Below are 72,089 nucleotides of genomic sequence, written 5' to 3'. Positions count from 1 at the left end.
TGGAAAAATCTATGCTTCCATATTTGAGAATTATTAGATCTGTGTGGAAATTTGATCACATGTATTTAATAAGCATGTTTCGAGTTCTCAGTACTATGATATATACTATGGACTATGCCAGTAGCTTCTTTGAAAGGCAAGGTTTGCATGTGTGAGTGTCTTAGATTGTCTTAACATCTTTCTACTTTTCTTCTCCATGATTTTCTCTCAACTCTTGGCATTCAGTGCCTCTCGTTGCCTGTTTCTTGCTTTCCACATGGTCACCCCTTTTAAGGGGCTTTTTTTTTTTTTCACTAGGGGACACCTCTAGAAAAATAATGGTCAAATCTGAGACAAGAGGATGGAGGTGGAGGAGTTCTGAAGGAAGCCAGATAATTGCCAGTATGGAATCAAAGCTGTAAATTTTCTTGACTTTGGCAAGGAGTTTGGTGCCAATAGATGGCATCAGTGAAGGTCATTCAAAGCTCTCCCTGTCAAAGCATCCAAGTTTCTCCCTATGTCCTGAGTCCTAGATACAGGGGAGGCATAGCTAACAATCCTCACCTTTGCTTTCTTCCTTGTGTAGGCCTCTCGCTCTGGGCTTGTTCCCACAGCTCTTGCCATACATGCCGAATAAACCCAGACTCTTGCCAAGGCCTGAACAGCTTGCGTGATCTAGACCCTGCCCACGGCTCCAATAATGACACCAACTTACATTTATCAAGTGCTCACTACAAGCCAGGCATTGCTACATGTACTGTGATTCTCAAAACAAACCTGTGCAGTATTCATCCTGCTTTCCAGATGAGGAAACCGAGGCCTTAGTTTAAATCCCTTGTCTGAGGTCACACAAGCCCAAAGTGGCAGGGGTGGGATTTAAACAGAGGTGGTCCAGTGGGATCTTCTTTCTTAAAGGACATGCTGTAAGAGCAGTCAGGGTTCTGAGCATGGCCAAACAGGTCATCTAAAGGGGGCAGGGAGTGTAGTTCTCCCTTGGGGAGTAGTATTAGGGCAAGGCCAGGAGATGGGCAATGATGGCCATTGTCTATGTTGCAGTACGGAAGGTATGTTACACCATGTTGTTGTCTGTCTCCAAATTGCCATCAACTTTTTAATTGCAATATACATACAGAAAATTGCTCGAGTCATAAGAACACAGCTTGATGCACTTTCACAGCACAAGCAGACCCATGTAACCAGCAGCCAGATCAAAAAAGGGATCATCAGCAGCACCCTGAGAGCCCCCTGACACTCTTTCTCACTCATTTACACTATCCACCTTGAAGGTAACCACCATCCTGACTTTTCTTACTATAGATTAGTTTGTTCTATTTTTGAACTTTATATAAAAGGAATCCTACGTATTTACTCTTTTCGTCTTGTTTATATTTCTCAGCCTCTTATTTCATGCAGATTCATCCATGCTGTTTAACATAGCAGTAATTCATTTGTTTTTAATGCTGTGTAATATTCCATGCTTAAACATGTCGTGATTTACTTATCTGCTCTACTGCTGATGGGCTGTCTCTAGTTTTGGGCTACTATGAATCATGCTTCTATAAACATTCCTGTACATGTACATGTCTTTTGGTGCCTATAAGTACGCATTCTGTTGGATACATACAGAAGAGTAGAATTGCTGGGTTATAGAATATGCATATGCCCCGCTTCAGTAGATGATGCCAAACAATTTTCTAAAGTATCGGACCAAGTTACACTCGCACCAGCACGACATGAGAGTTCCGGTTGGTGCACAGTGGTGCTCTCATTCTTTTTCATCCTGGTGGGTGCGTTTTGGTATATCATGGTGCTTTTAATTTGCAGTCCCGTCAGAAGAAACCATGTTGAGTTCCACTGTTTATTGACTCCTGTCATGTCTACTTTTGTGAAGTGGCTGTTGAAGTTTTTTGCTCATCTTTAATTGGATTATCTTTTTCCATTGATTTGTAGGAGTTTTGCAAATGTATCTCATCAGTGTATTTTGCAAGGATTTTAAAAATCTAGATATAATCAGACAAATACCATTTCTTCATATGCAAAGCTAAGAGTAGTATTTAATACTTTGTTAATTGTTGAAAAACTTACTATTTAGCAGTTTGGTCCCAGATCTGCTTCTTTTATACATAAGGCATTTCTGTACTCAGTAATAATAAGATAGTTTTCTAGTAAATAGCTTGCTTTTCCTCTCTCCTACCCCTCCTTTTCCCTCCCTCCCCCTCTCTCTCTTCCTATCCCCCTCCCTCCTTTTTTCCTTATTTAATTCCCACTCTTCTTTCTTTCTCTTTTTCTTTCTTTTCTTTCCTTTTCTTTTCTTTCTTCCCACACTGTTTACATTTATGTAAAAACTTTATACTGAGTTTCTTTTAGAGAGTTTGTTCTCATTCCATAGTCCCCAACCTGTTTTCCAAGTACACTGTATAAACAGCCGTGACTGTTTATGTAAATAGCCATATCAGAATTACAATATGATGTTACTTTCTGCGTACTATATCCCATGAGAGTCATTTAAAATTCATTTGAGAGAGAGAAAAAGACTCCTAAATATATACCTCTTATAGAAATTCAAATGAATCATGTAATACAAAGAGAACATCTATAAAATCAGAGTAACAAATAATGCTGTCCTACCTGTGCCGTGAGCTTGGTAAAGTACACGTGATACATGAACATTTAGAGCTGCAGGAAAGATAAATACTTTCATTAGAAAAGCATTTTCTGGATTACAAAGGGACCCACCATAACTCACATAATGCTCTTTTGCGTTTTTATGTTCTTTTTGCTCATTCTGTTTCATCTTTTTTTTTAAAAACTTATGTTATTGAAGTATAGTTGATTTACATTTTGTAAATTTCTACTGTACAGCAAAGTGATTCAGTTATACATATACATGTTTATATATTTTTTCATATTCTTTTCCATGACCGTTTATCACAGGATATTGAATATATTCCCTGTGCTATACAGTAGGACCTTGTTTATCCATTCTATGTATAATAGTTTGCATCTATGTTTCATCTTTTTACATAGCAAGCTCCCCAGCTATGCCTAAGACTATTTTATTTACAGAAAATGATTTATACATAAATTTTATGGCAAAATATTGCATCAAATATGCTCTATCTGTAAAAACAGAACGTTTGTCAGACAACCCTGGGAGGGAGCTTCTTCCAGTGCTTTCTCTCAGTTGTGCCAATGGACTTCCATAGATCTGTTCCAACTCTGGAGTCATGCAATGTTGGCAAAATGGCAGAGGGTGGCCAAGGAGTACACAGAATTCTGCTGTCCCTTCCAAGATTGATTTCCATGTCTTTTTACTACTAAATTTCAACTTAATGCCAAAAAAGAACCAGCCACAGTTGAAATGCAAACTACAATCTAAAGCTCAATCTCCTCAAAGAAATGGCCGGAGGTAAACGTTATTGAAGGTGTCTCCATAGTCGTAAGCCTCAGATTCTGGTAGAGAATGTAGAAGGAATACAAAGCCACTTGGATTACTGAATGCCAGTTGAGAACACATGAATAATTTGGTGAGATTTGCTCTAAAGGGCAACACAGAAATGGCCTGGCAGATGGAGGAGATGTGGAGCCAGGAAATTATTGCTTTAAGATGGAAGAAATAATAGCATATTTGCATGATGATTGGAATGATCTAGTAGAGAGGGAAAGTTGATGATGCAGAGAGGAGAGATTTGCTGGAGTGCATCCTGGAGATGGGATCCTGTTTGCAGGGGAGGGGAGGGACTGGCCTTATAAAGGGGCACAGTGCACGTGCTTAAAACATGCTGAGGCAATGAATGCCTTAGCAGGTGGGGATTTATTTTTACTTTTATATTTAGTATTAAATGCGACCTTGATATGGTATAGTAACTAAAAGCAGAGAACTTGGTGACTAAGAGACCCTGTGATGTCTTGGGCACATTACTTAGACTCTGAAGAGTTTACGTACCCGTAAAGTGGACATAATAATAGCACCTCCCTCATAGGGTTGTTGGCTGTATTACCTGTGACAGAGTATGCGAATTGCCTAGCAAACTGTCTGGCACATAGACAGGGCCCCCAGATGGTAATTTCTATCGTTAGCACTGCCTCTGCCATGGAGCAGCGGCCCTGGGTCCCCAGAGCTGGATCCAGAGAGAATGTTGCATGAAGCTCACGTGCACCCTGAGAGGAGTCCAAGGTCCCCTCTTCCTTCTTCAGCATCTCATGCTGGAAAAGCACAGAGCACATGTCCTTTGTTCTAGCCTCATAGCCCTGCACTACCCTGAAACTTCTGAAGGAGAGGCCCAGGAGAGTGATTTCTTTTTGGGAGCCTTCCCTAGAGTAGGGCAGATTGCAGGACTGAGGGGAACTGCCAGAGAGCAGGAATGGGAGCATAGGAAGGGGACTGCCCCAGCAAATTCTTGGTAAGCAGCTCTTACCACTTTCCCAAGGAATCTGAAAGCCCATGCAAGGGACTATGTAAACCTGAACGTGAATTAACAACACTGACAAAGATGAGCCAGATTGTAGTTTCTCAGTCAACTGAATAAATATTTACAATTTTCCAAAGGGTATCTCCTAGCCTGTCAATCAAGATTCCACATCAATGGCTGCTAGAGACTTTATTTTGAAAGACTGTGCAGTTACATCCAAAACACGAATTTAGCTGTGATTAATGCTTCATGGCTGGTAATTTTGCTGCTTTGGGGGCAATATTAGGGAAAAACAAGTTATGGTGGTTCTGAATCCATGTTCAGCAATTTTTTTTTTTTTTTTTTGCCATACGCGGGCCTCTCATTGTTGTGGCCTCTCCCGTTACGGAGCACAGTCTCTGAACGCGCAGGCTCAGTGGCCATGGCTCACGGGCCCAGCCGCTCCACGGCATGTGGGATCTTCCCGGACCGGGGCACGAACCCGTGTCCCCTGCATCGGCAGGTGGACTCTCAACCACTGCGCCACCAGGGAAGCCCCAGCAATTTTATTAAGTATAAGGATCACATTCTGGGGAAATATTGATGAGAAAAGGAAACCTGGGTAGAATGACTAGAGAAAAGAGAAAAATATGGCCTTTCTTGATTTAAAAAAAACCCAGTATATGCAGGAGTCCCTAGAATAAAATGACTTCATTAAATTTCCAGGACAACAGCCAAAGGGTTAAAGTCCTGTGATATGATTAATTAAGAGTATGTTACACTCAGATTGTCAGCTACAATCATATCAAATTCACCATTTCTGGTTTTTGTACTGACTATAGTGCCTGCCAGTAAATGATAATGTCCCTCAATTCAGTAAAGTGAATAGAGCCTTGTAAATTAGAGACACTCAGCAATATCCCATTTATTAAGTTATATGACTTTAATTTACCAAAAGGCTCACCTTCAATTAGTATCTTCACACAGTTAATGTCATAAATCATAAAATCTTTTTTAAACTAAAATATTTTTGTATTTCACTTTCACTTATAAATTTTTTGTCATTCTTCTTTGGATTTGGTCTTTAGCTCAATATAATTGTCCTGATTCTTTTCTACACCTCAATAGTATAATAATAATGACATAGAAAGAAAATATCTAAAGATAATCTGCAAGACTAAAAGTTTTTCACTCATTACTAAATCTTACATGTTTTGATACTTGACAAAATATCAAAGGTTGGCCAGTTCTTGAAGGGTCAAGGAAACAGCCACCGACTGGGAATGTGGCAACGCTGATGGGCTTCTTATGTCCCCTGAAGCCTAGTTCCTGAACTGCCTTCAACACCATACCAAGAGGTGGCATGACACGTGTCAGATCCCCTGCTAGAGTCAACTGACAGACATGGCAGACAGTGATGTGACTGACAAGGGCTTAATATCCAAAATATACAGACAGCTCATGCAACTCAATATCAAAAAAAACAAACAGCCCAATCAACAAATGGGCAGAAGACCTAAGCAGACAAAGAAGACATAGAGATGGACAATAGGCACATGAAAACATGTTCCACATTGCTAATTATTAGAGAAATGCAAATCAAAACTACAATGAGTTATCACCTCACACTGGTCAGAATGGCCATCATCAAAAAGTCTACAAACTATAGATGTTGTTGGTGGAAATGTACATTAGTGCAGCCACTATGGAGAAGAGTATGGAGGTTCCTTAAAAAACTAAAAATAGAGTTACCCCACAATCCAGCAATCCCATTTCTGGGCAAATAACTGGAAAAAATGAAGACTCTAATTCAAAAAGATACATGCACCCCAATGTTCATAGCAGTACTATTTACAACAGCCAAGACATGGAAGCAACCTGAATGTCCATTGACAGATGAATGGATAAAGAAGGTGTGGTACATATATGCAATGGAATATTACTCAGCCATAAAGAATGCAGTAATGCCATTTGCAGCAACAAGAATGGACCTAGAGATTATCACACTAAGTGAAGTAGGTCAGGCAGAGAAAGACAGATATATGATATCACTCACATATGGAATCTAAAAAAAAATACAAATCAATTTATTTACAAAACAGAAATAGACTCACAGACATAGGAAAAAAACTTATGGTTACCAAAGTGGAAAGGGGAGGGGGAGGAATAAATTAGGAGTATGGAATTAATAGATACCTACCACTCCATATACAATAGGTAAACAACAAGGATCTATTGTATAGCACATGGAACTATATTCAATATCTTGTAAATAACCTGTAATGGAAAAGAATCTGAAGGTGTACACCTGAAACTAACACAATATTGTAAATAAACTATAGTTTAATTATAAAAAACTGTGCAGAGTTGGGGGCTTTCACATGTTATTTAATCCTCTTAACCACTCCATAAGCTCAGTATGATTATCTCTATTTCAGTGAGTTACCAAAAGAAGGACTAGGCTCAGAGAATTTAAGTGAATGGCTTGCCCATGAAACTGGCAAAACTGGGATACAAACCACTATTTTCTCACTCCAGATCCAGCACTCACAGTGTTCTGTCCTTTAGACACAAGATTCAATTTTTGTTTCTTGGGAGATACAGCCTACCGGTGCTTCATATTTCCTGTCCTGCCTTTGGCTATTGACTGATTTCTTCATTTATCCAGTCATTCATCCTTTCAATAAACATATTTTGAGCACCTAGAAGGTTCTAGGCATTCTGCTATCCACTGGGGATACAGTGATGAATAAGAGATACATGATTCTTGCCCTTGTGAAGTTTATATTCTAGTGGGGATTGGACATCAAAGACATGTCACATGAGATGAGTGTTTCCAACTCATTGGGGGAGGAGGTAAGATTCTGTAGTGGGGGAGCTGACCTAGGTCATCTTTGAGTTGCAATTGGAAGTCTCACATCATAACTCTGTATTGTCGTGGTGTCACATTTGCAGACGTATCAGTCTGGCTTGCAAAAATCATTGAAAATTTATTAAAATCTTAGTGCAGTTTCTTGACAAAATATCAAAGAGGGATTTCCTATAGAAAGTGGTACGAGTTTTACTAAGCACATACTGTGTGTGAAGTATAGCACCCTTAAGGGGTACAAACTATTAATGCTCCTGTTTTATAAATAAGGACACTGAGCCACAGGGAGATTAAGTAACTGCCCAAGGTCACACAGCTAGTAAATAATGGAAATTGGATTTAGACCCAAATATTCTGACTCTTAACCACTATGTTGTATTACCCTCAGAAAGCAACATTCCTTAAAAATATCTTTTCTGGTCTTTTCTCCCTCTACCTCCTACATGTAAAGTATGCCCCAAATTATTTCTCAGACTTTTTTTTCCTGAGTCCTCCTCTCTATTGCCTCCAGTTTAGGACTTTTAAAGTAGAGCAATTTATTGTCTTTGGCTTTTTTCTCCATTGTCAACTGACCCATTACCCCAGTTGCCACAAGAAAGGAAGGGCCAAGGATTGAGCCAGTCCTCCCCCTGCCCTGCCTCTTAGAGTTGTACATGGGTGAGCATATTCTTCCTTGAAAAAGAAGAAGGGAAGATTTGGATCTTTTCACTGGCAAATGCTTTATAATTTCATCTCACTGTCAGAGAGGAGTTGGAGTCATTAGCCAGGCCAGGAGTGAGGAGAAGAGTGATCCCTCAAAGGGAAGAGCATGTGCCAAGGCCCTGGGGCAGAGAAAGCGTGGACCATGAGGACTGAAAGCTGCCCAGTGTGGCAGGAAAGCAGGAGGGGAGGCAGCAACAGCCAGACTGTGAAGGGCCTTATGTGCTTTGGGAATGATTTTTGACTTTATCTTTTTTGCATTTGGTATGGAGAATCCAGCTAGGAGGCGATTATAGAAATTAAACCCTAAGTGATAGTGACTTGACCCTGCGTGGTGGTGGGTGGGTAGCAAGGGGGTCAACCATCAGTCGTATCCTCGAAAGCACTTGTGACTGATTGGAGATAGATTATGTGGAAGTGGGAGGATTTGAGGACGACTCCCCAGTATTTATGACTTAAAGGTCTAGGTAGAGGGTGGGGCCATTTAATGAGATGTGGGAGAATGCCAGGGAGAATAGTTTTCCTTGGGTTTGTGTGCTGTCAGTTTGTATTGTATCAACTTAGCTCAGCGGGAACTATATTTTACGGATTCCTTTCCCTGAATAGTCCCAAATCAGCAGAGTAGCACGAGCCATTTGGCAGGAGAGTTGGAAAGCAGAAGTGACGCAGCAGCCACATCCTTTTTATGCGGGAAGACTGGTGTTGGGGGGCAGCCCTGTCTCAGCTCACGCACCTTGTCGCTTTTCTACACGTACAGCTTGTCTAGCATGGAGGCAGCTACCAGGTCTGGATCTTCCTTTAGCTTCTCTGACTCCTGGGTGGGATATGTGTAGCTCTGTAATGAAGGGGGCCAGCTTCTATTGCAGGGCCCCTGCGTCCTGCAAGGTGGAAGCTTGGAAGCAGTGAGAGACCAGTGTGCATCCATCCAATCCTTGTGGGTTCCAGCTCACCTTCACATGTTTCAGACTTCCTGGCTCTCCCCTCCTTCGCACCCACCTTTCCTTCCCTGCTGACCTGAGGCTGCACATCAGGGACAAAGACAAGAGCCTTCCACAGATGCTTTAACCAATTCCCTCACTGCATCAGTTGGAGTCTCTATCATGAAAATCTTATTATCTGTCACATCTAGTGGTTCTGTTTCTCTGACTGAACCCTGACTGATAGTATCCACTGTGCTAGAGGAAGATTAGCTTACCTTGGTCCATACTGAATTTGAAGGGCCGGTGAGACAGCCAAACAGAGGTGTCAAATAGGGAGCAGGATATCCATGGCTGTGGATCAAAGATAATGTAAATTCAGGAGTCATATAGATAATAATGGAGGCTGTGGTAAAATAAGAATTAAGCTGCACTTTGTCTCTGGTTCCTGGCACAAAGCTTCAAAATCCCTTGGTATTTCTTCAGTGCTAGGAGAGTCTTTGTTATGCTAACAAGGTGACTCCAGGTGGGCCCCTGGATGGCTTCAGGATGGAGGCTGGTCACCAGAAAGACCAACCAGATGATTAAAGAGTGTGAACTTTGGGCTAGCTCGACCTCCAGGGAAGGCAAGAGGGGTGGAGATGTTCAATCACATGGCCAATGGTGTTTAATCGATCATATCAACATAACGAAAACTAATGAAATTGTCAGTAAAAATTCTGGACACCAAGACTTGGTGGAACTTCCTAGTTGGTGAACACATGGGTGTGCTGGGAGGGGTGACATGTCCTGAGTTTATGGGGACATGAACTCAGTGTGACCTTTTCCTGGCCACTGTATTTAAAATGCAATACCCCTCCTGCCTTCAAGACATGAATCTTTTTATCTTCCTTCCCTGCTTCACTTTTCTGTCCATAATGTGGACAAAAATGTCACCCACTATTTCAGCAAAGAATGTTGTGGCCATAAAGCCATCGGTCACTGCAGCTGGCCCTGGCAGTGCATCCTTAGGGGTATCCAGGATGGAGAAAAACAGGATATTGCCTCCTAGATGGTTAAGATGCATATTAAAGAATGATTTCACTAAGCCCAGTCTCCTGCATCTTCCCATACGTAGAAAAGCACTAAAATCATTAACTTGATATGTTTGTTTCTTGTGATTAGCAGTAATCTTTTGATGTTTGGCTGCAGTTTTTTTGGTTTTGGGGGTTTATTTTTGTTTGTTTGTTTTTTTCAGCAAAACCCCTTATATATCCTGGTTCCTCCCTTACCTCTTTGGAACAATCCCTCAGAGCTATCTGAGAGGCTGCTATCCTGGGCTATAGTCCTCAGTAAGCAATGAGGTCCTCGAATAAAACATAATTCTCAACTTTTAGGTTGAGCAATTTCTTTTCAGTTGACAATAGCAATTGTCACCAAGTAATATATACATATTTTGCTTATTTTTTTGTCACCTGTTTCCCCTCATTAGATGGGGATTCCATTACAGCAGGGATATTTTTCTCACCAGTGCCTGCCCTGTACTGCTGAATTTCCATCACCTAGAACAATTTCCAACACATAGCAGGCTCTCAATAAAGATAAGTTAAATGAATAGAAAAATAAGTGAAAAAACACAAATCTGATCTTTTTCCTTAATAGGGTTACTGGGCTTCCTACTGTTTGATCTTATGCTGGTGCCCTGCAAGGTCTGTGACAGGACAGTTTACCCAACAAAGAACGTGGCAGTACCAGAATTAATCCAAGTGGCCCAACTTCTTTGGCCAAAGATATTTACATTGTGATTAAGTCAAAGTTGTGGGAAAATTATACTTCTCAGAGAGATATATAATGTTGGAGTTTTCTTGGACATGGGTACATCCTTAGGGAGATGGTATGAACACTAATACTTCAGGGGAAATACCCATCCTTAATAAATAGATTTTAGAAAGGTTGCAGAAGTTGATCACTGGCTAAATGCCTAGGAGGAGGAAAGAAAGAGTAGGAGGTAGGTGAAGAAAATCATCTGGAAATAATACAATAAGGAAAATTAACTCCCAAATAAATATTTCTGTACCTGATGTTAGCTCATAAGCATGCATATAATCTAAGAGGTCCTACTGGAAAGGCAGGCCCTTTCTGCTGGAATTATTTTTTGATAAACAAATGACATAGTCTTTTCTCAAATTTTGCTTTGGGACTGCTGAATTCTATCATCTAGAACAGTCATTCACCAGATTACGACCAGTGGAAAACAGACACATGCATATTCTGTCACCCATGGGTTGGGTCTTCAGGCAGCTATTTCAGTTTACAGAAAGGCATTGAAAGTTAAGAGGACAAGGTAGCTCTCAGTGAAGTAGGAAGGTGGAATTAAAGCAGCCCAAGGTATATGGGAGGTTTTCACCTTTTCAGTTGATAATAGCAATTGTGACCTTCCTATTTAACTCTAAGGAGCACATGTAACTCACTAGAGGCTTCTGTATTTCCTTAATTTAATTTTTTCCTGAAGATATATGTCTTTGTCTCAGAACTAAAAGAAGCTGTTCATGTGGGGTCGGAGGTTAAGGAGGCATAGTTGGAAATTGGGTCCTTGGGGGAATGGATGGGCCAAAGATATTACTAAATTCCCTGTGGGGAGAGGGGGGTTCTCCTTCTTGTAGATAAGCACGGGACAAGGAAAGGGGACACTCTGGGGTAGAGAATTCCCTGCAGAATGATCTTGTTTGAAGAAAGAAAGAGGGAAAATTATTTTTTAATTCAACTCCCTCTACCTTGACCTACAGCAACTCCATTTTTTTCTGAGTCAAATGTGAGATTCTAAAGCAATAATTTTTCAGATTATTTGGGTAGGCTGCAGAAAAACTTTTCCCTCTGTTTTCTAAACAATTTTGACCTTTATAATTTTAAAAACAACATATATTTGTGCTTAAAAATTTGGAAACTACAGAAAGGTATAAAGGAAATAACCCCTCACAATCCCATCACATAATATTTTGATGTTTATATTTCAATTTTTTTCTGTTTATATACATACTTTAAAAAGTAATGGGATTATACTGTATATCCTGTTTTGTGGTTTGCTCCTTTCACTTAATTTTTCATGATTATATATTTTCCCACATCATTAAATGTTTTTCTAAATAATTTTAATTGCTACCTAGTATTTTCATATATACAGGTATCAATATTTATTTAACTATTCCCCCATTGCTGGACATTTAGGTTTCCTTTTTATTGCAGTATAAATGTTTGCTTTAATTTTAAATAGAAATTAAAAACTGCATATGCATTCTGGGCCTGTGAGCCATGGCCACTGAGCCTGCGCGTCCGGAGCCTGTGCTCCGCAAAGGGAGAGGCCACAACAGTGAGAGGCCTGCGTACCCAAAAAAATAATAATAATAAATAAATAAATAAATAAAATAAAGTTTTAATTTCTTCTTCCTCAGTTTAACCCATTAAACTTCCAAAACATCTCTTGGCTGTTGCCTGAAGGCAGAAAGCTTTCTTGGCTGTCCTGAGAAATGGAGAGGGCTTCCTAGATGGTTTCCAGGAGGAAGATGGTGGGAGTGGGGTCACTGGGTGGGCAGGGGAGTGAGGGTGGTTCTCATCAGCAGTTAGTTATGAAATTAAAGCTTAACGTTTGAAATATTTAGAAGGCCAAGTTATGAGTACATGGATTCCAAGGTGTGTGTACGTTTGGCAAGTGGGATGGGGTTAGTTGGTGGTAAATACAAGTTATTCAGAACAGGATCAACGTGCTGAGGTTGCAGGTGAGTTGGATAAATCCTATTCTTTCTTCCCCCAGCTTTACTGAGATATAATCAACATGTAACAAATGTAAGTTTAAGGTATACAATATGATGATTTTATACCTGTATATATTTCGAAGTGTTTACCACAATAAGGTTAGTTAACATCTCTCACCTCACATAATTACCATTTTGTTGTTGTTATGTTGAGAACATTAAAGCTCCACTGCCACGGCAACTTTCAAGTATATAATACAGTATGGCTAACTATAGTCACCATGCTGTACATTTGTTCCCCAGAACTTATTCATCTTATACTAGGAAGTTTGCAACCTTTGACCAACATCTCCCCATGTCCCGCACCCCTCAGTCCCGGGCAACCACCACTTGACTCTGTTTCTACGAGTTCGACATTTTTAGTTCTTTGTGTCCCTCATTGGTTGAGGGCATGATCCTTGTCTTATCCATCACTGTGCTTCTTATGCCTGGCGCAGACCCCTCCACAGGTGCTCAGCAAGTACTTGCGGTGACATCAAATAGAATAAATAAAAGCCCTGGAGAGAAGATAAAAGCACTCAGGCTACATACACTTCCTCCTCTTTTAATTTCCTTTTGTTTGCTATTTCTGTCCTCCTTGTCAATTACTCAGGATTAGGATATTTAATTTAAAGTTTATTTATTCAAAGTCTTTGCACTCTTAGGAGAAAAGAAGCTACAAGAACGAAAGCCAATTAAATATGTAAACTTAGGTGGATATATCATATTAAACATCAACTACAACCAGTCATAAAATAATATCTCTTGATTGAAATCTCAACAGATCAAGGGCTGGCCATTTTCTGTGGGTTATTCTTTTTTCTGGACATGTCCACATGTCTAGATTTATAGAAGAAATGAAGGGAGGAAGATCTAGCATGTATAGGGCTAATTCCTGTGTTAGGTGAAAAGACTGTTAGTGGGTATGAAAGTACGTTTTTGTCCATGGGGAATTTTGCTGCCAGACTTAATTTAATTTGTTACTTTGTACAGTACTTGAAGCCCAAGGGAAATGTCACCTGTTTAATACGTCAAAGAAACAGGATTTTATATAAATCCCAAGTGACCTGATAAACACACAGTATAAAACATATCTGTTTTACTTAATTCAAATTCAGTAAACCTCTATGGGAACTTACTACGTGTAAGGCACATGGTAGGAGAGTGTGGTCTCAAAAGGAGAGAAGATGGCTTCTGCCCTTGCGAACCTGAGAGTCTAGGAAATGTATATATTTCCTGTATGTAAACTGTTATCGAAAATATACATCTTGATGGTAAAAGGGCTACGTGGAGTTTTCCTGCCCCACATACACACTGTTTACAAATGGAGAACCTGCAGCACTGAGTGGAGAAATGTCATGGAGGGGCCCAGTCTGAGCAGAATGGCAGGTGCCCCTGAGGTGGGACCTCCACACCACTGTCCATCCACAGCCAACAATCATGTCTTAGTCTTTCTCCCAGCCTTCACCACACTCCCCACAGGTGCAGAAAGGAGATGTGGAACAAAGGCACCACTTCCTTAGAGGTGTAGCGATGCCCTCAAGAATTGAGAGAAGGAATAGAGACCACAGTTTTCAACCTGTTTTGGGTCACAGATAGCAATGAAAACGTTTGGAGCCTCTCCTCAGAAAATGGAAACATGTTCTTACAGACAGTGCCACGAACAATTTCTAGACGCCTTGACACCCACCCAGGGCAAAAGCTGAATCCATCCTTTTCCTAGCACTGACTGGTCTTCCTCCTGTGCTCACTACACAAATGAAAAAGCTCCTGAAAACCAGTGAAGGGATACAGGAAACATAAATCTGAACACACGCTCAACCACTTGGGAAGGAAACAAAATAAGACATAAAAAGTAATGACTATCTCTAGCTTGATGTACAAATGTCTCTGTTTTTTTTTTTCAGAACAAGTTGCCAATCTAAATTATTATGACATTAAAAATCTAAAATAGTAGCAAAACCTCTGAGAATAATCTAATATAAAATACCTAATTCTATGACGACAGGAGGCTTTTGTTTGAAATAATAACTTTTCACATGGTGGATAGTTTCAGGAATTTGTAGGCATAATGGAAAATAGTGCAAAATGATTTGTATTTTGAAAATAAAGACTTATTTGTGATAAACGAGAGGGAACTTTGTTGTCCTATTATCCTTTACCCTCACATTATTCCTTCTTGCCTTTCTCAATCATTCTACATTTGAGCTCAGGTTATTGATATAGGAAAGACTAAAGATTTATTAAGCTATCAAAAAGAAATAACTTTTTCAAATGCCAAGCAATGTTTACGGGGGAAAAAAATCCTTCAAGCTAAACAGTAGTTTATATGAAATGTAGTAGTAGTAGAAATGTGATATTTCAGAAAATATTGAAGACCTTTAATAAAATAAGCTGATTGTTTTGTTTCAAATCTGATTTGTTGTTAAACGTATATGGCTACAAACCTAACTCAACCATAGTCTATACAAATTTTCCTTCCTGAGTCAAGCAGGCAGAAATTGACTTCATCAAAAATACTTTAATGCTGGGATGTCCCTGGTGGCGCAGTGTTTAAGGCTCTGTGCTCCCAATGCAGGGGGTCCGGGTTCAATCCCTGGCCAGGGAACTAGATCCCACATACATGCCACAACTAAGAAGCCCGCCTGCCACAACTAAGACCCGGCACAACAAATAAATAAATATTAACAAAATACTTTAATAAAGAGTTTTTGTTTTTTAAGTGAAGAATTTTGACCTCACATTGATTTTCTAATTTTCCTCTTCTTAGCTCCCCTAAACCAAGGTTCTGAACACAGAAAATCACAGAGGGACAAGTTTGAAAATCCTCAGCATTCAAGACCCTATTATAGAGATATCTCTGAAGAAAATCACTATAAACATAGTCCATTATGTAGAGCTGATATACATGACAGAATCATATCCCTTAGCAGTACATTCACATAGTATGAATCTCTACATAATCATTTGACCAGAAAGATGCAATCACCTAGGAAACTCGTACCAAAGCCAGGACCATATCCTGAGTATATATGTGCTTGAGGCTCCCACAGTAATTACAGAAGAGGTCTTGGACCCCAAGGGGATGCTGGGAAAAAATAATTTTGGGAGGATCAGCTATGGGCCTAACTCATTAGAGGCAACACAGATGTGGCAGAGATTGCTCATGTCTCCTTACTGCCCAGTCTTCTCTTTTTTTCCTTTAAAAAACAGAATTTATGCATGTTTTAGTGGGACCCATAGTCACCTGTGTAGGGAATGCATTTCCCAGGTTCCCTCACATTGGGCATGGCCCACAGGATTCAAATGAAACTATGCTATGTAATCAAAACTGTTAAATATATAAATGCAGGTTAAAATAAAGGATGTAATTAAATTAGCTTATAATAGGGACCGATTGTTAGTCAAAAACCTCTTAAAATTATTTCTAAACTTTGCTGTATTTGTAATGTAATAAAGTTTGTAAGGAACTTAAATTCTTAAGAAACTAGACTTTGAGTTTTGAATATGTTTGTTTTATTATTAGATATAGGATTAAATTACTGATAAACATGTAATTTGTGGTAAGAGCTACAAGGCTGTTTTGGGTAAGCCCACACTGTTAACACTTCAGATTTTCAACAAGTCATGAAATATGAGATGCGACCTTCTAATAGGTCTGAATCACTGGCTAATTCACTGATGCCCACACTTTTACAAACTGTATTCATCAAATCCCCCGGGCAGATGACAGCTACGTGAGACAAGAGACAAAAATAAATTGTTCTCCACAAAAAACAATCGAAGCTGTATACAGTGTCGATAGACTCATTTTTCTTAGTTCCTGGAGAACAAGTGGGGTCTTTTCAATTCAGAGACTGCAGCAGCCAATCTCTGAGATCTTTCATAATTTCAGACTGAGCATGGATATCACATTCTTTGGTTAACCTTGACCTTTAGCAAAGGGAGAGAACAAATGAATGAAAATAAATGTGCTTGGCAGTGAAAAGAACTGCCTTAGGCCGTTTCTCATATACATGAAACAAAATATTGATCAGAATTAAATCATGGAGGGATGAAAGAATTTCTTAGAGCCACGCTTTCTTCTCTGGGCCTTGAGCCAGTAGCCCGCTCTAATACTGAATATTCAACTAAATTCTTGGGAGTATCCATTTTCCCTTAATACTCTACCATTTAAGTAGAGTTCCCATCAGCCTTTCAGAATATTGAAGCAATCAGAGTCCACAAAGTTTGATTCTGCAAGCCTGACGGGATGGGACATGCTGAAGCCCAGTTACCACCTGGTAAAGAGCGCTGGCTTAGGGGTCAGAAGAAGTGAACGTGAGTCCCACATCTTCCACTTACTAATGGCAACATTTTGGTCAGGTTGTCTCAGCAATTTGAGCTTGAGTTTCCTCATTTGGAAGAGCTTCTCTAAGAATCAGATGACATGATGTATAGAAAAGGGTTTTGCAAACTGAAGAGCGCTATCTTCATATAAGGGATTTTATAGGCTCTGGTTTATTGAAAAAAGTCCAGAAACACACAATCTATAAGTGGACATTTTTTAACGGTTACAGTATATATTTAGACGTACCCTTCCTACTTCTAAAGGGAACTTGTAACAGGACAACTGTGGCTGAATTAAAAAAAAATTTTTTTTTTATAACAAATCCAGACTGAAGCTTGAGTGAACAGGTTGCCAGGGTTGGAAGTTAAGAAATTTCCAGCTGCCTGCTCTTGCAAACAGAGAGCAGCCTGGAGCATCATGATTGGTGTTACCAAGGGGGATGACTATTTGCTAATGGCTGTTTATTTTCAGGTTAGACTTTTTTTTTAAACATCTTTTTTGGAGTATAATTGCTCTACAATTGTGTGTTAGTTTCTACTTTATAACAAAGTGAATCAGCCATACATATACATATATCCCCCTATCTCCTCCCTCTTGTGTCTCCCTCCCACCCTCCCTAACCCACCCCTCTAGGTGGTCACAAAGCATCGAGCTGATCTCCCTGTGCTATGTGGCTGCTTCCCACTAGCTATCGATTTTACATTTGGTAGTATACATATGTCCATGCCACTCTCTCACTTTCTCCCAGCTCACCCTTCCCCCTCCCCTGTCAAGTCCATTCTGTACGTCTGCGTCATTATTCCTGTCCTGCCCCTAGGTTCATCAGAATCGTTTTTTTTTTTTAGATTCCATATATATGTGTTAGCATACGGTATTTGTTTTTCTCTTTCTGACTTACTTCACTCTGTATGACAGACTCTAGGTCCATCCACCTCACTACAAATAACTCAATTTCATTTCTTTTTATGGCTGAGTAATATTCCATTGTATATATTTGTCACATCTTCTTTATCTGTTCATGTGTCAATGGACACTTAGGTTGCTTCTGTGCCCTGGCTACTGTAAATAGAGCTGCAATGAACATTGTGGTACATGACTCTTTTTAAATTGTAGTTCTATTTTTAGTTTTTAAAGGAACCTTCATACTGTTCTCTGTAGTGGCTGTATCAATTTACATTCCCACCAACAGTGCAAGAGGGTTCCCTTTTCTCCACACCCTCTCCAGCATTTATTGTTTGTAGATTTTTTGATGATGGCCATTCTGACCAGTGTGAGGTGATACCTCATTGTAGTTTTGATTTGCATTTCTCTAATGATTAGTGATGTTGAGCATCCTTTCATGTGTTTGTTGGCAGTCTGTATATCTTCTTTGGAGAAATGTCTGTTTAGGTCTTCTGCCCATTCTTGGACTGGGTTGTTTGTTTTTTTGATATTCAGCGGCATGAGCTGCTTGAATATTTTGGAGATTAATCCTTTGTCAGTTGCTTTGTTTGCAAGTATTTTCTCCCATTTGAGGTCTGTCTTTTCGTCTTGTTTATAATTTCCTTTGCTGTGTAAAAGTTTTTAAGTTTCACTAGGTCCTATTTGTTTATTTTTGTTTTTATTTCCATTTCTCTAGGAGGTGGGTCAAAAAGGATCTTGCTGTGATTTATGTCATAGAGTGTTCTGCCTATGTTTTCCTCTAAGAGTTTGATAGTGTCTGGCCTTACATTTAGGTCTTTAACCCATTTTGAGTTTATTTTTGTGTATGGTGTTAGGGAGTGTTCTAATTTCATTCTTTTACATGTAGCTGTCCAGTTTTCCCAGCACCACTTATTGAAGAGGCTGTCTTTTTTCCATTGTATATTCTTGTCTCCTTTATCAAAAATAAGGTGACCATATGTGCATGGCTTTATCTCTGGGCTTTCTATCCTGTTCCATTGATCTATATTTCTGTTTTTGTGCCATTACCATACTGTCTTGATTACTGTAGCTTTATAGTATAGTCTGAAGTCCAGGAGCCTGATTCGTCCAGCTCCATTTTTCTTTCTCAAGATTGCTTTGTCTATCTGGGGTCTTTTGTGTTTCCATACCAATTGTGAAATTTATTGTTCTAGTTCTGTGAAAAATGCCATTGGTAGTTTGATAGAGATTGCATTGAATCCGTAGATTGCTTTGGGTAGTAGAGTCATTTTCACAATGTTGATTCTTCTAATCCAAGAACATGGTATACCTCTTCATCTGTTCGTATTGTATTTAATTTCTTTCAGCAGTGTCTTATAGATGTCTGAATACAGGACTTTTGTCTCCTTAGGTAGCTTTGTCCCTATGTATTTTATTCTTTTTGTTGCAGTGATAAATGGGAGTGTTTCCTGAATTTCTCTTTCAGATTTTTCATCACCGGTGTAAAGGAATGCAAGAGATTTCTGTGCATTAATTTTGTATCCTGCTACTTTACCAAATTCATTGATTAGCTCTAGTAGTTTTCTGGTAGCATCTTTGGGATTCTCTACATATAGTATCATGTCATCTGCAAACAGTGACACTTTTACTTCTACTTTTCCAATTTGGATTCCTTTTATTTCTTTTTCTTCTCTGATTGCTGTGGCTAAAACTTACAAAACTATGTTGAATAATAGTGGTGAGAGTGGACAACCTTGTCTTGTTCCTGATCATAGAAGAAATGGTTTCAGTTTGTCACCATTGAGAACGGTGTTGGCTGTGGGTTTGTCATATACGGCCTTTATTATGTTGAGGTAAGTTCCCTCTGTGCCTACTTTCTGGAGGGTTTTTATCATAAATAGGTGTTGAATTCTGTCAAAAGGTTTTTCTGCATCTATTTAGATTATCATATGGTTTTTATCCTTCAGTTTGTTAATATGGTTTATCACATTGATTTGTGTATATTGAAGAATCCTTGCATTCCTGGGATAAACCCCAGGTTAGACTTTTAACTTAAGCTCAGATTGCTTTTTTTCAGCTATCCATCAGGCACCTCCTCCTGGAGGTTGCACAGGCACCAAAGTCTCCATCTTCCCCCAAGCCTTCCTCTGACCTTCCCTCCTGACCAAGTGTGTCCCCATCCCCGAACAACCAAAGTCCTTCCTCTGGTCTTTGTGTGCATGTTGGCTGTTAAGAGCTCCATTAGCCCTAAGAAAACTTAGGGTAAACCTACGGACAATGTGTTCTCATCCCAGGGTGAGAAACCTGGACACCACCTGCACTTCTTTCTTCCTACCGCATCATACACATCCCATTGATCGCCAAATCTTGACTTTCCCTCCTAATAATTACCTGCTGTCTGTTTTTGTTGTGATCTTCACCCATACCCTTAGCATCTCTTGGTAGAGCTTCTGCAAGTGCCCTCTCACTGGTCTTCCTACCTTTAGAAAATGCTCCCCTCGAATTCATTCTCCTCATTCCAGCCAGAACTAGGGTGCACTCTCTCTACAGCACAAACATGATAACTTCTCATCTCTACTTAAAACTCATTGCCTCTGGTCTCTGACTGGACTTGGAGCAGGGCAGTGATGCTCAGAGTTGGCTGCCATTTGAATCAACTAGGAAGCTCTGAAACAATACTGATGCCTGGGATCCAATCCCAAGGCTAATTTAATTGATCTGGGGTTACAACGAGGCATCCGTAATATTGTTTACTCTGGGCATCCAGGATTGAGAATCTACAGAAAGCTGTACAGCATAGAGCTCAAGAGAGTAAGTTCTGGAATCAGATGGAATTGGGCCCTACTCTTGGCTTCACCACTTACTAGGTTTGTGATTTGGGGCAAGTTATTTGACTTCTAGTTTTCATCATCTGTGGAATGAGAATAAGAATAGTATCAATAAGTATCTCATCAGGGTTTGGGGAAGATTAAAGGTGACACTAAAAAATGTCATGAAGAACATAGGGGTAAGACAGGAATAAAGACACAGACCTACTAGAGAATGCACTTGAGGATATGGGGAGCAGGAAGGGTAAGCTGTGACAAAGTGAAAGAGCGGCATGGACATATATACACTACCAAACGTAAGGTAGATAGCTAGTGGGAAGCAGCCGCATAGCACAGGGAGATCAGCTCGGTGCTTTGTGACCGCCTGGAGGGGTGGGATAGGGAGGGTGGGAGGGAGACGCAAAAGGGAGGGGATATGGGAACATATGTATATGTATAACTGATTAAATTTGTTATAAAGCAAAAAAAAAGTGTAATAAAAAAATAAAATAATAAAGGTGACACTGCATTTCTAGCGCTTGGCAGAGTGTCTGGCATTCAGTAGCAGCTATTATTGTCATGGTTGCTGTTATCCTCATTACAGCCATTATTGCCATCATCAAAATTATTGTAAACACCACTCCTCATTAGCTCACTCAGTTTCTCAACAGGGAGACCCCGACATTTTGGATAGGATGATTATTCATTGTTCCCTGCACAGCTGTAGGTTTAGCATCCCTGGTCCTCTGACTGCTATCTGCCAGCAACAGTCAAATGTCCATCCCCTGTGGGGTGGGGAAGGACAACTCTCGGTTCCACTGGGGCTTGGTTGCATCTCCTGCTTTATCTCCCCAGCCCTCTCCATTTCCTCTCACTTCTTTTGAGCAAAACTGAACTAGATACGGTTTTAGTCATAGTGCTTATCCTGTTGCTCCCTTTGTAACACCCATATGCACCCCTCCATCTGGCCACCTAGTGTGCTCTCGTCTTGGAACTTTTTCTGATATCTTCTCCTCCCAGTCAGTATATACTGGTCACTCGTTCCACTTTATCACTCGTGAACTTCGAAGTATATTTATGTTTACTCTTTGAAATATTCTCTACATATGTTTTTTGCTTACTACTCTGCAAATAACAAAACTGCAAATTATGTATTAACATATTCATTTTGTCAGGAATGACCCTGAGACTCACAGATATCAAGTAACCTGCCCAAGTTTATACAACTAGCGAGTGTCAGAGCACTGATTTTTCTGACTTCAAATTAAATGCTTTTCCCACTGCACCATCATGTTCTCATGTTGTGGATACTTCTCACATGTCTTGCTCTCTTCCACTGACAATAAGCTTCTCAGGGCAGGGCCTAAGTATGGTTCATTTTTGTATTCCCAGCTATAATGTCTGGTACACATTTGGTACTCAGTGAGTGCTTGTTGAACTGGAGGAAACTGCCACTTTATGGTGAGTGCCATATGGGTCAGTTTCCATGCTGTTCTGGCGCCATCTTTTGGCTTGATTTTGAATTCCTAGAGAGCGGGGACCTAGTCTTGTTCAGCTTTGTTCCCCTGGAGGCAAAAATTGATCAGCTCATAGCAGACACTCACCATTTGTTACAGTTAATGAAGTTAATAGCATACTATCTTCATTGTTTCTGGCTTTAAAACTCAGGCTGGGGCTTCCCTGGTGGCGCAGTGGTTGAGAGTCTGCCTGCTAATGCAGGGGACACGGGTTCGAGCCCTGGTCTGGGAAGATCCCACATGCCGCGGAGCAGCTGGGCCCGTGAGCCACGGCTACTGAGCCTGCGCATCTGGAGCCTGTGCTCCAGCAACAAAAGAGGCCTCGATAGTGAGAGGCCTGCGCACCGTGATGAAGAGTGACCCCCCGCTTGCCACAACTAGAGAAAGCCCTCGCAAAGAAGTGAAGAACCAACATAGCCAAAAAATAAATAAATAAACAAATGTGGGTTTAAAAAAAAAAAAAAAAAAAACTCAGGCTGCATTTTGCTGACTTTTCTAAGAGCTTAGACCAGAATGGAACTGCTTCAGAGTTTTCTTGAAAAACTATCTTTGGCCTCAGAGAGCCTCTGAGAAGGATAAAACAATATTGACAAAGAAGCTGTTGAGAAGATCATGACTGATATCAGAACAGCTCTTTTTTCTTTAGAACAAATTACTCTTACAACATAGGAGAAAACATTCAGGATCTAGGTCGAGGCAAAAAGTCCTCAGACTTGATACCCCCATGCAAAGTCCATAAAAGGAAAACTGGTAAACTGGACCTCATCAAAACTAAAACTTTCTCTGCCAATGACTCTGTGAAGGTGATGAAAAGACAAGCTACAGGTGGGGTAAAAATATTTCAAACCCTATATTTGGCAAAGGACTAATATAGAAAACAAAGGCCTCTCAAAATTCAATAGGAGAAAATCCAAGTAATCCAATTAGAAAACGGACAAAAGACACGAACAGACATTTAACCCAAGAGGATATACAGATGGCAAATAAGCACATGATAAGTTGTACAATGTCATTAACCATTAGGAAAATGCAAATTAAAACCACAGTGAAGGGCTTCCCTGGTGGCGCAGTGGTTGAGAGTCCGCCTGCCGATGCAGGGGACACAGGTTCGTGCCCCGGTCTGGGAAGATCCCACATGCCACGGAGCGCCTGGGACCGTGAGCCATGGCCGCTGGGCCTGCGCGTCCGGAGCCTGTGCTCCGCAACGGGTGAGGCCACAACAGTGTGAGGCCCACGTACCGCAAAAAAAAAAAAACCACAGTGAGCTATTACACTCTTATCTGAATGGATAAAATAAAAAAGGTATAACACCAAATGCTGATGAAGATACAAAGAAACTGGAGCAGTCATACATTGCTGGTGAGAATGTAAAATGGCACAGTCACTGTGAGAAAAAGTATGGTGGATTCTTTCAAAACTAAACGTGTGCTTAACATGTGACTCAACAATTACATTTTGGGTCACTTCTCCCAGGGAAATGAAAACTAATGTTCACACAAAAACCTGTATATGAATGTTTATAGCAGCTTTACTTATAAAAGCCCAACACTGGAAACAATCTCCAAATGTCCTTCAACAAGTGAATGGTTAAACACACTCTAGAACACCCATGCCATGAAATACTACTCAGCAACAAAAAAGAGCTATTAATACACGCGACAAGTTGGATGCATCACAGGTGAATTACCCTAAGTGATAAAAGTCATCTCAAAAGGCAACAGACTGTGAGGTCATTTATATATCATTCTTGAAATAGCAAACCTGTAAATGGAAAACAGATTAGTCATTGCCCGGAAGGAGCGGGGAAAGGAGGCAGACAGCTCTCGCTGTAAAAGGGTAGCATGAAGCATCATTGTACTGGAACTGTTCTGTATATTGACTATGGTAGCAGTCATACAGACCTACACATGGGAATAACTGTTAGAATTAAATACACACACATAAATGCATGAAAAGCTGGTCAAATCTGAATAAAGTTGATAGATTGTACAAGTGTCCATTTCCTCACTGTGATACTGTTCTATGGTTATACAGGATATTACCATTGGGGGAAAATTGAGTGAAGGGTACATGAAATCCCTCAATATTGTATCTTACATCGGCATGTGAATATAGAATTTTCTCAAAATAAAAGGTTAAAAAACACTCCCACATAAATTGTCTTAAATGAGATAGATTAATATTATTTTCCATCTTGTAGAAAAATAAGGTAAGGCTCGAACAATTCAGGAATGTCATCTAAGATCACTCAAATACAGAGTGCAGGAACCAAATGTGAACCCAGGTTTCTCTACTCCACATCTATGCCTATTTTTTCATCACTTTATATTTCCAGAAATGGCACAGAAATCTTACCAAGCCTTTCTGGTAGGTTACAGTTAAAATGGACATACTAGCATAGATTGTTAGCCCTTCATGGAGAGAGTTTTCTAAGGAAAAGGGATGGAACACAAAGTAGGAAGAGTTAGGACAGGCCTAGAAGGATGCTGGTGAAACAAAGAGGGGATAACGTCAAAGATCATCTAGGCTTACTTCATTATCGTGCTCATGACTGGCCCTGTTGAGTGCAGAACCTGGTACCCAGAAGCTTCAGAAGGTTGTACCTTGTGCCCTCTGGCCTCCCAGTGTGCAATTAGAACTGAGAAGTTTAGAGAAAGGCTCTTCTGCAATTTGTGAGGCATACTGGAACACGTAATGGCCAGGGAAGTCTAAGGTTCTTTAGGATAAAATCCCAGAGCCATTTTTATGTCTCCTGGACATAAGCATGCATTCCTGGGTGTTTCGGCAATGTGTGTCCTGTTTTTATGAGTCTATCCTCTACCTGATCAAAGTAATGATGACAGAGAAGAGCCTTTTGTGATGTGTCAGATTTCCAGCTGACAGTGCCATGGGCAACACACTTTCCTGTAACTGTTGAGTAAATATTTGTGGACTGATTTACAAGGTCATTATAAATCTGACTTGGATACTAAGTCAAAGTCAGGCTAGAATCATTATTTATCATATCACTATTTCTACAAACTTCTTCTCAAGGTCTTGGACTGGTTTTCCTCCTGAAGCCAGGTTGTATATAATATGGAAGGCTGTTTTTTAACACCAGAATACGTCTTATCTCTGAAACTTGCAGGTACAGTATGATGAATCTTCAAACTTGTACTTCCCTTGACAATTGATATAAAGTGTGAGTAGTGAGGAACACAGAAGAAAGTGTTCTTGTGATTTGCTTCTCTTTGAGCATGAAACATTGCCTAATGTCTAACGTACATAAAAAATGAGCACGACATCTTGCCCACCACATTTGCACATGCACTCTATTATACTCTGAATGACTTTGGAACACCTTGCTCTTGGGCAGGAATATTATAAAAATTCTACAGTATCCACAAATAATAGGAATTTTCTTTAGTTGGTCAATAAGGACTTGTTAGGCCATGTTAGTGTTAGTGACTAAACAGCTACATGAGATTGGATACTATATCTAGAGCTTTACTTTGCTTTTTCAACAAACACCACTGACTGGAGTTCTCCTAACACTAACTCACCTGGGATTGATGGACTGAACAAATGATGTGCCGACTTACAATTACATGCAATAGAGTCTTTGGAAAATTCCAGGAAGGAAACCTGGTGTTTCCTTGTACCTTCGTAAGATGTAAAGACTTAACAGTTCCATTTGTTCTGGAGAAAATTTTATCAGTGCTTGCAGAATAGCACTGAACTATGGTAGATGAGATAGAATTGATTTTTTTTCTTTCTCAAATGGGAAGAAATCTTTTCAATTTGGAGGTAATGGGAAAAATCCACCCACATTTCAGAGAAAAGAACTGAAAGTTAGTGCAGGTGCAGACAGCGCGGTCTTGTGCTGTGCTCTGGAGAGCTGCCGGCCGTTGCTTTCTCAGGAATGCTAAATGCAGCTTTATTAGGCTTACTTAGTGGAAACTTTGTGGAGTCCCAGGGTGGGATTTCCTCAAACACTACTGAGCAAGGTCTATATGTAGCCAAGCAAGGCTCTCATCTGAGCCAAGGAAAGGCCTCAGGGCCTGCATGCCAAATGCCAGCACAGATAACAGCATGGATTTCATAACCTGACGAATATGCTAGCCTGCCAGAAAGGTTTTCTTTCAGTGAAGGAAATTTCATTATTTTGCCTCATCTTAACTTTGAAAAAAATGTGTGTTCTTTCTTTGCAGAAAAACAGTCAATATTTTTATACTTTAGACTGTTTTCTTCATCACAAGGTACTATCTCTCTCCTTTGGATTAACAGGAAGGTGTATGTCATCATCTGTTCCAAATGGAAGCTACTTTCCTTTTAATTGCGTCACTCCTAATTGTCAGTATTTAAGACAAACATCCATCTCTTTTAGACAAATAATTCCATTGTTTTTGTTCTGAATAAATTATGAGGTTTTGGTTTCTGGTGTTTTCTTTCTCCAAAAGGTTGCAATCCATAAATTCTCATACAATTAATGATGAAGCAGCTTACATGCCAACGTGCTAGAAGTGTAGGGAACCATCCTAAGGTTTAAAATTTGATGCAAATGAACCTCATAGGATACATTGTCTTCAAATCAAATTCTGACATGTGACAGGAGTACTTCATAATTAGTGTACTTAGCCAGCCTCCTAAGTGAATATTTCATAGGCCTATAAAGGTCTATAAAATATGTCAAATCTTTTTTAGTTGCAAGAATTAGAAAACCAACTTGAACCTCTTTAGGCATTATTCCATTGGACCTCAGTTGCAAATTCAGAGATAAAAATGCTGAAGAGCTTTAAACCCCAAGTACAGGACCCTTCTGAGCCAGGGAGTTATGGGTGACAGTGTGGATGAAGAGAAAATGCCTTGGTCTGTGAAGCAGAAACTTAGGGTCTTGGTTCAATTCTGATCCTAATTACCACTCTGACCTTGCAGAAGCCTCTTCAACTGCTTTCTTATTGACAAACCAAGCATTTTGGACCTGACCAACTTTTCCCATTGTCCAACAAGTCACTGCCTCAGAAATAATTTAAGCTTTTGCTTCTAAGGAGGCAGAAAAAATGACATAACTTTAAAATGGCCATTTCTAGTCTCACCATCAAATGACACACTAAAAAAAACCTCAGTGTTTAGTAACACCCTTCGTGTTAAACACACACACACGATTGTAATGTTTTCATCTCTAAAGAAATGTTAAATTAAATAACTCACATTTAGATAATTCATCTTTGAATCTGAAGCTCACTCAGAACCATCCAAATTCAATATAGCACATAACCTGCCCCATTTATCAGATTTAAGACCTGAACTTTTGGTGAATCGCCTGCAAAGTTTAACCCTCCCCTCTCTGAAACTGAAACGTGTCTGAAGAGCAAACACAGACTTAAAAACATAAAAAAAAAAAATTACAGCTTTAAATAAGAAATAAATTGTGTGCTTGTAAAATCCTATCTTTGCAATCCAGTGCTTGGTATTAACAGCCTGTAGCAAGGTTCAGGCACAAAACGTCAAACATAATGGAATGTACACTTCCTTATTCCCCCTCTCCTAGAGTAGCGCCTTCTGACCTCCACAGCTCCATCTTGTGCAGGGGCCTAGGAGGAGCTTCTGCCAGGAAGGAGACAGATGCCAATGAAGTCCCTGGTGGTGTCCCCACTTGTGACCTCAGGTTTTGCCTGACCAATACTGTGTTGTGAAACAATGTCTTGTTGTTGTGACACTTTAGTGACATAGCTCATAATACGGAACTGGTGATGAAAAGGGAGAGCATAGGGAATGATAATTAAAGTATAGAGATTGCTATTTCCAGCTCTTTTCATTGAAATTAGAAGAAGGGGAAATGAGAGTGGAACAAAAAGTTGTAGAGGAAACAGCACTGGGAACTTGAAAGAGAAGACAATAGAAAAGGACCCTTATGATCACATCCCCTACTAGGTGCCCTTCATAAAAACATATCCAGGCTCTTACAGCAGTTATGGTTTGCAATAGAGAATAACATGCAACATCCCCAGGCTTTATCACAATAAATTTTTAAAAAGCAAGCATTCTTAAAGCAAATATACAAAGAAAGGAAAAAAAGTACATGAGAGACCATTTTAGAACAGGTGAAGGAGTGTATAATTTGAAGTAGTTAAGAGCATGGATTCTGTCCATTTCCACCTCTTCTTATTTTTTTGGACATGTTATTTACATTCTCTAAGCTTATTTACATATCTCTAAGTTTATCTATAAATTGGAGAGGATATTAACACCTATCTCATAAGTTTGTCCTTAAGATATTTCATTCAAAGTGCGTAGGTAGCTCTGAGCCAAGCACATGGTACAACATGCTTAATAAACATTATTGCTGCTGTTGTTATTTCCATATGATCAACCATTGTAGCAGAAATTCAGATTGTCTCTCCAATATCCATTATCCTATTCTTCTCTTTAAATGAACCCCAATTTTGTATAGGTGTTTATTCTTCAGGGAGCGTGACCCTCTCTCCAGCTCAGGCTAACTCCTCACAAACCCAAGACAATTCCAATGATCTCACCCCCCTGCCAGTGACTGTGTCAGACAAAGGCAAGGAGACATGATGTGGCCAATGAAACATGAGGGAAGTCTGCCAAGGGGGGTTTCTGGGAAAGGTTTCATTGTTTTTTAAAAGGGATACTTGGGACAAAATGACCTTTCATACATTGGATGCTGTGTCCAGATGTAAAGTTTGGAACTGTGGGAGCATCTTGTGACCCTGAGGGGAGTTACTTCTAAGGATGTCAGGCAGGAGGAGAGAGGTAGGAGGATGTTCCTGATGAGAGCATGGAACCGCTGAATTAGCCAACAGTGTAAGAATGATCTTTTCTGGATTTCTTAAGATCAAAAGTAAATTTCCTTGTTGTTTCAGCCAGTTGAGTCAGTCTTTTCCTTATAGATGAAGGTATCCTAATTGACAGAACCAAAGCACAAAAACAGAAACCAGGGAAGAATGCATCTCTTGACCTCAACGTTGCCTCTGGTTACCTCTGAAGCCAACAGTTATCTATTCCCTGAGAATCTTAATTGTTCTCCCACTTTCTCCCTTCTAGTCTCTCCAGTTACCCATTAAGGACACAACAAAAGAATCACGAGAAGCCTAACCCCCAGCACCTTGGAAAAGCTGGCCGCATGAAGGGCTATGGTTCCCGCCTACCCTCTTTCTTCTACACATGCAGCCATCACCTCCCTCCTGACTCCTGACCAGCTCTGGAAAGCAGTGAGTGTGCAACGGGAGAAGCACACCAGCTTCAGAGTGAATGAGGTAGGGGAGGAGAGACCTGGAGCAGAAGTGCCTGCAGCCAGGGAAGAAGAGGCAGAGGGAGAAGTACAGGTGATGTTATCAAAGGGCCTCCTCACCCACTGACAGCACTACCTGGGGGTCCTTTCTCAAACCTAAAGTAGAGCAAAGACTTAGAACCACTCAGAGCTCAGGAATACCAGCTCTTCTCCCCATTCAGGAAGGATTCTGCAAAGAAATGCATGCCAATGCAATGCAATGCTGGCTTGCAAACTGATTTTTAGTCTACATCTCTGAGTGGAAGTTTATTGGCCTTTTTTCTTTTTGAATTCACATCAGCTTGGGTATACCTGGCTGTCTGCCTGAAACATCTAACCACAGAGAGAGTGTGTTTTTCCTACAGGTTGAATTCTCATCTCAGAGTAATTTCCACAATTTCTTTCTGGCTTTGAGGTGGTATTCCAAGGACCATTAGAGCTCGTGTCAGCTTGAATTTGTTTTTCTTGCTCCATAAATCAATTTCGTTGTCAGGCATGGTGAAGGTTGGTTGGTTGGTTGGTTGTTTTTCGCTTATTCTACACACCTCAGTTCCCAAACCCCAGATATGAGCTCTAAATATGTAACTGAACTGAGACTGGGTTTCTTAGTCCCTCTCTCTTTCTCTGTCTGACTTGAAGGCAATTGTCCAGTTACCTTAACAAAGAAATAAAAAAGGAAAATAAAACAACCCACCAAAAAAAAAAAAAAAAAAAAGAAACCCCCATAAACCTTTCAGCAAAAATCTAATTCAAAAGCATGAAGGGAATAAGTGGTGCTGGGAAAACTGGATAGGGACATGTAAAAGTATGAGATTAGATCACTCCCTAACACCATACACAAAAATAAGCTCAAAATGGATTAAAGACCTAAATGTAAGGCCAGAATCTATCAAACTCTTAGAGGAAAACATAGGCAGAACACTCTATGACATAAATCACAGCAAGATCCTTTTTGACCCACCTCCTAGAGAAATGCAAATAAAGACAAAAATAAACACATGGGACCTAATGAAACTTCAAAGCTTTTGCACAGCAAAGGAAACCATAAACAAGACCAAAAGACAACCCTCAGAATGGGAGAAAATATTTGCAGATGAAGCAACTGACAAAGGATTAATCTCCAAAATTTATAAGCAGCTCAGTCAGCTCAATAACAAAAAAACAAACAACCCAATCCAAAAATGGGCAGAAGACCTAAATAGACATTTATCCACAGAAGATATACAGACTGCCAACAAACACATGAAAGGATGCTCAACATCTTTACTCATTAGAGAAATGCAAATCAAAACTACAATGAGATATCATCTCACACCAGTCAGAATGGCCATCATCAAAAAATCTAGAAACAATAAATGCTGGAGAGGTTGTGGAAAAAAGGGAACACTCTTGCACTGCTGGTGGGAATGTGAATTGGTACAGCCACTGTGGAGAACGGTATGGAGGTTCCTTAAAAAACTACAAATAGAACTACCATATGACCCAGCAATCCCACTACCGGGCATATACCCTGAGAAAACCATAATTCAAAAAGAGACATGTACCAAAATGTTCATAGCAGCCCTATTTACAGTAGCCCGGAGCTGGAAACAACCTAAGTGTCCATCATCGGATGAATGGGTAAAGAAGATGTGGCACATATATACAATGGAATATTACTCAGCCATAAAAAGAAATGAAATTGAGCTATTTGTAATGAGGTGGATGGACCTAGAGTCTGTCATACAGAGTGAAGTAAAGTCAGAAAGAGTAAGACAAATACTGTATGCTGACACATATATATGGAATTTAAGAAAAAAAATGTCATGAAGAACATAGGGGTAAGACAGGAATAAAGACACAGACCTACTAAAGAATGGACTTGAGGATATGGGGAGGGGGAAGGGTAAGCTGTGACAAAGTGAAAGAGCGGCATGGACATATATACACTACCAAACGTAAGGTAGATAGCTAGTGGGAAGCAGCCGCATAGCACAGGGAGATCAGCTCGGCGCTTTGTGACCGCCTGGAGGGGTGGGATAGGGAGGGTGGGAGGGAGACGCAAAAGGGAGGGGATATGGGAACATATGTATATGTATAACTGATTTAATAAAAAAAAAAAAGCATGAAGGGATAATGCAGAATTTTAAATATCTTTTCTTTCTTTTAAAAATATAACACAAAAGACATTTTCTCTGTCATAAATTAAGGCAATTCAGAAGTATATTGACTCAAAAGTGAAAGTTCTTCACTACAGTGCTCCATTTCCCCATCTTACCCTTTTCTGTAGAGGTAACAACTATTAAGAGTTGAATATACATCTTTCCAGATATTTCTCTTTACATTTAAGCAGATAAATGTTAGGTGGGAATTGTTCAGCAGTGGAAGAAGTGAGGGGGTAGTCATAGGAGTATTCTTTACTCAAGTTTAGTGAGTATTGATAAAGTTAACGAGACCTTTAAAGAGACAGAGTTACTACAAGGGGAGAAGACAACCAAGGAATGACTTGCATTTTTTAAACTACAAATATTAAGACAGGCAAAAGCAAGGAAGGGATTTGACCAAAGAGAAGGAGGACTCTTGGTAAAAGCGGCACTGTGCATAATGCATTCTCTATGCTCTGGCTGTTTATGGTAATGGCATTCTAATGAGATAAACCACATACAAATGCATGAAGATTAATTAGAAGAGAGAGGCAGCTACAGACCCCAAGTAGGTTTACTCTGATGGGCGGTCTCAGGAGGAGTTTGGAAGTGGTTTGTACCATACACAAAAAATAATGTCAGGAGAGAAAAGGACACAATAATTCCAACAGGGCTGACACAGGTCACAGGTCTGCCTGCTCTAGTGAGCTTCTGGGCACCGCTGACTTGTCGTGTTGTCCCCCTGCTCCCCGACGTGGCTCAGAGCTGGCATGAAGTCAAACACCAGGTCATTGCACAAGGACTAGCTTACCTGACCTCTTTGTTTCATAAAAACTTAGATGTTAGGAAACCAGGACTGGGGAAAAAGCAGTTGTTCATTCTCCTGGTGGCCCAGGTAACAGTTCAGAGCACTTTTGGGGTGTATGTGATGACTCCCCTTATTTGCTTCCATTGTTTTCCTTGGGAAAACTGTTTATAGGGTGTTTGATTCATTGGAAAGTGTACAATTCTTTTGTTCTTTTCTTCTTTGCTTGGTTTGCAACATAGATACAAGTTTGAGTTTGAGTTCCAGAAGCTGTCTTATATTATTAAGTGGCCTTAAAGAACGAAGTGGGTTGGTGAGAGCATCCTTCTGAGAGGTAGGAGAAGCTTGGTTTCATGAGAATTTTGGAACACCCCTATGTGTTTTGGATGGCCTACCCCTGTTATTTTGTCATTAGTTAATGCATTTCTTAAATGTTAACTCACTGCTATTTCAGGTTTTCTGTACATGAAGTCAAACTTAATCTTCATACACCACACACTGTCTCCTTTTTGCTTCTTTTCCTTTCTTGTGTTTTGTCAGATTCAAGTTTGTTGTTGATTGTGGAGTGTTCTATTTTCTCTCTAATCATTTTGAAGTTACACACCCTATGTCTATCCTTAAGTGCTTACTGTTAATATTTTGAAGAACATGTTGAAGCTATGTTTTTTATCTTCTTGTTAAGAATTAATTTTTTGTCTTTACCCTTTCATTGAACGGGTCAAAACCCTAACCATTTACTAATGTCTCTCCTCACCCAGTTCCCCATGTTGACATCATTTATCTCTTAATTCTTTTTGTTTTAAATCACTTCATTGAAGTATTATTGACATGTAAAAAGTTGTATGTATTTAATATATACAACTCAATAAGTTTGGGGATAAGTATATACTCATATTATTTTAAGTTCTTGAGTATTAAGTATCCAGGCTCTCCCAGTATTATTATGAAGTTTTATTTTTAAACCTATGTTTTATGATATTTTAAGGGATTTTTAATGTGAAGATTGGTAAACACGTATGCTCATTCTACCCTGTAGATCTAGTCTACACATAATCACATAATAAGATATTCACTAAAAATGCATTGAGGAAGTAGGGGACAGGGTTAAGAACACATCTCAATTAAAAAAACATTGCTCTCAATTCTTTCTTCTATAACTTAACAAAATTTTTTCAGCAGTTGTGCAACTCTATCTGTTCTGTCTTCTGCCTTTCACTGTACCCTCTGTTCTTTCTTTCCCTCTTGGAAACCTTTCTCCTTAACGCTCCCTCACACTGCTCCCCTCTGATCTTTCCTTTATGTCTACAGTCCTTTCCCAACTTCCCACTTTTATATCTACTTGTGAACCTATCCACTACCGCAAAAGCTCCATGGCCAAGAGATGAACATAAAGGATTCTTCCACCTCGGAAAACATGGGAAGGGTTATTTTAATGACCTAAGATTTAACATATATTTTAAAGTCATACATACTGTAAACACAATAGGGGAAACTGCTGCTTAATAGAATGCTGTATCAATTCCCATGTAAAATGAAGAATTAAACCCTAATTTATCTGTTCTAAATTTCCATTCCATGTTTTTTGCTTCCTTTAAGTACACCTATATCAAATAAAGTATTAAAACATAAATGGCATTTTGTCTGGGGAGAGTCTGCAATCTGTTCTTAAACATATACATGAAATAATTCAGAATAAGGGAGTAAGGCAAGCATATATCCACTCACCCACCATATCTAGTGCATATTTACAAAGCCCAACTGGTGTGAGTACCAAAAGCAGCAAAGCATACAATTCACAAACAAAAATTGCCATATTAAATAAGTATTATATGCATATGACATGGAAATTATTGTAAAGTTATTAGATCAACTATCAAGCGAATTAAACATAACTACAAATACAGGTGTAAATGATATCACCAAAAAACGGTTAGTAGCATTCTAGGGAATAGCTTTCCAAATATAAAAACAGAACTAAATGTTAGGACACAGAAAGTTTCAGAGTTTAAATACCTAAGGAATGGCTCTTTGAAATATAAAAATTAATATCAGGACCACATTATGGAACTTGTCTGAGGTGGGACCTTAAAATGGAGACATTGGTGGTAGGACCATTACCCATGAGTAATGAGTGTCAGTAAGAACCAGTGAGAGGCAACCAAGAAGTTGTTAAACCCAGGGTAAAGTTACATATACACATGTCCTTGCAATACAATTAGACACAATTTGCTCTCTTATTTAATCAGTGTCAGCCATGTGCTAGGCACAGATTGGCATGCCACAATAAATCGTGAGCATCTTGAGGGCAGGGATGATGCTTCATTCATGTCTGCATATAGTAAATGCCAAATGTTTGATATTCAAGGAACAAGATGTTGAGATGCCCAAAAAACTGTTTCATGATTTACTCAGGGTCACTCTAATATGGCTAAGTGCCCAAATTAGGTAACAAATATTAGCCATCTCTAAGAAGAAATAGAGAGTTCATATGCAAATCCAATTTTAGAGGTGGGAAGAGTAGGTTTAATTTATATGTTTGCATTTATAATTTGTTCTTGGGCTGGTGGTGTGGCAGGAAGGTACAAATTCTTCCTTGCTTATGTGTATACATGTGTGTTTTTATGTTAGTATGTGCACTGGGGCCAAAACTGGAAATCTGATTTTACCCCAAATGCCTGCCACTAACCTGGCAGTTGTGTTTGCTACACTGGGAGAGCCCCTAAGGAGTAAACTGGGGAATAAAAATTCATTCCTCATTCATAGCAGGGCTGTGCTTGAGACTATCCCCCTTGTGCTAGCTTGTCTTCATTTTAAAAGTAAAAGATAGTAAAATATGTGAGACAAAAAGGAAAAATATGAAGGTAAAACTCTACCAGGAAAACAGATGAAACAGTGAAAGTAAACTGCTAGAGTCAAATCCATTAAGCCAACAACCCAGAACAAAAATGAACACACAAACTCAAGGGGCGGATGAGACCAGTTATCTGAACCCAAGTGGCTGAAAGCAGTCATAAATCTTTGGTGCAAATACCAATGAAAAGACAGGGAAATCTTACAGGACATGACTGGAGACAAAAGTTCTCAAATTTCAAGGTCCCCTTAACCCTTTTTACTGCATTGGCCCTTTTGATAATCTAGATTCCTGGAAAACCACACATGTGTACAATATCTTGCCTGTACTTTTAGGGAACCCCTGAATCCCCTAAAGCTCATCTGTGAATTGGTCAATGCCTTCAGCCTTCCCTCATAGCAAACTGCCCAAGTCATCCCCCCTGGGCACTGCATCACACCAAGCACACATTTTTCCTTGTGCATCTCTCCCTCAAGGTATCAGAAAGCATCTGCCACTTCTGCCACTTATTTCATCCCTGCTTACAAATTACAGGGCAGGCAATATAGGAGTCACACAAATGTAATACATTTCATGAAATAAACACAACCTTAGATCCCACAAGTCTTGGACAATCCTTCCTAAGTGGGGAAAGATCTGTCACTACTGCAGCTTTCTCCAGCCATACCAGCATTGCTGTGAAGTGTCTGATTGGTTTCAGGCTTTCAACAAAGTTGACACGAACTATATTTAGTCATCTATAACTCAAGGGGATAAATTCAGAAGGTGGTGCTTTTTGCTTCTCATATGCATACAAGGTGATACAGGTTGAGTTCCCAGGGAAGTGCATTGGGATGCTGAAATGGAGGGTAGTGTGCAGGTTGTCTACTTGGGAGTGTTTTGGGATCAACACCTGTGAAAAGGAGGGAAGGAAGCAGATGGGGCACAAGGATAAGTGAAAATATGAGTCAGCCCTCAGGACAGTCTCTGTGGACCCCACCCTTGCTCTGGAGCTAAGATGGTCCTCTGGAGTTGGTCTGCATTGGGATGAAATGGCTGTGTCTTTATATGCCAGTGTATGTGGTCTACCCCAGGAAGGACTGATTTTGGAGCAGGTGACCCCCTGAAGTTGCAGCAATCCCTGAAGTAACTGACCATCTACTGACATCATTCCCAGCAGCTGATGTCACATACCCTTTCTGAAGGCGTTTCTGGGTGGTGTACCTCCATGTCTGTCACACGACCTGATCCACTTCAAATAAACTTCACTTGATGCAAGCTTGATGGGCTTTAAATGGAACCCATTTCAGAAAGGCAGGATATCTACCATCAGAACTAATTCGTTCACATAGTATTCATTAATGTGCCAGGCACTGTTTTGGGTGCTAATGATATGGCAGTGAAAAGTCGCTACCCTCTTTCTAGGGAGGGATTTAGATTGAAAAGGCAATCCAATAAATTAATAACACAATTTTGATAATAAGAAGCAATTTGAAGACAGACAAAGCAGGGTGAGAAGACAGAATGACTGGGTAGCCAGTGAGGTAGGTGCTAACTTAGGATGGTTGTCAGGACAGCCTTCTCCGAGGAGGTGACAATTCAGTAAGACTTGATTAGTAGTCAGGGGCAAGTGGCATGAAACTCTGGGGATAAAAGAATATTTCAGGCAGAGGAAAGGAAATATTGTATAAAGACCTCAAGCAGGACTGGGCTTTGCACATTTTAGGGTCCAGCAAAGCTAGTACAGCTGGAGCAGAGAGAAGAGGGAGTGGTAGGGACAGGGCCAGGACATATAGGACTAGGAGCCCTGAAAAGCAGTTTGGATTTCACACAAAGTACAATGGAAAGTCCATGGAAAGTTTCCAGTGGAAAAGAAACATGACCTACTTTGTATTTTTAAAAAGTCTGCTCTGTGGAGAATGGGCTAAGAGACTGTGGAAATAAAGACTACAGATTCAACGTTAAAAAATTCTGATACAATATACGTAACATAAAATTTACAATTTGAATGGATTTTTTGACACTTCCATCTTCCCAAAGAGAAACTCTGTACCCATCAAACAACAACTCCACATTCCCCTCTCCTTCCAGCCCCTGGTAACCACTCTTTCACCACACTTTTCTTTTGCAGGGTGGGGGTGGTCTGTGTTGGGTCTTCCTTGCTGTGTGCGGGCTTTCCCTAGTTGCGGTGAGCGCAGCCTACTCTTCGTTGCAGTATGCAGCCTTCTCATTGTGATAGCTTCTACTGTGGTGGAACACTGGCTCTAGGCACAGGGGCTTCAGTAGTTGTGGCATGTGGGCCGTAGAGCACGCAGGCTTCAGTAGTTGTGGCACATGGGCTCAGTAGTTGTGGCTCATTGGCTATAGAGCTCAGGATCAGTAGTTGTGGCACACAGGCCTAGTTGCTCCACGGAATGTGGGATCTTCCTGGACCAGGGATCAAACCCGTGTCCCCTGAATTGGCAGGCAGATTCTGAACCACTGCACCACCAGGGAAGTCCTCACCACAATTTTCTGTACAAATTTGCCTATTCCAGACACATCATAAAAGTGGAATTATACAATATTGTCCTTTCGTGTCTAGGTTATTTTAATTAGCATAATGTTTTCAAGGTTCATGTATGCTGTAACATATATCAGAATTTCATTCTCCTTCAAGGTTGGATAATATTCCATTATATGTCTATACCACATTTTATCTATTCATCCAGCAATGGACATTTGGGTTATTTCCACCTCTTGGCTATTGTGAATACTGATTCTATGAATGTAGGTGTACAAATATCTCTTCCATTTGCTGCTTTCAACTCTTTTGGGTATATGTCTAGAAGTGAAATTGCTAGATCACATGGTAATTCTATGTTTAATTTTTTGAGGAGCCACCATACATACTGTCTTCCACAGTGGCTATACCATTTTATATCTCTACCAGCCAATGCACAAGGTGCAGCCATGATGGCTGTTACCAGTTTACATTCCCACCAACAGCATAGGAGGATTCCCTTTTCTCCACATGCTCTTCATCATTTATAGTTTGTAGACTTTTTGATGATGGCCATTCTGACTGTTGCAAGGTGGTACCTCATTGTAGTCTTGATTTGCATTTCTATAATAATTAGTGATGTTGAGCATCTTTTCATTGCCTGTTGGCCATCTGTATGTCTTCTTTGGAGAAATGTCTATTTAGATCTTCTGCCCATTTTTGGATTGGGTTGTTTGTTTTTATGATATTGAGCTGTATGAGCTGTTTGTATATTTTAGAGATTAATCCTTTTTCAGTCACATCATTTGCAAATATTTTCTTCCATTCTGTAGGTTGTCTTTTTGTTTTGTTTATGGTTGCCTTTTCTGTGCAAAAGCTTTTAAGTTTAATTATGTCTCATTTTGTTGTTGTTGTTGTTGTTTCCATTAGTCTAGGAGATGGATCCAAAAATATTGCTGTAATTTATGTCAAAGAGTGTTCTGCCTATGTATTCCTCTGATAGTTTTATAGTATCCAGTCTTACATTTAGATCTTTAATACATTTTTAGTTTCTTTCTGTATACAGTGTTAGAGTATGTTCTAATTTCTTTATTTTACATGTAGCTGTCCAGGGACTTCCCTGGCAGTCCAATGGTTAAGACTCCATGCTTCCACTGCAGGGGGCATGGGTTCGATCCCTGGTCGGGGATCTAATATCCCCCATGCCTTGTGGCACAGCAATCAATCAATCAATCAATCTGTCCAGTTTTCCCAGCACCAGTTATTGAAGAGACTGTGTTTTCTCCATTGTATATTCTTGCCTTTGTCGTAGATTAATTGACAGTAAGTGGGTGGGTTTATTTCTGGGCTTTCTATCCTGTTCCATTGATCTATATGTCTGTTTTTGTTCCAGTACCATACTGCTTTGATTACTGCAGCTTTGCAGTATAGTCTGAAGCCAGGGAGCCTGATTCCTCCAGCTCAGTTCTTCCTTCTCAAGATTGCTTTGGCTATTTGGGGTCTTTTGTGTTTCCACACACATTTAAAAATTTTTTGTTCTAGTTCTGTGAAAAATGCCATTGGGAATTTGATAGAGATTGCATTGAATCTGTACATTGTCTTGGGTAGTATGGCCATTTTAACAGTATTGATTCCTCCAATCCAAGAACACAGTATCTTTCCTTCTGTTTGTGTCATCTTCAAGTTCTTTCATCAATATATTAGAGTTTTCAGAGTACAGATATTTTGCCTCCTTAGATAGATTTATCCCTAGGTATTTTATTCTTTTTGATGTGATGGTAAATGGGATTGTTTCCTCAATTTCTATTTCTGATAGTTTGTTGTTAGTGTATAGAAATGCAACAGATTTCCATATGCTACTTTTGTATCCTGAAACTTTACTGAACTCATTGATGAACTCTAATATTATAGTTTTCTGATGCCATCCTTAGGATCTTCTATGCATAGTGTCATGTCCCAAGGCTCATTTTATATGTCCTTCTTGGAGACTGGTGATTTCTGACTCCAGGGAAAAATTATTATTGTAGAATTAACTTCATTTTTCTCAATTTCTTTCTAAGTGCTTGTTTCAGGGAAATGTAGACTTAGCTTAGTCTTTATTATGAAGTACAAATTCTATGAAATCTAGGCACATATTTACTTATTAATGACTCTGATGACTTTAATGAGGGCAGAGTCTCATTAAACATGACTGATTATCTTTGACAACAGAGCTGAACACACACCATTTACCAATCAATAAATTAATTGTTTGTCCCTGCTGCTATTCAAAGAGAAAAATCAAATCTTTATTTAAGCTAGAAATGCTTACAGGCCTACCAGAGGGTGACATACCAAAACATTCTGTCTAGGCCGTGAGACACTAGTTAATGACCACTGATCCAGGATACCTACTGGTATTTTCTCCCAGGTTCTCTTAGCTCCTGCTGCTTTTATTTGTCTGTGACAGAAGTAAAGGACCTTCTAGGACCCACTACAGCCTCAATTACAGCACAAATACCCTATGCAGTCAAAAAAAAAAAATGCAAGTGTATCAAGGTTCCACCAGGATCTGTATGAATTTCAGCACAAGTTTCTAGAGATTCTTCCTAAAAGGAAACATTTACAAAAGCTCCAATTCTTGATGTTGCCCCTAATAAATGTAAATTCTCTATATTTTTCCATTTACTAAATCATGTATCTTCAGTTTGAGTATTCAAGAGATTCAGTTCTGGGGAAGCAGGTGGCCTATATATAAAATACAAAGGCCTCCTCATTCTGTGGTTGGTGCAGTGAACAGAAGGAATTAGGCTGGGTTTCTTGATACAGGAGCCACTACACTAGCATGATTTGTAAAATCAGGGCAAGTCAGAGCACCTCTGTGTTCCAGTTTCCTCATTTGTTAAGTCAATATAATCATGCTAGATTATACTTGGAGAACTGATCTTTGACCCAGTTAACAAAAGAGCCCTCCAAGGCAAACTGTGGCAACATTTGTTTACGTCCTGGCAGTGTTTCAAAAGAGACTCTTTTAAGGAGAGAAGCAACAAATATGAGATACTTAGGTGTAGGATTTAATATTTGTCTTATATTTTCAAAAAAATTTTCAGGTTTATGACATCATTTGATCGTCACAAAAGTTATGCCATTTAAAAGCAGCAGAGACCTTTACTCACATTTTATAAATAAAGACACCAAAACTCACAGAATTTAAAAGATGAGCCCAAGTGTACTCAGCTAGTTAAGGTAGACTTAGACCCTGGGCCAGATTATCCAATTGCTAATTATTGTCCAACTGCTAGTTGGGTATTTCCTTACAAAAGTATCTACTGTCTTAGGACAGATTACTTAAGCCCAACTTCAGTTATCTCCATTCTGTAAACTAAAACCATATTTTCTCTGTCAGGCATAAGAATGTTGTGAAACTAAAGCTTCAGTGTATGAGGCTCTATGAGAAAGCTTCTGGGATATGCAGTGATAAATAAATTTAATTTGTGATACAATGGAAAGGACTTGATGAGTTGGGGGTGACGGCAACTTACAGTGACCATGTGAACAATGGGGTCAGCTAAACAAACATCTAGATTTAACTGGAATCAATGTGTTTACTTGTGACAATTATAGCCCCTTGATTTTGGGGTAATTCTATTTCATTCAACTTCTTCGTGAATAACATGCCAGATATACAAAGCTTTTTACTATCACATTAGCCTTTTACTCATAGAATTTTGGAACTTAAAAATTAAACAAACATTCAAGCTAAATAGAGAGTGAAGAATTAAATCAATTTTATAGCCTTTACTGTAAGATTTGCTGATATTTTAATGAGGCCTTATTCCTGTCTGGTACTGTGGCAAAACGTTAATGCACATACTACGGAGTTAATCAATCATTAACCCCAGTTTAAAGGAGAGAAAACTGAAGCACAGAGATGTAAAGTAATTTGTTCCAGCTTCAAGCTGGTGTTCAAACGTGGCTCTATTTGCCACAGATCTTTTTTACCTACTTGTTTATACCGAGACCCTGCTAGTCAGGAATTGTGCTGGGTACTGAGAATACAGGGGGAATAGGTGATGAATCCAACCTCTGGGTAGAGTCAATTTAGTTTTGTACTTGATTGTTCATTCATGCAGTACACATTAAGCAAATACTGTGTGTAGACCCTTTTCCAGGTGCTGGACAGACAACTAGACTTCACAGAGATTGTCCACTAGGAAACCAAGTGTTGCTGGGAGGAGGAGACACATGAACAAACAATAACACTGTGTCACATGTGCTCCCCTTGAGGTATAAACAAATCCTATGGGAACATAAAGGATGGAGGGGGTTATTCTGACCACTGACTGGGGGATATTTGTGACACATCTGAAGTGGCTGATGAACAAAAATGGGACGTCCCATTTCAAAAGGCCCACCTCTCAGACAGTTTACGATTTCCCCTGAGATTCATCTTTCTGTTCCTTTCTGTATCTTTCCCATCTATGCTCTCCTAACATGGCCAGAGACAGTAGGAACAGAACCTGCACAACCAGCTGAGTTAGGGTGCGACTAGATAGCAAGTGTGTGATTAATAGCAGCAGATTCAGCCACCTATGCTGAGCAAGAAGTTTTTATTCATGACCTTCTTTTCATCAAGAAAAGACTTCAGCTCAACCAAACTGGGGAATTCAGGATGGAGGAAAATAGGATACTGGTCCTAGATAGCTAAGATGCATATCAAAGGGATAATTTCAGTGAGTCCAGACTCTTGCATCTTCCCATACATAGAAAAGCAAGAAAATCATTAACTTGAGATGTCTGGTTTTTCGTGATTAGCAGTCATCTTTAGATGTTTGACTACATTTTTTTGGTATTGGGTTTTTTTGTTTGTTTTGAGCAAAAACTCCTATATATCCTGGCTCCTCCCTTACCTCTTGGGAGCAGTCTCTCAGAGCTATCAGGAGACTGCTTCCCTGGTTACAGTCCTCAGTAAGGACCCCGAATAAAACATAATTCTCAACTTTTAGGTTGTGTGTTTTTTCCCCAGTTGACCGGTTTCTTTTCACGCATCTTAAATCCCCCTCCCCTTAACAGTTACTTCTTTTCCTTTGGCATCTCCCCAGTAGCACACTCAGTGTGTGCATCTTCTTTAGATTTACACTCTTTTTTAAGAAATCATAGTCTACACACCAGTGGAAGTTTTAGCACTACCCAGTCAGCTCACTCCCACATACTAAAAGTATATTTTAGACAAATTGAAGGAAATTTCTTCTCTCAGATGTATAACCCTCAAGTTTAGCCTTTGATAGAGTAAGATTATAATGCATTTGCTCCAGTGAAAAGTAAACTGTTTACATTTTTGACAGCAGGGAAAAAAAATCATGTTGAATGTAGCACTGAATGTAAAATTTTTCCTCCTAACATTCTGCAAAATGATATAAATATTTTTAATGTCTGATAGGATTGATAAATGAGACCCTGGCTTATTTTGTGAATAATTTTATGGTCTACATTATGTTTTAGGAAAAAAATAAAAATAGCCTCTGTGGTGTAACACTGTGGTATAAACACTTTCTCAGAAGATAGATAAAATGTTGTGTTTATTGTTTTCTCATTTTCTATCCTTAAGGTTTGTATATATTCACAACAGTGATATTATGAAGAAATGTTAAAAGTTATTCATCTAGTTACCTAAGAAATTTACCTACACTAATACTGGTGAGGATAAATGCAAATATCTTTAAAATTAAACAAACTAAACAATGTACTAAGCCACCCCGCAATTCTGGGTTCAGTTGCTCTTCTGAAGACACTGTGATTCTGGCTATGCTAAGAGAGCCTGCAGCAAGAACCTGAAGTCCAACTTTGACAGATTAACTCCTACATCTAGGCTATGTGGCTTTCCCATGTGTAGAACCACACCTATTACAACACCCACATAATTTACAATGACCTTACAGAGAAAACTGATAGTATCCTCAGGGCACATCTAATTAAGCACTGCTGCAATGGAGAAAAATTAACTATTTCTCTAGAACCAAATGCCTGTTATAGAAACAAAACTCTAACGCCCATGGAAGAGATGCATAAGTGAGCTATGTCATGGTTTACCCAAAGCCATATCTTTGTGCTGTCAAAGTGATGCTCTGGACTTCATCTCCCATTGACTTGGGAATCATTTGGCCATTTTCCTTCCCTAGATTGAAAACTTTTTATTTACTTCAAAGCAAATGTGAAATTCCCTATGTGAAAAGGGAAAGAACCCATGTTAAACATATAATAGTCTATTTTTCTACTTTCCTTAACATTTCTAACAATAAAATAGGCTTGGAGCACTGACGTTAAAATGGTGGGATCCATCAGAGTAAGGAGAAAGAACCCATAATGGAAATAGCACAAGCGGGAAAGATCTCCCCTTAGTTCTTCATATGGATCTGTCCCAGGTGCTTATTGGAACTGTACAAATCTTGATCTTCCAGATGCCTGTATTAAGTTCTTGGCAAAAGAATATATTTTGGGAATCCTGACAAAGACAATGGGGACACAGAGAGATGAGAAAGATATATCTGTGTTTACTACGTTGAACATGGAAGTTTCATTTCCATTAGAGTAAATGGATTCCCTTGATCATTTTGCCTGGTCCAAACTTCCTCTAAGTAAGGTAAAGGTTTCAACATTTGGCAGCTCAAAGTGTAATGATCACTGGTAAGGACATTTCTTAGCTATACAAATGATATAATTATTCTTACTTGAAAACTGTGGTAAGTTGTTTGTTTTGAGATCTTTGAAGCAAAGCTGCTGTGTGATTCATGGCCTTATTTCTGACCAGTATGGAATGATGGAGGCCATGGTCTTTCAGGGTAGAAGAAACCAAGAGCTGAGGCTACTTCCCTTTCCTCCCCTCCTCCTCCCCCTCCCATCCTTTACCTGAGAGGGATGGGAGGAGTGCGTGCTCAGCGGTCCACTAAGATGTTCATGTTTTCCCACTACAAAATGAGCATCTTTTCCAAAGGTCTGGGTTCCAAGTGACTTCTTTCTCTCCAGAGAAGTTTGACCTGGAGTCTGTGGCTAACTCATACACCTTTTCACATAATGAGCTGGCAGACAGCGTTTAAGAGTTTTCTGGCAAGGCTGAGAGCTGGGAGATTATTTAGATTTACTGTTCAGATTTACTATCAGATTATTTAGATTTACTGTTTGTCTACAATTATATTCAGGGTAGATAGGACTACAGGATTCCTGTATACCTGTTAGAAACTGACACTGCTCTGGCCAACTTTGGATACCTTATTATGAGTATAATTTTTTTTCAAGTCATTTCTTATATGTCTTCAAGTTATCATCCTCCACTCTTAAAAGAAATGAGAATAGATTTTAATTTTCTCCTAACCAAAATGTTTTCTGCTCCCTGAGTATAGTTCTTTACTATTCAATAGCACCAGAAACTGGCAGTTTTTTTACTTCCTTTTCCTTCACTTTGATGATTTACATGTTATAAAGGATATAGGGTGAATGCTTACCCCCACCTCCTCACTCCCCTTCCCAATCCCCTCTGTGATAAAGGCACCAACATGACTAGAAATAAAACCTGCCTGAGCTTGACAGTCTTCATTTAACAGACTTTTCCTGGAGTGGTAAGAGTTTTCTTCTGATATATTTGATGGTGGAACTAACAGTAAACTGAAATTCATTACATATTCAGGAAACCTGACTTAAGCTAAAAACAAATCTTAATAGGAAAATCTTGGCACTCAAACTTTAAAAATTACAGGAATTAAGGAATATAAAAATTAAGGAATATAATCATTCCTTAACAATTATTTAATCTCTGAAATTTCATTTTGACCTCTCAACTTGTTAGTCACTCACCGTGCCCATACTTTCTTTGAAAATAAAAATTTCCACGTTGCTGAAAACTCTATACTATAATCAATGTTTATAACTTATTAATGTGACAAGAGGATAGAAAAATTGCTATGAATGTGATTCTCTGAAGACTAAAGACTGAATTTCTCGAGGAAATGGATCAAAATTTTCCTTCACTGGAGTTAATATATGATGAAATATACAAACATGAAAATTTCCCAGTTAGTTGCACTGAAGTTAACATTTTTAGATTGATGGAGAAGAGACAGCTGTAAACTAAAAACCAGTGAGAAAGAGAAATTAACACTGAGACGTGACAATAAATGAGGAAATTGACAGTTTCATGAAAAGTCAGGGAAGTGGCTGAAACTGTCCAACTGCAGTCCCAAGGATGGTTCACAGGAGACAGTGGCTGCTCCTGTAACTCCTCCAGGGCTGTCCTGATCGAATGGGACAACTAGCAGAGGGGAGTGTTACTGCCACTAGCAAGCTAATTCCTCATCAGGAGCTAAGAGGAAGAAGGAGCAGAAAGAGAGGCACTGTCCCTGGAAATCTCCATATCAAGGAGCTGTTGCATTCTAATTGCTTACCGTCCAGATCTAGCCTCCATGTTGGAAGTGAGCAGGATTCCTTTTGGAAATACATCACCAGTGGGTCAGTTTCTTAAAGGACCTAACTTCCATGTGAGATGTGCTAAACAGCCTATGACTGTAATAAATCGAGAGGAGATAAGGAGAGCAGTCAAAAGCATGGCAACTACATTCAATGAGCAGTGCAATAACCAAAATTAATTTTGATATTTTTTTCAGTTCAGCATGTGTTCATGCTGAATGACAGGGAGGGGAAATGGAACAAAGAGGTGTCACCAACAGGTAGGGCTCCCCACCTCCCTGCTATCTGTCGAATGTTCACTATGATTCAATTACTATGTGTTTTACATTCTGTCATTTGATCTGTACAACATCTGAGGAAGTAAAACATACTAAGAGAGGTTAAGAACCTTGCCCAATGTCACACTGCTGTTTGGTAATGGAGCTTGCTTTAGGCAGCTTGAATGGCAGATACACCAACTTCCCTGAGGTCTCCTACCCAGGAAGATGACATCAGAGCCTCTTGGCCTAACCATTGGGATGTAAGCAGTGGCCCTTCCAGGTGTATGCAAGTTATCATCATATATAACTTGCTTGTTACCAGTTAAGAGGCAATCCCTTCTATGCCTCTTCTAGACCAAAGGATATTAAGGATTATCTCCATTCTTGCTACCATCTCACATTCTAGAAAATTTTACCTAATTACCAGAGCCTACTCTTTGTAGTGATGGAGAAGACCAAAGGAGAGCAAAGTCCTTTTATGCAGCTGTTCTTAGTTTTCTGTAAATCAGTTTATTTGCATTATCTATTTTGCCTCTCACGAGCTAAAGTGTGGGTAGTTAACTCTTAGAATAAGTATAGTGAGGAGAAAGAAGGGAGTACCCTTTTTATAGCAGGCCAGAAAAGAGCAGGGCAAAGTTCCAAGAAAGAAACAAGAACAGTGGCATATTCTTTTCAGAAACCCAAGATTTTTAAACTTGTAAATATGTTCAGTTCATGCATATTCAGTCTAATATCACAATTGCTGACACTGAAATAGAATTTTAAAGACAGTATTTTACAAATAAAGGAGAAGACAAGTGATTTTCCCCCCATAAACTGCAAATCACACAGTATTCCAAGACTATTTTGCAGAATCATATTGAATTTGGGAGGCAAAAGCAAATTGATTGATGCATACATAGGTGGAAAGGCTAAAACAATTCTGGACAAAACAGGAAAAATAAAACCATCTTATCCTTAAATGTCTAGGTCTTCAAGACATTTTCCATATTAATGTAGTGATGGATTTTAAGATACGCTATAAGATGTTATGAAGATTTAAAAATAACTTGAAGTTCTTTTATATAACTTCATCCTAACGTAAACTAGCTTTTAAAATATGTTATCAATATTTGTGCTTTAAAAATAACCTTGAGGACCTAGAAGAACTAAAGAGCAAACAAACAATGATGATGAACAACACTATAAATGAAAGTAAAAATTCTCTAGAAGGAATCAATAGCAGAATAACTGAGGCAGAAGAATGGATAAGTAACCTGGAAGATAAAAGAGTGGAAATAACTACCACAGAGCAGAATAAAGAAAAAATAATGAAAAGAATTGAGGACAGTCTCAGAGACCTCTGGGACAACATTAAATGCACCAACGCTCAAATTATAGGGGTTCTGGAGAAGAAGAGGGGGAAAAAAAGGGACTGAGAAAATATTTGAAGAGATTATAGTTGAAAATTTCCCTAATATGGGGAAGGAAATAGTCAATCAAGTCCAGGAAGGGCAGAGAGTCCCATACAGGATAAATACAAAGAGAAATACACCAAGACACATATTAATCAAGCTATCAAAAATTAAATACAAAGAAAAAATATTAAAAGCAGCAAGGGAAAAGCAACAAATAACATACAAGGGAATCCCCATAAGGTTAACAGCTGATCTTTCAGTGGAAAATTTGCAAGCCAGAAGGGAGTGGCAGGACATATTTAAAGTGATAAAAGGGAAAAAATTACAACCAAGATTACTCTACCCAGCAAGTATCTCATTCAGATTTGATGGAGAAAGTAAAACCTTTACAGACAAGCAAAAGCTAAGAGAATTCAGCACCACCAAACCAGCTTTACAACAAATGCTAAAGGAATTTCTCTAGGCAGGAAATACAAGAGAAGGAAAAGACCTACACAAACAAACCCAAACAATTAAGAAAATGGTAATAGGAACATACATATCGATAATTACCTTAAATGTAAATGGATTAAATGCTCCAACCAAAAGACATAGACTGGCAGAATGGATAGAAAAACAAGACCCATCTACATGCTGTCTACAAGAGACCCAGTTCAGACCTAGGGACACATACAGACTGAAAGTGAGGGGATGGAAAAAGTTATTCCATGCAAATGGAAATCAAAAGAAAGCTGGAGTAGTAATACTCATATCAGACAAAATAGATGTAAGAAAAAAGATTATTACAAGAGACAAAGAAGGACACTACATAATGATCAAGGGATCAATCCAAGAAGAAGATATCACAATTGTAAATATTTATGCACCTAACATAGGAGCACCTCAATTCATAAGGCAAATGCTAACAGTCATAAAAGGGGAAATCGACAGTAACACAATAAGAATAGGGGACTTTAACATACCACTTTCACCAATGGACAGATCACCCAAAATGAAAATAAGTAAGGACACACAAGTTTTAAATGACACATCAGACAAGATGGACTTAATTGATATTTATAGGACATTACATCCACAAAAACAGAATACACTTTCCTTCTCAAGTGCTCATGGAACATTCTCTAGGATAGATCACATCTTGGGTCACAAATCAAGCCCTGGTAAATTTAAGAAAATTGCAATCGTTTCAAGTATCTTTCCCGACCACAATGCTATGAGACTGGATATCAATTACAGGAAAAAAATTAGTAAAAAATACAAACACATGGAGGCTAAACAATACAGTTCTAAATAACCAAGAGATCAAATAAAAAAATACCTAGAAACAAATGACAATGAAAACATGATGACCCAAAACCTATGGGATGCAACAAAAGCAGTTCTAAGAGGGAAGTTTATAGCAACACAACCCTACCTTAAGAAACAAGAAAAATCTCAAATAAACAAGCTAACCATATGCCTAAAACAATTAGAGAAAGAAGAACAAAAAACTCCCAAATTTAGCAGAAGGAAAGAAATCATAAAGATCAGATCAGAAATCAATGAAAAAGAAATGAAGGAAAAAAGAGCAAGATCAATAAAACTAAAAGCTGGTTCTTTGAGAAAATAAACAAAATTGATAACCCATTAGCAAGACTCATCAAGAAAAAAAGGGAGAAAACTCAAATCAATAGAATTAGAAATGAAAAAGGAGAAGTAAGAACTGACACTGCAGAAATACAAAGGATCATGAGAGATTACTACAGGCAACTATATGCCAATAAAATGCACAATCTGGAAGAAACGGACAAATTCTTAGAAAAGCACAGCCTTCCGAGACTGAACCAGGAAGAAATAGTAAACATAAACAGACCAATCACAACCACTGAAATTGAAACTGTGATTAAAAATCTTCCAACAAACAAAAGCCCAGGACCAGATGGTGTCACAGGTGAATTCTACCAAACATTTAGAGAAGAGCTAACACCCATCCTTCTCAAACTCTTCCAAAATACAGCAGAGGGAGGAACACTCCCAAACTCGGTTTATGAGGCCACCATCACCCTGATACCAAAATAAGACAAAGATGTCACAAAAAAAGAAAACTACAGGCCAATATCACTGATGAACATAGGTGCAAAAATCCTCAACAAAATACTAGCAAACAGAATCCAACAGCATATTGAAAGGATCATACACCATGATCAAGTGGGGTTTATCCCAGGAATGCAAGGATTCTTCAAAATATGCAAATCAATCAATGTGATACACCATATTAACAAACTAAAGGAGAAAAACCATATGATCATCTCAATAGATGGATAAAAAGCCTTTGGCGTTTTTTTTTTAGTATGTTGAGGGAACTTGCCTCAACATAATAAAAGCCATATATGATAAACCCGCAGCCAACATCATTCTCAATGGTGAAAAATGGAAAAAATTTCCACTAAGATTAGGAACAAGACCAGGTTACCCACTCTCCCCACTATTATTCAACATAGTTTTGGAAATTTTAGCCACAGCAATCAGAGAAGAAACAGAAATAAAAGGAATCCAAATTGGAAAAGAAGAAGTAAAACTCACTGTCTGCAGATGACATCATACTATACATAGAGAATCCTATAGATGCCAGCAGAATATTACAAGAGCTAATCAATGAATTTGGTAAAGTTGCAGGATACAAAATTAATGTACAGAAGTCTCTTGCATTCCTATACACTAATGATGAAAAATCTGAAAGAGAAATTAAGGAAACACTCCCATTTACCATTGAAACCAAAAGAATAAAATACCTAGGAATAAACCTACCTAAGGAGACAGAAGACCTCTATGCCAAAAACTATAAGACACTGATGAAAGAAATTAAAGATGATACAAACAGATGGAGAGATATACCATGCTCCTGGATTGGAAGAATCAACATTGTGAAATTGACTATACTACCCAAAGCAATCTACAGATTCAATGCAATCACTATGAAACTACCACTGGCATTTTTCACAGAACTAGAACAAAAAATTTCACAATTTGTATGGAAACACAAAACATCCTGAATAGCAAAGCAGTCCTGAGAAAGAAAAATGGAGCTCGAGGAATCAGACTCCCTGATTTCAGACTACACTACAAAGCTACAGTAATCAAGACAGTATGGTACTGGCAGAAAAAGAGAAATATAGATCAATGGAACAGGATAGAAAGCCCAGAGATAAACCTATGCACATATGGTCACCTCATCTGTGATAAAGGAGGCAAGAGTATACAATGGAGAAAAGACAGCCTCTACAATAAGTGGTGCTGGGAGAACTGGACAGCTACTTGTAAAAGAACGAAATTAGAACACTCCCTAACACAATACACAAAAGCAAACTCAAAATGGATTAAAGACCTAAATGTAAGGCCAGACACTATCAAACTCTTAGAGGAAAACATAGGCAGAACACTCTATGACATAAATCACAGCAAGATCCTTTTTCACCCACCTCCTAGAGAAATGGAAATAAAAACAAAAATAAACAAATGGGACCTCATGAAACTTAAAAGATTTTTGCACAGCAAAGGAAACCATAAACAAGACCAAAAGACAACCCTCAGAATGGGAGAAAATATTTGCAAATGAAGCAACTGACAAAGGATTAATCTCCAAAATTTACAAGCAGCTCATGCAGCTCAATTTCAAAAAAACAAACAATCCAATCCAAAAATGGGCACTAAATAGACAAAGAAGATATAGAGATTTCCAACAAACACATGAAAGGATGTTCAACATCACTAATCATTAGAGAAATGTAAATCAAAACTACAATGAGGTATCACCTCACACCAGTCAGAATGGCATCATCAAAAAATCTAGAAACAATAAATGCTGGAGAAAGTGTGGAGAAAAGGGAACACTCTTGCACTGTTGGTGGGAATGTAAATTGATACAGCCACTATGGAGAACAGTATGGAGGTTCCTTAAAAAACAAAATAGAACTACGAAAAGACCCAGCAATCCCACTACTGGGCATATACCCTGAGAAAACCATAATTCAAAAAGAGTCGTGTACCACAATGTTCACTGCAGCACTATTTACAATAGCCAGGACATGGAAGCAACCTAAGTGTCCATCGACAGATGAATGGATAAAGAAGATGTGGCACATGTATACAATGGAATATTTCTCAACTATAAAAAGAAACAAAATTGAGTTATTTGTAGTGAAGTGGATGGACCCAGAGTCTGTCATACAGAATGAAGTAAGTCAGAAAGACAAAAACAAATAGCATATGCTAACACATATATATGGAATCTAAGGGGAAAAAAAAAAGGTTCTGATGAATCTAGGGCCAGGACAGGAATAATGACACATACTAGAGAATGGACTTGAGTACGTGGGGAGGGGGAAGGGTAAGCTGGGACGAAGTGAGAGAGTGGCATGGACATATATACACTACCAAATGTAAAATAGATAGCTAATGCGAAGCAGCTGCATAGCACAGGGAGATCAGCTCGGTGCTTTTTGACCACCTAGAGGGGTGGGATAGGGAGGGTGGGAGGCAGATGCAAGAGGGAGGAGATACGGGAATATATGCATATGTATAGCTGATTCACTCTGTTATACAGCAGAAACTAACACAACAATGTAAAGCAATTATACTCCAATAAGGATGTTAAAAAATTTTTTTAATTAAGAAAACCCTGCATAATTTTACTGTTTTAATTTTTAAAAATTAAATATGCCTCTTCATGCATATTCGGTGGTATTTAAAAGATAAAAATTTGCCCCCAATTGACTATGATTATTCACTTCTTAATGTTGATCCTTGACAATGGACTTTGCAAATTATAGTTTATTTACTATGCTCAGAGCAGGGATCCGTACAAGTAATTCCATTTTGCATGAAAATGTTTAGTATTCTTTAAAGAAGGTAGGACAAGGGAGAAAAACTCCTAGATTAATATGTCTCTGATTCACTTTTTAAAGAGAAATTTTCCCAAATTTATGCTCTCTTTTCACACCAAGTTAGACTTTTACAAAGTTAATATTCTTAAGTGCAAAGTTTTAAGTAATTTGGAAATGAACATGATATGAGTGGATGGCAATGTTTTAAATAGAAATCCTCAACCTAGAATTTTTAAGTTGTCCAATATATACTAGCTGAATTAAGAGCAAGAAAACCTTTCTAAGCTGTGTTGTGTGCAGACAGGTATATCTGACTGAGAAGATGGACATAATGTGATTCTTCTTAATGAGCCAAGGAGGGGAATATGGCCTAAGACCTTCCTGCCAGTCTTTCCTGTGCTCCTTTATATATGAGCTTGTATCCAAAAGAATGCCCAGGTACTATTTACAAATAGACTTTGTCTATATGACTAGCAGAAGGAGTACCTTCCAAACTGACATTTCATAAGTCTCAATGGAAGGACACTGGCATTTCTTTTGAGTAGCACTGGGATGTTGCCACTGTGCCTCTTTGGTTTATCTAGTGAGAGAACCAGGCTAAAGCTATGAGTTTCCTCCTCATTAAGCCCCAGAAAGACTTTCAAGGTATTTCTTCTCAATCTTGACACTTAACTCACCCATATAGTCTCAGACCAAAGAATTTAGCAAGAGGTAGATTGCTCAAATCTCTCTCAATCAGGAGCAGTTTTGTCCACCAGAGAATATTTAGCAATGTCTGTAGAAAAAACTGAGGAGGGGGAGTGCTCCTGACATCTAGGGATAGAAACTGGGGGTGCTGCTACGCATCTTACAGGGCACAGGACAGCTCCCACCACGAAGAGTTAGCAGGCCTGAAATGTCAGTAGTACAGAGGTTAAGCAAGCTTGATGTAGATCGAATGCGGGGGAAAAATGTCATTACAATACCACATTACCTCACACGCCTAAGGAAAAGTAATTTAAGGCAAATTCTACTTGTCTAGAGACACAGACTGCTCTCCTCCTGCCATACTGGGTGAGTACTTAGAAGGATGTTGGGCACTTAAAATGCTGTGATAACTTCTTTTAATGACCTCATATTTTTTAGGGAAACATCCCCAAATGAAGGTACAATTTAAAAAATCCATTAGCATCTTTGTAGTAAATGTCTTCATTACCACGCCATACAGAGGAGTCATGGTGAGAGCCTATTTTAAAAAGCAGTGGTTGCTTTGTTTTAAGAAAAATTGCCAACATAACAAAACAATGTCTCATATTTTTTCTATCATGTCTTGGCAATGATCGTTTCTACTCTGAGGCTGAATATCTTCTCTAAAATATTCAAAGCACAGAATGTAATTTATGACTGTAAAATATCTCTGCTGTCTCTAAAGTTTAGCCTTTGAAGCCACCTTGTTTAAAATCTTTTGTTGCTGTTGCTCTTCACGCCAAATTAGAATGAGTTGCCCACTGACTGTCTTTAAGCTAATGGTAACCTTGGTTCTGACATATAGGTTCACAAATAGGTTAAAATAATGTGTCATACCCATATGGACATATGTCCAAGTGATTTTTTTAGCTTTAATATATAAATTATAAACATAGCATATAAACACATTTATTAGAAAAATTCAAACATCACCAAATACATAGTGGAAAATTGAAAATCCATCCCCAAATCTCATGCTCTACCTTATATATAGCACGTCAGGCAGTTTGATGGGTTTATAATTTTTCATCTCTACAATAATTTTTGAATAGGGAATATATGCAAATAGTTCAAAATTCAGAAGTTACCAAGAAGTTTACAGGAAAAACTGTCTCTTTCCTTCCCTGTTTCCAGTAATTAAATTCCCCTCCCTTGAAGCAAATCCTGTTAAGAGTACATATATTTGTGATACGTATCCTTCACATAGTATTTTGTGCATTTATGGACATGTATGTTTATAAGGTGAAACTACCATTTATTGTTAACTACATGTCCAAACTGATAAGATCTTTACAAATATTATCTCATTTAATCCTTGTATCAACCCTGAGGGGTAGAAAATACTTCAGTTAAATATTTAAGAATTATGATATTATGAAACATAAAATTGTATAGGTCAAAAATAGTCAAATATCAAGTCATATAATTGGTCCTAATATTAGGAAGTGGGAGATTTCCATTTGTTGCAGCAAGGAAGATACCCTGAGAACTTCCCCTCAACAAAATGAACTGCACATAGCTGAGTTTTCAATAAGAGGAAATCCCCAGAAGGCAAGTACAAATTCGGAAATGAAAACAGCAAGAAACCCAGGGAGGTTAGAGGTATAACATCCAGGAAAGACTATGCAATAAAGCCTTTGAGCTCATTGAGAAAATGGAGGGTTCACAGGACATGGAGTTGAAACTCTTACAAAAAGCAGGGACCTCTGAGTAACTACATCCTCAGTTAAAGGGAAATTTAGGAAAAAAAATCTGCCCTTCAGCACAGATAGGCAAGGAAAGAACTTGTCTTCCTTTGCCTTGGCTCCAGGTAGAGGAAACAAAAAGGGCTTCCCTAAGAATTCATTACACTTGGGGGCATTTTTTCCCTAGAGTTTGCAATTCTAATTGATGCTACCATGTAGAGTATGAAATTCCAGCTAAGGAAGTAGCATGAAAGGGGTTTGGGCTAGGAATATGCCTGATAGATCTGTCAGAAACAAATGTACAACTATTTTAGAGAGAAACCTCTTCAGCTCAGACCAGAAAAGATTCCCACAGGCAAAGTCCCACTTATCATGAAATAAATAGAAACAGAATAACAAGACACAAGGGGAAAAAGAGATTTAAGATTTAAGACAACAAATAGAATTTCTAGACTTGAAATATATGATCATTGAAGTTAAAGTCTCAGTGGGAAAGTCAAACAGCAGTTCAGACAAAACACAGAAAATCATTGAAATCAAAGATGTAGCAGAGAAAAGATAAAAATAGGGAAAATGTAAAACAGTTTAAGACATGGAGGAGAGAAAGAGAAGGCTCACTATGTGGCTAAATACAATTTTAGATCAAAAGAAGAGTCAGTATTTAAAGAAAGATTAGCTGAGAATCTCCAGAATTGATGAAAGGAATCTTCATGCTCAGAAAAAGAGTCCCAAGCAGAATGGTCAAGGATATCCACTCTCACCACTATTATTCAACATAGTTTTCGAAGTCCTAGCCATGGCAATCAGAGAAGAAAAAGAAATAAAAAGAATACAAATTGGAAAAGAAGAAGTAAAACTGTCACTGTTTGCAGATGACATGATAGTATACATAGAGCATCCTAAAGATGCCACCAGAGAACTCCTAGAGCTAATCAATGAATTTGGTAAAGTTGCAGGATACAAAATTAATGCACAGAAATCTCTGGCATTCCTATACAGTAATGATGAAAAATCTGAAAGAGAAATTAAGGAAGCACTCCCATTTACCACTGCAATATAAAGAATAAAATACCTAGGAATAAACCTACCAATTACCAATGGTATTTCTTACAGAACTAGAACAAAAAATCTTAAAATTTGTACGGAGACACAGAAGACCCCGAATAGCCAAAGCGGTCTTGAGGAAAAAAACTGGAGCTGGAGGTATCAGATTCCCTGACTTCAGACTATACTACAAAGTGACAGTATTAAAGACAATATGGCACTGGCACAAAAACAGAAATATAGATCAATGGAACAGGATAGAAAGCCCAGAGATAAACCCATGCACCTATGGTCAACTAATATATGACAAAGGAGGCAAGGATATACAATGGAGAAAAGACAGTCTCTTCAATAAGTGGTGCTGGGAGAACTGGACAGCTACATGTAAAAGAATGAAATTAGAACACTCCCTAACACCATACACAAAAATAAACTCAAAAAGGATTAAAGACATAAATGTAAGACTGGACACTATAAAACTCTTAGATGAAAACTTAGGAAGAACACTTTTTGACATAAATCACAGCAAGATATTTTTTGATCCACCTCCTAGAGTAATGGAAATAAAAACAAAAATAAACAAATGGGACCTCATGAAACTTAAAAGCTTTTGCACAGCCAAGGAAACCATAAACAAGATGAAAAGACAACCCTCAGAAATGGGAGAAAATATTTGCAAACGAATCAATGGACAAAGGATTAACCTCCAAAATATATAAACAGCTCTTGCTCTCACCATGCTGGTGAGAGCTCAATATTAAAAATACAAACAACCCAATCCAAAAATGGGCAGAAGACCTAAATAGACATTCTTCCAAAGAAAACATACAGATGCCCAAGAAGCACATGAAAAGCTGCTCAACATCACTAATTATTAGAGAAATGCAAATCAGAACTACAGTGAGGTATAACCTCACACCAGTTAGAATGGGCATCATCAGAAAACCTACAAACAACAAATGTTGGAGGGGGTGTGGGGAAAAGGGAACCCTCTTGCAGTGTTGGTGGGAACGTAAATTGATACAGCCACTAAGGGGAGCAGTATGAAGGTTCCTTAAAAAACTAAAAATAGAATTACCATATTATCCAGCAATCCCACTACTGGGGGATATATACCCTGAGAAAACCATAATTCAAAAGGACACATGCACCCCAATGTTCACTGCAGTACTATTTACAATAGCCAGGACATGGAAGCAACCTAAATGCCCATCGACAGAGAAATGGATAAAGAAGATGTGGTACATATATATATACAATGGAATATTACTCAGCCATAAAAAGGAACGAAACTGGGTCATTTGTAGAGTCATGGATGTATCTAGACACTGCCATACAGAGTAAAGTAAGTCAAAAAGAGAAAAACAAAAATCGTATATTAACGCATGTATGTGGAAACTAGAAAAATGGTACAGATGAACCAGTTTGCAGGGCAGAAATTGAGACACAGATGTAGAGAACAACTGTATGGACACCAAGGGGGAAAAGCTGGGTGGGGTGGTGGTGGTGTGATGAATTGGGAGATTGGGATTGGCATATATACACTAATATGTATGAAATGGTTAACTAATAAGAACCTGCTGTATAAAAATATATATAAAATAAAATTCAAAAAAAAAAATACATGCACCAGGGGCTTCCCTGGTGGCGCAGTTGTTGAGAGTCTGCCTGTCGATACAGGGGACACGGGTTCATGCCCCGGTCCGGGAAGATCCCACATGCCGCAGAGCAGCTGGGCCCGTGAGCCATGGCCACTGAGCCTGAGCGTCCAGAGCCTGTGCTCCGCAACAGGAGAGGGCACAACAGTGAGAGGCCCACGTACTGCAAAAAAAAAAAAAAAAAATACACGCACCATGTCCATATTAGCTTGCATTTGTATAGGTATGTATGTCTTTAAACTCTTTCATAGGTGTCATCTTAAAATTCATATATATGTGTATACATACATGTTTGTAAAAAACCAAAAAATTAAATAGTTCAATCAAAATTATTTAGACTTTTTTTTTGAGGATGGTGGTTTAAAATGTTTAATTTTGTAACCTAAGGAGGCAGTGGAATTTATCAGACTAGGATAAAGAAAAATATTAAACTAATCCATTGGTTCCTTTATAAAGCCAAACCAAATATCTAATATAAAAGTAAAATTTTTTTAATTTTATAAAATATTTCATTGAGTGTATTATACAGAGTAAAAGTGTATAACTGTTTAAAATAACAAAAATAAAAGGAGCAAACTTTGCTTATCAGCCAGCTTAGAAAACAGAACGTTACTAATATTTTTGAAGGCTACTGTGTACCCCTCCATGATAGCAACACCACTCTCTCCTTCCCAGATGCAATCACTATCCTAAGTTTTGTGATAATCTCCCTGTACCTTTTCTTCATATTTTAATCACATGTATGTGTCCCTGAACAGTATATTATTTAGCTATGCCTATTTTTGAACTTCATATGAATGGAGCTGTACTTCTGTATTCTGTAATTTGCTTTTTGAGCTCAAATTTTTTTCTGAAATTCATTTATGTTGGTGCCTATAGCTGTAGTTCATTTTTACTACAGCACAGTATTTCATTATGTGATTATACTACAATTTATCCATTCAAATTTCAATGGACAATTGAGCTGTTTCTAGTGTTTGCTGCTATTATGAACAATGCTACTATGAACATTTTTCATCATGTTTCTTGGTGCACGTGTGAAAAGATTTGGATTAGAATTGCTGGGGCAAGGGGTTTATGCACATGGAAGTTGAATGGTAGGTAAATTATTCCCCAAGATTATTGTCCCAATTTGTGTTCTTACCTGCTCCGAGAAATTCTACTGTTCTATGTTCCTCTCGTCACTTGGTTTTGTCAGACTTTAATTTTTTTCTAGTCTGGCAGCTGTGAAATGGTATATCATTATTTAAATGTTCACTGATTGTAATGAGGTAAAGAATCTTTTGATATTTATTGGCCATTTGTGTCACCCAATAAATAAATAAATAATTGTTTATATTTTTCTATTGACACATGAGGTTTTTATATATTGTAGACACTAGTCCTTTTTATATTTTTTGTTATGTGCATCACAAATATATTTTCTCAGTTTGTGATTTGTGTCTTACACTCTTTACAGGGTCTTTTTTTTAAATTGAAGTATAGTTGATTTACAATGTTATATCGGTATCTGCTGCACAGCAAAGTGATTCAGTTATACATATATACACATTCTTCTTCGTATTCTTTTCCGTTGTGGGTTATCACAGGATATTGAATATAGTTCCCTGTGCTGTACAGTAGAACCTTGTTGTTTATCTATTCTACATATAATAGTTTGCATCTGCTAATCCCAAACTCCCAATCCATTCCTCCCCCAATCCTCTCCCCCTTGGCAACCACAAGTCTTTACAAGGGTCTTTTAATGCATGGTTCTGAATTGTGATGAAGCTGAATTTCTTAATAGTTGTTATAGTTTACAGAATTTTTGTTTAAAAATCCCTAAGGATATAGAGGTTTCTCTCTTTTATTTTCTTCTAGAATTTCTAATGTTTTGCCTTTTGTACTTACAGCTTGATATGTTAGAAACTGATTTTTTTTGTGTAAGGTATGAGTTAAGGATCAGTTTACAATTTTGTCCTTATAGATGAGCAATTATTCTAGAACCATTTATTGAATAATCTGTCCTTTCCCACTAATCCTGAATTTAGTTGTGCCTTATATCAAGTTTTCTATGTGCAGAGACCATTTTCTTATTTTTCTATTCTATTCCATTGCTCTATCTCTGCACCAGTTACAGTTTTAATTATTATGAATTTTTCTGGCAGGAAAATTCTCTCTACTTGATTCTTTAGGACTGTCTTGGCTCTTCACTCTTCCACCTAAATTTTTAAATCTTTTTTAAAAATCTGTAATTCCAGTAAATATGAATAACTTGAGGAAGCACTTATATCTTTATAATATTAACTCTTCAATAGATGAACATAACATGTATCTCTCTTTATTTAGAACTTTTTAAATGTCTTTTGATTCAGTTTTATTATTTTCCCTATAGAAAGCTTGTTTACTGTTTGATACATGTATTCCTAAGTACCATCTATTTTCAGTTGCTGTGTAAATAGTAACTTCAAAAAAAACTGAATTTTCTGTTTGTTGCTGGTATATAGAAATGTAGTTTTTTTTGTGTGTATTAATCTTATGTATTGCCACCTTGACAGGTTTCCATAATAATTTCAGTAATCTGAAATTATCAGTATATCCCCCTTTGTGTTGTTTATGTAGATGATCATATCATCTATAGAAGACATTTTTTCCCCTTCCATTACTTTTCTACCATTTTCTCCTTGTCACATTATTTTAAGACCTCCAGTACAATGTTGAATACCCATGATGATAGTGAGTATGTTTATACTGTTCCTTAAGGAGAACACTTTTTAGCATTTCACTACTGAATACATCTTGTGTTTTTATGTACACTGACAAATTTGTTCTTTGAACTGGCCTATATCTTTTCTTTTACTAATTGTGGTTTTGGTATTAAGTTATAACTCTTAGAAGAAATATTCCATTCTGGTTTTTTTTTTTATAGTCCCTAAAGAGTTTGTGAAAAATTCTTCTTGTTTTCCTTGAAAGAAGTAGAATTGTCCTATAAAACCATCTGAGCCTGGTGTTTGATTTGTGGGGGAAAAATGACTACAAGTCAAATTTCTTCAATGGGAATAGACTAGGGTTTCTACTTATTGAGACTGTTTTAATAATTTGACCATTTCACATATTTCAAAAGTTTTTGGCATACAGTTGTTCATAATACCCTCTGCTTGATTGCTGCAGTATTTGTATGTCTTCCTTTTCCTCTTCCCAAATTATTTACCTATGCCTCTTTCTTTTTCAGTTTTGTTTTGTCAATTTTCTTATTCTTTTTGAAGAACTATATTTTGGTTTGCTCATTCTGTCTATTGAATATTTATTTTCTATTTCACTTATTTTTATCTTTATTAATTAGACCTGTCTAATTTCTTTAGAGTTATTCTGTTTTTCTAACTTCTTAAAGTTGTATATTTAGGTCATTTATTTTCAGAATTTCTTCTTCTCTACCACAAGTACTCAGGATTATGGAACTATCTTCTCTGTGCTCAAAAGTAACAGTTCTTGCACGTGAAAAGATGCTCAACATCACAAATTATAATATTAGAGAAATGCAAATCAGAACTACAATGAGGTATCACCTCACACCAGTCAGAATGGCCATTATCAAAAAGTCTACAAACAATAAATGCTGGAGAGGGTGTGGAGAAAAGGGAACCCTCTTACACTGTTGGTGGGAATGTAAATTGGTACAACCACTATGGAAAACAGTATGGAGGTTCCCTAAAAAGCTAAAAATACAACTAGCATATGATCCAGCAATCCCACTCCAGGCATATATCTGGAGAAAACCATAATTAAAAAAAATACAGCATGTTCACTGCAACATAATTTGCAATAGCCAAGACATGGAAGCAACCTAAATATCCATCAACAGATGAATGGATAAAGACGATGTGGTACATATATACAATGGAATATTACTCAGCCATAAAAAAGAATGGAATAGGCTGGAGCCTAGAGGCTCTTTGGTGGGGCTAATGGCAGACTCCGGGAAGGCTCACACCAAGGAGTACTTCCCAGAACTTCTGCTGCCAGTGTCCTTGTCCCCATAGTGAGCCACAGCCACCCCCCGCCTCTGCAGGAGACCCTCCAACACCAGCAGGATATTGAATCCCTGACAGGAGGGCTGACTGGTTCCAAGGGGGTTGATCCACGGGAATTTGCTGCACTGACAAAAGAATTAAATGCCTGCAGGGAACAACTTCTAGAAAAGGAAGAAGAAATTTCTGAACTTAAAGCTGAAAGAAACAATACAAGACTGTTACTGAAGCATTTGGAGAGCCTTGTGTCACGATATGAAAGGTCACTAAGAATGACGGTGGTGAAGCGACAAGCCCCGCCCCCCTCTGGAATGTCCAGCGAAGTTGAGGTTCTCAGGGCACTGAAATCTTTATTTGAGCCCCTCAAGGCCTTGGATGAAAGGTCAGGGAACGACTGAGGCTTTCTTTAGAAAGAGTGTCTGCACTGGAAGAAGAACTAGCTGCTGCTAATCAGGAGATTGTTGCTTTACATGAACAAAATGTTCATATACAAAGAAAAATGGCATCAAGTGAGGGACCCACAGAGTCAGAACATCTTGAAGGGATGGAACCTGGCCAGAAAGTCTATGAAAAGCATTTGTCCAATGGCTCTATAGACTCTACTGATGAAACAAGTCCAATAGTTGAACTACAAGAATTGCTTGAAAAACACAACTATGAAATGGCCCAAATGAAAGAACGTTTAGCAGCCCTTTCTTCTCGAGTGGGAGAGGTGGAACAGGAAGCAGAGACAGCAAGAAAAGATCTCATTAAAACAGAATGAACACTAAGTATCAAAGGGGCATTAGGGAGGCCATGGCACAGAAGGAAGATATGGAAGAAAGAATCACAACCCTTGAGAAGCATTACCTCAGTGCTCAGAGACAATCTACCTCCATACATGACATGAATAACAAACTAGAAAATGAGTTAGCAAATAAAGAGGCCATCCTATGGCAGATGGAAGAGAAGAACAGACAGTTACAAGAGCGTCTTGAACTGGCTGAGCAAAAGTTACAGCAAACAATGGGAAAAGCTGAGAGCTTACTTGAAGTAGAGGCTGAACTGGCTCGGAGAATTGCAGCCCTAACAAAGGCTGAAGAAAGACATTGAAGAATGTATGAGGGCATCTAGAAGGTCAAATTGAAGAGAAAAATCAAGAAGTTCAAAGAGCTAGGCAAAGAGAGAAAATGAATGAGGAGTACAACAAAAGATTATCTGATACTGTAGATAGACTTCTGACTGAATCCAACAAATGCTTACAGCTACACTTAAAGGAATGAATGGCTGCTCTAGAAGAGAGGAGTGTTTTAATTCAAGAATCAGAAACTTTCAGAAAGAATCTGGAAGAATCTTTACATGATAAGGAAAGATTAGCAGAAGAAATTGAAAAGCTGAGATCTGAACTTGACCAGATGAAAATGAGAACTGACCCTTTAACTGAACCCACAATATCAAGAACTCATCTAGACACCTCAGCTGAGCTGCGGTATTCTGTTGGATCCCCAGTGGACAGCCAGTCTGATTCCAGAACAACCAAAGTAATAAGAAGACCAAGGAGAAGTCACGTGGGTGTGCAGAGAGATGAGCCAAAGGTGAAATCTCTTGGGGATCATGAATGGACTAGAACACAACAAATTGGAGTGCTAAGCAGCCACCCTTTTGAAAGTGACATAGAAATGTCTGACATCGATGATGATGAAAGAGAAACGATTTTTAGCTCAATGGATCTTCACTCTCCAAGTGGTCATTCTGATGCCCAGACTCTAGCCATGATGCTTCAGGAACAACTGGATGCTATCAACAAAGAAATCAGACTAATTCAGGAAGAAAAACAATATAGAGTTACATGCCGAAGAAATTGAGAATAGAATGGCTAGTGTGAGTCTGGAAGGCCTGAATTTAGTGAGGGTCCTTCCAGGTACCTCCATCACTGCCTCAGTTACAGCTTCTTCACTGGCCAGTTCATGTCCCCCCCAGTGGACACTCAACACCAAAGCTCACCCATCGAAGTCCTGCCAGGGAAATGGATCGGATGGGAGTCATGACACTGCCAAGTGATCTAAGGAAACATCGGAGAAAGATTGCAGTGGTAGAAGAAGATGGTCGGGAGGATAAATCAATAATTAAATGTGAAACTTCTCCTCCCCCTCCCCCTAGAGCCAACAGGATGACTCACACCCTCCCTTCTTCCTACCGCAATGATGCCCTAAGTAGTTTAACGGCCTCCCTCAAGGCTGAAAGCCTTGGGCTAGGCAGTGCCAACAAGAGCCAAGACTCTCTTCACAAAGCCCCCAAGAAGAAAGGAATCAAGTCTTCAATAGGACGTTTGTTTGGTAAAAAAAGAAAAACCTCAACTTGGGCAGCTCTGAGGCTTTATGGAGACTGAAGCTGCAGCTCAGGAGTCCCTGGGGATAGGAAAACTTGGAATTCAAACTGAGGATAGAAGACTGAAGAAAAAGCATGAACTTCTAGAAGAACCTTGGAGAAAGGGATTACCTTTTGCCCAGTGGAATGGGCCCACTGTAGTCACGTGGTTAGAGCTCTGGTTGGGAATGCCTGCTTGGTACGTGGCAGCCTGCAGAGCCAATATGAAGAGCGGTGCCATTATGTCTGCTTTATCAGACACTGAGATCCAGAGAGAAATTGGAATCAGCAATCCTCTGCATCGCTTAAAGCTCCAATTAGCAATCCAGGAGATGGTTTCCCTAACCAGTCCTTCAGCTCCCCTGACACCAAAAACTGTGAGTCCATTTGTGTTCCTTCCCTCTCCCAGTATCTCCAAGTCCACAGAGCAAATTTGTGGCAGCATGAATTATTCTGAGGAGATTTATCTTGCTCTTCATTAACGTTGCTGCTACTCTTAATAGGTTTTCAACTGAGGAGCTGTGATTCCTACCAGACTTGAAGCCTGAAACCAAGATAGACTTGTGATCTAGCCTCTAAAGCTTAGATTTTTCTCCCAAGCAACAAGACCAAGAGTTTACTCTTTTTCAGAATTTTTCTTTTTAATTTAATCTAACATCTCAGGAGATGAGCTATAGGCATTAGTACTTTTTGTAGTTGTAATGCTAAACTCACTACTTCTTAAGCAGTTTTCATAATTATGAAAGTACTTCAATATTTAATGTTTTATAAATACCAAGTGGATTACCTTCCTTCAAAAAAAAAAAGAATGAAGTAATTCCATTTGCAGCAACATGGATGAAACTAGAGATTATCATACTAAGTAAATCAGACAGAGAAAGGTAAGTATCATATGATATCGCTATATGTGGAATCTAAAAAATGATACAAGTGAACTTATTTACAAAACAGAAACAGATTCACAGAACTCGAAAGCAAACTTACGGTTACCAAAGGGGATAGGGAGGGGAGGAGGGGTAAATTAGGAGCTTGGGATTAACATACACACACTACTATATATAAAGTAGAGAACCAACAAGGACCTATTGTATAGCACAGGGAACTCTACTCAATGTTCTGTAATAACCTATACGGGAAAAGAATCTGAAAAAGAATGAATATATGTATATGAATAACTGAATCACTATGCTATATACCTGAAACTAACAAAACCTTGTAAATCAACTATACTCCAATAAAAAAAAAAAAAACCCTGTTCTCTATTTTGTCTTGCAATACTGGAATTGACACTCTTCAAACCACATTTTTCCTTTCCTTTGGGTTGCCTGTTAGTTTCTTCCAATAGCTGCTAAAGGGAGACTAGGAGACTGGAGGAAGGAGAAGGAACCTGTCTCTTCTGTGTTTGCTTCCTGTTAATGGCACTCCAGAAATGTTTCTTTACTTTGGCAGTGACATTTTTTTGTTCCAGTTTTTTCCATAGCCCCATAACCAGCATCACTGTCTCTCCTTACAGACACCAGAACCAGATGGCTAGTGCTTCCTTCCTCAGTGGTTTGACTTAAAGACCTGCATGGATGGGGAGCTTCCTCTGAATCCATGAACATCAGCACCTGCTGGGCAGCACCCTCTCATCAGAGATCTGGGTCCCAGCTCTGAGGAGTCTCTTTTCCAAGCTGTTAGATTCCAAATATAGTAACCTCTTCCTTTTTTCCCACAGCTCTAGAAGTAACAGATACTGCCTGCAGTTACTACCCCTGTTGCCTCAGTTGTCCTAAAACCTCTTTACACAGTTCCTATATTAGGTTTTTCTGTTTCCCTGAATGAACCCTGACTGATATAGTCATAGACTATATGGATTAACTAATTCTTCATGAGTCAGTTTTAGTATGTTCTATTATTTTAGATTTTGAACCATTATATCTGCTTCAAAATAACTTCTGCTTGTTTTCTGCAGCCTATATATAGCACGCTTTACACTTTCAGACTTCTAAAAATAAGCTATAAAGTATTCTTTTAATATGAAGATGCTCTAGTTGCATCTTGGAAATTTTTATATATAGTTTTTCATTCACATTTGGTTCTAAGTATTTTAAATTTTTGTGTGGTTTCTTTTACCCACGGGTAATTAAAGCATGTGTTTAAATTTCAAATGCATGAATTTTTAATATTCCCCTTTTGGTAATTATATCTACCTTAATTTCCTTGAGTTCAGAGATTAGGATATGTATGATATAGATTTTTGAAATTAAGGAGTTGCTTTATGTCCAGTTCATAATGCATTTCAAAAAAAATGTTCCATGTGTACTTGAAAATGTATTCTCTCTAACAGTGAGCTCAGAATTCTATATGTGCACATTAGATCAAGCTTTTTAATTGTGTTCAAATTCTCCTCATCCTTAGTGATTTTTATTTTTGCCTACTTTTAAAATCAATTACTGAAATTGGTGTGATATAATCTAACTGTGCTGGTGGATTTTTCTATCCTTGTACTTCTTCCTAATTTTACTCTACATTTAAAGCTAAGTTTTAGGTATATATAACTTCAGAATTACATATATTCTCTTCTTGGTGAATTGGGAATTGTATATACCTGTGGCCCTCTTTATTTTGAACATTGTTTTTGCCTTAAAGCCTGTTTTATTTGGTATCACTTTAGCTCTATCAACTTTACTTTAGTTAGTATTTGCCTAGTGCATATTTTCCCATCTTTTCACTCACTACCTTTCGGTGTCCTTATTATGAATTTTTTAATGTATACTGGTAAATAATATATAATTAATTTAAAAATAATCTAAAGATCTCGGTTTTTAACTGGAACCCTAGTCAAGTTATATAGATTGTGATGACTGATATATTTGTATTCATTTGTGTTTTCTTATTTTGCAGTATTTTCTCCACTTCTGTGTTTCTCTTTTTCCATTGCCTCCTTGTATGTTGATTTTTTTCCCTCATCAATTTTTTCTTCCTCTAGTTTAGAAAACATGTTTTAGTTGTTTTTAAAATTCTCTCTCTCACACACTGACACACACAGTATTAGGGTATGATTTCTGTGGGAATTTGTGACATAAAAAACTTAAATGATATGAACAATTTGAAATGTTAAAATATTCTGGTCAGTGTTTTATGTTCAATAAATATAAATGTTTAATGTAATAAAATAACATTTTAGGCTTGAACAAATTCGTATTATAGCATGAAAGTTCAAATATTTCTCTAAAGAAAATCCAGAAAGAGAGAGAGAATAACAGTGAGTCAAAAATTGCTTTTACAAACCTGACACCTATTTCTCATCATGTTTGCATTAGTTCTTACATGTTCTAATAAAGGATATTAAGATAATTTGCCATTTTTAAGTCTTATTTAACCTTTTTTTTGCAATATACTCTACTGAATAAGTTTTTTATGCTTAATTCCTTGGATGGGTATCTCTAAAGAAGGTTTTGTTATCTGAATTATTTTCATCTTGTTTAATAATGTAATTAGAGTGGTCCCTAAAGACTGGGTTAGGTTTACAACAAAAGCTAAAGGAACTTCTCTAGACAAGAAACACAAGAGAAGGAAAAGACCTACAATAACAAACCCAAAACAATTAAGAAAAAGGGAATAGGAACATACATATCGATAATTACCTTAAATGTAAATGGAATAAATGCTCCCACCAAAAGACACAGACTGGCTGAATGGATACAAAAACAAGACTCAAATATACGCTGTCGACAAGAGACCCACTTCAGACCTAGAGACACATACAGACTGAAAGTGAGGGGATGGAAAAAGATATTCCATGCAAATAGAAACCAAAAGAAAGCTGGAGTTGCAATTCTCATATCAGACAAAATAGACTTTAAAATAAAGACTATTACAAGAGACAAAGAAGGACACTACTTAATGATCAAGGGATGGATCCAAGAAGAAGATATAACAATTGTAAATATTTATGCACCCAACATAGGAGCACCTCAATACATAAGGCAAATACTAACAGCCATAAAAGGGGAAATCGACAGTAACACATTCATAGTAGGGAACTTTAACACCCCACTTTCACCAATGGCTAGATCATCCAAAATGAAAATAAATAAGGAAACACAAGCTTTAAATGATACATTAAACAAGATGGACTTAATTGATATTTATAGGACATTCCATCCAAAAACAACAGAATACACATTTTTCTCAAGTGCTCATGGAACATTCTCCAGGATAGCTCATATATTGGGTCACAAATTAAGCCTTGGTAAATTTAAGAAAACTGAAATTGTATCAAGTATCTTTTCCGCCCACAGTGCTATGAGACTAGATATCAATTACAGGAAAAGATCTGTAAAAAATACAAACACATGGAGGCTAAACAATACACTACTTAATAATGAAGTGATCACTGAAGAAATCAAAGAGGAAATCAAAAAATACCTAGAAACAAATGACAATGGAGACACAACGACCCAAAACCTATGGGATGCAGCAAAAGCAGTTCTAAGAGGGAAGTTTATAGCAATACAATCCTACTAAGAAATCCTGTTAACAAACAGGAAGCATCTCGAATAAACAACCTAACCTTGCACATAAAGCAATTAGAGAAAGAAGAACAAACAACCTCCAATGTTAGCAAAAGGAAAGAAATCATAAAGATTAGATCAGAAATAAATGAAAAAGAAATGAAGGAAATGATAGCAAAGATCAATAAAACTAAAAGCTGGTTCTTTGAGAAGATAAACAAAATTGATAAACCATTAGCCAGACTCATCAAGAAAAAAAGGGAGAAGACTCAAATCAGTAGAATTAGAAATGAAAAGGAGAAGGAACAACTGACACTGCAGAAATACAAAAGATCATGAGAGATTACTACAAGCAACTATATGCCAATAAAATGGACAACCTGGAAGAAATGGACAAATTCTAAGAAATGCACAACCTTCCGAGACTGAACCAGGAAGAAAGAGAAAATATGAACAGACCAATCACAAGCACTGAAATTGAAACTGTGATTAAAAATCTTCCAACAAACAAAAGCCCAGGACCAGATGGCTTCACAGGCAAATACTATCAAACATTTAGAGAAGAGCTAACACCTATCCTTCTCAAACTCTTCCAAAATATACCAGAGGGAGGAACACTCCCAAACTCATTCTACGAAGCCACCATCACTCTGATACCGAAACCAGACAAGGATGTCACAAAGAAAGAAAACTACAGGCCAATGTCACTGATAAACATAGATGTAAAAATCCTCAACAAAACACTAGCAAACAGAATCCAACAGCACATTAAAAGGATCATACACCATGATCAAGTGGGGTTTATTCCAGGAATGCAAGGATTCTTCAATATACGCAAATCAATCAACGTGATACACCATATTAACAAATTGAAGGAGAAAAACCATATGGTCATCTCAATAGATGCAGAGAAAGCTTTCAACAAAATTCAACATCCATTTATGATAAAAACCCTGCAGAAAGTAGGCATAGAGGGATCTTTCCTCAACATAATAAAGGCCATATATGACAAACCCACAGCCAACATTGTCCTCAATGGTGAAAAACTGAAACCATTTCCACTAAGACCAGGAACAAGACAAGGCTGCCCACTCTCACCACTCTTATTCAACATAGTTTTGGAAGTTTTAGCCACAGCAGTCAGAGAAGAAAAGGAAATAAAAGGAATCCAAATTGGAAAAGAAGAAGTAAAGCTGTCACTGTTTGCATGTGACATGTTACTATACATAGAGCATGCTAAAGATGCTACCAGAAAACTACTAGAGCTAATTAATGAATTTGGTAAAGTAGCAGGATACAAAATTAATGCACAGAAATCTCTTTCATTCGTATACATTAATGATGAAAAATATGAAAGTGAAACCAAGAAAATACTCCCATTTACCACTGCAACAAAAAGAATAAAATATCTAGGGATAAACCTACCTAAGGAGACAAAAGACCTGCATGCAGAAAATTATAAGACACTGATGAAAGAAATTAAAGATGATACAAATAGATGGAAAGATATACCATGTTCTTGGATTGGAAGAATCAACATTGTGAAAATGACTCTACTACCCAAAGCAATCTACAGATTCAATGCAATCCCTATCAAACTACCACTGGCATTTTTCACAGGACTAAAACAAAAAATTTCACAATTTGTATGTTAACACAAAAGACCCAGAATAGCCAAAGCAATCTTGAGAACGAATAATGGAGCTGGAAGATTCAGGCTCCCTAACTTCGGACTATACTATAAAGCTACAGTAATCAAGACAGTATGGTACTGGCACAAAAACAGAAAGATAGATCAATGGAACAGGATAGAAAGCCCAGAGATAAACCCACGCACATATGGTCACCTTATCTTTGATAAAGGAGGCAGGAATGTACAGTGGAGAAAGGACAGCCTCTTCAATAAGTGGTGCTGGGAAACTGGACAGGTACATGTAAAAGTATGAGATCAGAACACTCCCTAACACCATACACAAAAATAACCTCAAAATGTATTAAAGACCTAAATGTAAGGCCAAAAACTATCAAACTCTTAGAGGAAAACATAGGCAGAACACTCTATGACATAAATCACAGCAAGACCCTTTCTGACCCACCTCTTAGAGAAATGGAAATAAAAACAAAAATAAACAAATGGGACCTAATGAAGTTTCAAAGCTTTTGCACAGCAAAGGAAACCATAAACAAGACCAAAAGACAACCCTCAGAATGGGAGAAAATATTGGCAAATGAAGCAACTGACAAAGGATTAATCTCCAAAATTTATAAACAGCTCATGCAGCTCAATAGCAAAAAAACAAAAAACCCAATCCAAAAATGGGCAGAAGACCTAAATAGACATTTCTCCACAGAAGATATACAGACTGCCAACAAACACATGAAAGAATGTTCAACATCATTAATCATTAGAGAAATGCAAATCAAAACTACAATGAGATATCATCTCACACCAGTCAGAATGGCCATCATCAAAAAATCTAGAAACAATAAATGCTGGAGAGGGTGTGGAGAAAAGGGAACACTCTTGCACTGCTGGTGGGAATGTGAATTGGTACAGCCACTATGGAGAACAGTATGGAGGCTCCTTAAAAAACTAAAAATAGAACTACCATATGACCCAGCAATCCCACTACTAGGCATATACCCTGAGAAAACCATAATTCAAAAAGAGACATGTACCAAAATGTTCATTGCAGCTCTATTCACAATAGCCCGGAGCTGGAAACAACCTAAGTGTCCATCATCGGATGAATGGATAAAGAAGATGTGGCACATATATACAATGGAATATTACTCAGCCATAAAAAGAAACGAAACTGAGCTATTTGTAATGAGGTGGATAGACCTAGAGTCTGTCATACAGAGTGAAGTAAGTCAGAAAGAGAAAGACAAATACCGTATGCTAACACATATATACGGAATTAAAAAAAAATGTCATGAAGAACCTAGGGGTAAAACGGGAATAAAGACACAGACCTACTTGAGAATGGACTTGAGGATATGGGGAGGGGGAAGGCTAAGCTGTGACAAAGCGAAAGAGAGGCATGGACATATATACACTACCAAACGTAAGGTAGATAGATAGAGGGAAGCAGCCGCAGAGCACAGGGAGATCAGCTCGGTGCTTTGTGACCGCCTGGAGGGGTGGGATGGGGAGGGTGGGAGGGAAGGAGATGCATGAGGGAAGGGATGTGGGAACAGATGTATATGTATGACTGATTCACTTTGTTATAAAGCAGAAACTAAAAAAAAAAAAAAAAAAAAAGCGTCATGTACCACAATGTTCACTGCAGCTCTATTTACAATAGCCAGAGATGGAAACAACCTAAGTGTCCATCATCGGATGAATGGATAAAGAAGATGTGGCACATATATACAATGGAATATTACTCAGCCATAAAAAGAAATGAAATTGAGTTATTTGTAGTGAAGTGAATGGACCTAGATTCTGTCATACAGAGTGAAGTAAGTCAGAAAGAGAAAGACAAATACCGTATG

The 72,089-nt window shown here is 38.4% G+C and overlaps 1 pseudogene across 1 annotated transcript; it reads left to right on the top strand.

Annotated features, from left to right (window-relative positions):
* The first annotated feature begins 45,943 nt into the window (after window positions 1–45,943).
* On the top strand, window positions 45,944–64,574 carry LOC308622300 (liprin-alpha-2-like; annotated as a pseudogene). The gene is made up of 2 exons: window positions 45,944–46,112; window positions 61,759–64,574. The product of its transcript is annotated as a liprin-alpha-2-like (transcript).
* Window positions 64,575–72,089: the final 7,515 nt, after the last annotated feature.

The sequence above is a fragment of the Mesoplodon bidens genome, assembly GCF_964165515.1.
Source record: "Mesoplodon bidens genome assembly, chromosome: 9".
Lineage (NCBI taxonomy): Eukaryota > Metazoa > Chordata > Mammalia > Artiodactyla > Ziphiidae > Mesoplodon > Mesoplodon bidens.
Note: the sequence above shows the minus strand (reverse complement) of the source record. Positions and strands in the feature narration are given on the sequence as shown.